This window comes from Cataglyphis hispanica, chromosome 24 (genome assembly GCF_021464435.1).
Source record: "Cataglyphis hispanica isolate Lineage 1 chromosome 24, ULB_Chis1_1.0, whole genome shotgun sequence".
NCBI lineage: Eukaryota > Metazoa > Arthropoda > Insecta > Hymenoptera > Formicidae > Cataglyphis > Cataglyphis hispanica.
Genome location: NC_065977.1, coordinates 2,995,302 through 3,067,390, shown reverse-complemented (window position 1 = coordinate 3,067,390; position 72,089 = coordinate 2,995,302). Strand labels below are relative to the sequence as shown.

The following is a 72,089-nucleotide window of genomic DNA, read 5'->3' as shown; positions in this document are numbered from 1 at the left end:
ATTGTGAAACGAACGATGATGTTTCATTCAAAATATTAAGTTTTTTTCTGTAAATGTGTTTGATTATTTAATAAATATTTTTATGAATCTTCTGTGTAATTTTGAATTTTATTGAATTTGGATGATTATTTTGAATAATTCTATAAATTTACAATTATATAAAATTAAATGGGTAAGACAATTAACAACAAAAATTCCGTTTCCGGGAGGCGAAGGTAAGGGAGAAATATACATGTGATCGCGGAAAAATGGTTGGAATAAGAAGGAAGGGACTGAAAAGGAGGAGATGGAAGAACAAAAAGAAAAGATAGAAGTTGCGAAAGAAGGGAATGGGATGGAAGGAAGATTATGAAAAGCAGAAGTAATTAAATATAACGGTAATTTGGAGGTTAGGAGAAAGAAAAAGAAAAGTGAGAGAGAGAGAAGGCATGAAGGAATGAGAGGTTCGAGAAAGCGATGAGAGGATTGATGGGTTGACAGGAGAAGTCGTCGGTAAAAGAGAGGATGAATAGGGTAACACAGGGCGCAATAACAGAAAAGATAAAAGAGCTGAGCCGGAAAACCAAGAGGTGGCGCAAGAGGTACGAAAATCAATGATCGAGCACATGGAAATCGTTGGGGAATAGGCACGGAACCGGAAAAAAAATGCGTAATTGCACGTAATGGTGGTTATAGATAAGAGTTAAGTTAGGAGAAGCGAGGAAAAAGTAAGTGGAGGACAGTGGAAGAGCTAGAGCGGTAGAGAGAGAGGAGAGAAGACAGAAGGAGAACAGCAAGCCAGAGTGTGAGAGAAGAGTGAGGTGGAGTGATAAAGGAGAGAGAAGGAAGACAAGTAAAGAAAGAAGGAGAATGAGGAGAAAAACGAGGCAAAGGATGGAAAAGAGACAGACAGAAGGAGATGGAAATGGAAGGAATGGAGGAGGATAAGATGGAAGAAGAAGAGATGGAGGAAAGATGGAGGAGGAAACAGAAGGATAAGGAAGAGAATGGAGGAATGGAATAATGGAAGAGGAAATGAAGGAAGAAGGAAGAAGGAGTGGGACATGAAGAAGAGGAAAGAGAATCGAGAGAAAGGACTAAGATGTCGGAAGAGGAAAGCGAGGAGGAAATGGGAATGGGGAAAGAGGAGGAAGGAAGAGAAAGTCAAAAGGTGGAAAGAGAGAGGGGGACAAAGAAGAGATGAGAAGAAGGAATCAAGACAGTGGAATAGGAAACGAAGAGAAAGATAGAATGGAAAGGACTGGAAGGATGAAAGAGAAAGACGAGAAGAGGAAGGAAAGGTGATGGGCAGGAAGAAAAGAAATGAAAAGGACGAATTAGAAGAGAAGAAAGAAGAGATAAGCAAGAAGGGAGGAAAAAGAGAAGAAAGAGGAGGAAGGAGAGAATGGAAGGAGGAGGAAGAGAGGAATGGAAGGGAATGGAAGGAGGGAAGGAAGGTGAAGGAAGGGATATGGAAGGAAGAGAGGATATGGATAGAAGAAGGAGAGGAAAGAAGGAAGGAGGAGTGAGACAGGAGGAAAGATGAAGAGGAAAGACAGGAGGAAAGAGAAAACGGAAGGAAAGAAAGGGAAGTGGAATGGACAGGAAGGACAGAGGAAGAGTGGAGGCGAAGGAGAGGAAGGAATGGAGAAGAGTGGAGGGGAGAATGATAGTGGAAGAGGAGAGGACAAGGAATGATGGAGGAGATGGAGGGAGGATGGAAGTGAAGGATGGAAGTACAGTGGAAGTGGATGGAAGAAGGGAAGGAAGTGCAGAAGAAAGGAAGAGGACAGAGGAGGAGGAGGAATGGAACAGAGGGAGGTGATAGGATGCGATGGAAGAATGAAAGAAGAAAGGAATGGATGGACAAATGGAGGATGGAATGGAATGAATGGAATGGAAAGAAATAGGAAGGAAAGGAAAGAAAGAATAGTAGAGAGAATAGTAAAGGGGAGAGAGAGGAAAAGGACGAGGAGACAAGGAAGGAGAGGGGGGAAACAAAGTGTAAGGGCACGAGCCAAGCCGGGACAGGGGAGAAATGACAGGTATGGCAGATGTAGATTATTGAAATCTTTTTGGGGAACAATTAATACTCATTCATTCATGCATTCAATTAACAACAAAAGTGAGAAATATTATAAAGCAAACAATATGCGTATGCCTTTTGTATTTAAATTCTTTATATTAAAATCTACATAACATGCTTTAAAATTACTTACAGAACCGGCAGTCTCGCGGACACGAGAATCCACCATAACATTTTGCATTGTTTTGCGATATATCATATCAACTTGGAAAAACAATATTTCCTCGTCAGGCAGCTGCGCCACAATATCTTTGCTTGAGAAGATTGGAAGCAGATACATCCACTGCATTTGCACCTGCAGTTAGAACAGAATTAACTGTCATAAAAGATTCATTTATCATTTGTCAATTTAATAACAATTCGAAAGCCTTAATTTTATTATAAGATTCATTTATCACTCGTGAGTTTAATAACAATTCAAAAGCCTTAATATTATTGTAAGTATACAGGGTAACAGTGTTCAGCGTAACGGTCCGCACGAATTTTGAGACATTTCTGACAGTTTCAAAAAAAGTTTATATAATGTAAAATAATCTGTTTTACACAAGCTATCATGTGCAATAAAAAAATTTTGAAATTTTTATTTTTTATTATATATTCTTGTAGCTTATCTCAAGAACTATTTAAAAGACTATAATTAAATTATAAAATATATAATAAATATTTTCAGTGTGTGCGTGCGTGTGTGTGTGTGTGTGTGTGTGTGTGTGTATGTGTCAGCAGAAATAAGGACTTTAAATTCTAGGTGTATTTTCTAGCGTTGCCTCTCTGAAACACTTTTGACTGTCTTCTAACGCCGTCATCATAGATAATTTCTTCGTTGTTCAACACGATAATGAAAATAATATGCTAAAAAATTGAAGGAAGAATGTAAATATTCAGATAATTCACAAATGCTCAAATTGCCTTTCATTGACCTCCAAACATTTCGAATTTGCCTTGGAAATGACATCCAGCAATTCTTCTTGGATTTTTTTGCATGCTTTTTTAATGCTTTCCTTCATGTCATTCCGGATTGCTAGTTTTGAAGCATAAACCAATTTGATTCGACCCCAAAAATAAAAATCTTAGACTGTGAGATTTAGGGATCTTGATGACCAGCTTACTGGCCCATTTCTCCCGATCCATCGGTTAGGAAACATTTAGTTGAGAATCACTCTAACTCTTCTGGCATAATGGGCTAGGCAACAACCATCTTTCTGCTCAATAATGCATGTTATGCAGATTTACGTTATTGTTAAAAATGGCTTCATCAGACAAAACTTTGTGATGAAAAAAGCGATTAATTCTGAGTTAATTCTCCGCCCAAGAGCAGAAGTTAATGCGATTTTCAAAATTATTCTCTTGAAAAGCTTGATGCAAAGCTAAATGATAAGGATGCATTTTTGCTTCTTTTAAACAATGCCAAACGGTGACATAACCCATTCCAACATCAACAGATAATTTTCTTGTCGAATTTGAAGGATTAAAATTAATTGCTGCTACAACAACTTCGATTCTTTCATTTCTCACTGTTTGCCTAAGTCGATTGCGATGACATTTATTTGACTACGGATCTTATTAATCTTACACGTTCTGCCAAGCATTTAAAAACATTATAAAAATGATGTTGCCTGTCTGGGTATCTTTCAGTGTACAAACGTGCTGCCTTTCTAAAATATCTTTGACTTTCCCCTAACACTATCAACATATCGAAAGCTTCTTCCGTGTCCTAACCGATAAACAGGGCCGTCTTTAGTCATGTGATGGCCCCTGGCACATTTGGTTTTGAGGGCCCCTTCACGAAAGTTACTGGTATTTCTTAAGTCAATAAAAAAGTATCTTGTATGTAAGTCATTTGTGTGTTCGAGTATTTTTGGTATACAGAGAAACTGTAATTATTCGAAAATAATAGAGAGATGATAAGTATTTAAGTACTTTTAGAGAGCCGGGGTTTGTGGTATCAAAACTTCTTATAAAAGTTGCCCAAAGTTGTATTGTATATCGTAAATATATCACACAAAAAGTACCTATCACGCCTATATTTAGCCTTTCCGGCCCGGAACAATAAAAGAAAAACTCTAAATTAAAATTTTGCAAATCACACATTTATGGTGGCTTTTGAAATCGTTGAATAAAATGATGAAGTCAAATTTAGAAAAATTGTTTCCCTTACACCATTATTGTACTAAAAACTGTAAGAAATTTGAGGATTTCATGATATAATTCTCCTTTAGTGTTACTTAGAGCTAACGACGTGGACATAGAGAGTGTTTATATAGCACATGCTTTTCCAATTGCCTATACTTCTTTGACTTGTTCGGCAAATTTCTTACCATATAACTATTCATCAGAATTAATAGCTTTAACTGTAGATTTAACTGGTTTTTTCAAAAAGTGTAATAAAAGATTTTGTGGCAACCAATTGTTGATGGAAAATATCAGTCAGTGATTTTCCAACATCAAAAAAATATTTTGTGAGAATTTCTTAGTCAATTCCATCTTCTGGATCTTCCAAAATCATGGAAATTTCAGCAGCTAATGCTGATATTGTTGAGCCCACACAGTTTTGGGTTTCCAAAAAATGTTGATCTCTTTTAATCGAAATTTCAGATATTAATGAAGTGATTTCCAAATTAATCTTAGGAGCTTCAGTGTATAAATCTTGTTCCCTTGATATATTTGGATATTTTTGTAAAATAACTTTTTTATTTTCTTCTGGAAAACTCTCTTGCATCCATTTTTCCCATCTACGTTTGAACTCTGGATGAAATTTGACTGCAATTTTTTTAGTTGCATTAGAATCCTCTCCTAAGATTTCTAAAATTTCGTCAGAGACAAATGTTTCTTTATTGACCAAGGAATCATTAGGTTATTGATTTTTATTTGATAACATATTTTCATCGATATCAGATGAATTATCTTCTTCTGAAGATTTGCTTTATTAGCCGAATTTTCTTTGTTTTCAATATCAACTGAAAAAACAAAAGGAATTATGTATCGATATCGATATATTGATATCGAAATATGTCACTTACTATGTAACTTGAATTCATATTTCTTGTTGAATTTATTCAGATATCTCATCCTTTCGTCGTAAAATTGATAAATGCTTTGATATTTATTTAGAATTGTCAAGTTTGAATGAGTTACTAAGTCGAGATTAAGTTTTGTATGGAAACTATTATGGTCTGTACTTACCAAGAATTTGATCTGATTAATTAAGAATATTATCGAGATTATTCAATTTTTCAGTTTTATTAGCAATATTTTTCTTATTATATATATTTTTCTCAATATTAATTGAAAAAAACAACAGGAAATATAATTATATTTATCTATAGCAAAAAAGGTGTCACTTATTGTGTAAATTGTGAAATGCATTTTTGTTGGATTTAATCACAATTTTCACCTTCGTATGGACATGACAAATGCTTTGACTTTCGTTTTGAAATTGTCAAACTTTAATTTAATTATTAGGTCATGAATCTCGTACGGAAGTTATCATAACTTGAATATACCAGAGAATTTAGCCAATTGACTTAGAATGTTAGTGAGATTATTCAATTAAGTTTGCATGTTTTGCAACGTTTCCTCCGTTTTTGATTTACTCTTGCGACGATCTCTTGATCTAGATCGTGAGCGCTTTCTTTTTCTATCGTGAGGCATGATAAAAATGCTTTTTGTTGTTAAAATTCACTATTTTGTCGAGAGCTATTTACTTTTTTTATTAATTTTTTAATTTTTAATTTTTTTTTAATTTTTTAGTTTAAAAAATTTTTTTTATTTTTTGCGTTTTTTCAAAATTTTAAAAGCTTATTTTTAGGTTTTTGGCCCTCTAAAGGTTATAGCCGAATATTATAAAATGCAGGATGGAGATATTTGAAAATAAATAAGGGAACTATTTATCTATGAAAACCGAAGAACATTGAAAAGGAACACTAAAAAAACGGATATATTTATTAATATTGAAAAAGTAAGTCTAAGAACAAAAAGAAACTGAACAAAATCTACAATGACATTAGTGGCTTTTTTTTATTTTTGATGTGCAAAATCATCAATTATTTTCAATCAATTTCTTTGAGAATGTCACTTTCGATATTCATTAATGACAAGCTGTTTATCCTTGTCAGCGTCTGGAAAATTTTCTTTAACAGAGGATTTATACGGATTAAAATTATTTCTAACATTACCAATGAAATCAGCAAGGAAAACAAACAATTTTGTCACAACATCCATTGTTAGGCTGTCTTTTTGAAGGCTCAAACGTGTTTTGTTTATCCTTTCCAATATGTTACTCGATATCTCTGTTAAAACAATAATTTCTAATTTTTCCATTTTTCTAGTCAGACTAAGAGCTTCTGGTTAAGAGTTTCTGGTTTCTCTGTATCTCTAGCAATTGATATCAAGGCTTCCAAAATTTGCTTGTAACCCCGATACAAAGCACCTACAGCATCAGCACGTGCGGACCAGCAGCGGTTTCAAAAAAAGCCGCTTGATAACTTTATTCAAACCCAGAAGTTCTGTCAGTATATTTCACTGATGGATACAACTCGAAAAAAAATTGTACAATTTTTGAACCAACTGAAAAAAACTTGTTATCTCTAGAACACATCCGGCAGCATGAATGCCCACAAGTTAAGAGAATGTGCTGCATATGGTACGAAAATAGCGAATTTGCATCTCTCTTTGATTCTTGCTTGTAAACTCAAGTACTTTCCAGCCATATTTGATGCATTATCATAGTTCTGTCCGTGACAATCCTTTATTAGAATGTCGTAATTTTTCAGAAATTTCAGAACTGTCCACCAAATATTCAGCTTTATATTCCTTTATAGGTAAAAATTGTAAAAATTTCTCAACTGTGTCTTTTACGTACCGAACAACGAAAGTCAGCTGATCAACATGCGAGAGGTTGAATTTAGAATCTACACTAATTGAGAAATATTTTGCTGCTTTTAATTCAACTACAATTTTCATATCAAAACTTGTTTTCCCATAACACCAATGAATTCATTGCAAATATTAGCTGACAAGTAGTTTCCTTTTTCTGGATTCCCGTATTTTTTTATATGATCCATAAGAAATGGATCAAATTCGCTTAATAACTCCGAACATCCCAAATAATTTTCGTTATTTTGAGATCCGAAGATTTCATTATTACAATGAAATGCAAGTCCTCTTGATGCCAAAAATTTAACAACTGCAACAATCCTTTTTAACACGCTCTTCCAGTAATCTACTTGTGCCTTATATTAAGAAAGCAAGTCAATATCCACTCTACCAATAGTTTTACTTCGCGCAATGTAAGTCATCATAGATTACTTGTGCGCTAAACTATTCTCGTGTTCCAATACGAGATTATTGATATGCTTCCAATCATTACATCCATTCGGAGAACTGAAGCTTATGTTAGAAGTGTTGAACAGACAACAGAAATAACAAAATATAGACTTCTTCAATGGTGAAAAGCAATTTCTTTCAACACTTTCACCATTCTTTAATTTGTAGATGAAAACTATCTTATTCAAATTCCTTGTTCATAATTCATGTATTTTTTCCGTCAATACTGCATTAAAATAATTACCAAGATCATGTAAAATGTTTTCGTTTTTCGTTGAAAATTGCATTTGGTCTGAAAAATTAGTTGTCGGTGTAGTTATGTCGCATCGCAGGTCGTTCTTTGAGCTAGAAATAGGTTCTAATATTCTCTTATTGTTTTCTTGCTGCGACAAGGATCAATTTGCTTGTTACCTTGAGCAGCTCCAGGTATAAAAAATGAAGTTAATTTTGGTAATTTGTCAATAAATTCCTTTTGGTGAGCAGCTTTTTTTCTTTTCTATGCATCGCTAGGATATGATTGTTTCGACATGATTAAAAAATTATTGAAATCACGAGTACGATATTATAAGTTTAGTGTTGCTAGCAGCTATGTTGAACATGTTTCGATATCCAATCTGATAGTCCCAAAAAATTCCGTTTCACTGGATTTTGTTATTTGTTATTATGAAACAAAATTTTTTATTTTGAAGCGTACTACAATACAGAATATTACACGGAAGACTTGTAACGTTGAAAAGGGGGGAAGAGGGTAGCATAGAAAAAAACGCTGTATAAATCTATGTATGAGCACAGTAAAATTTAAGTAAAAAGAAAAAAAAATACGAACAAAATGAAATGTGAATGAATTCAGGTTTTGAGAAAGTCCACTAAGCAGTGGAAGAAGGTTACGGACTATAACGAAAAAAGGACTCCACTAAATAGTGGGAAAGGTTACGGCTGTAACCGAAGACTCACTAGCAATAATATAAGCGATTGTTAGTAGGAGAGAGTGTGACGAGAATCCCACGGTCTGTAAAATTTACCAATATCAGTAAAGAGTAGGCACCAAAGAATTCCAATTCTTTCAGTATCGTAAGACGTTGGAAAGACACGCTGGATTTGGTTTGGTGCCCGGGTGAAGGATAAGAGGATATTGAATGTAGCCGCTCCGGGTCCGCATCACGTATGAGAAAAATTACGACGCTGCACCACGCGGCAGCCGAGCATGAAGCTTTAGCAAGATTTTTTCTTTACATATATACAGTTATAAACTATACATAACATAAAACTTATAAAGTTTATTATATTAAAGTTATTATTAAAACTTATAAAGTTTATTATATTAAAGTTATAACATAAAACTAGGCGTACATATAAATAATGTGACGTTGCCGTCCCGCGCGCGTCCGCCGGATCTCTCTCCGATCGCTAAGCGCGGAAAACGCATCCGCGTCAGTCGCCAAACATTAGAGCCGTACCGAAATATCCAGAGGTGCGTTATTTGTCGGACTTATTTCGTCTTTTTTAATTTTTGTTATCCTTTTATTATTTCGATACAATACGGGAGGAGTGGGAAAAGGGCCGCAAAAACAACGATCACGACAACTCGGAAGACGACTTTCGAGAGGACAGGAAAGAAATTATCAACAGAAGAATTCGGAAGCGAGGTGAAGAACGCGAGAGGACAGGGGGATTTTCGCGCCTTGACGCAGGACAGTGCGGAGACGCGCCCCCGAAGCACCTCGAAAGAGCTCCACCGCCGCGGAACACGGCAGGAAAAAAGGAGGTCATCAAAAATCAACAGTGTGTTCCTCGATCTCGAGACCCACCGAGGCCCCCTCGGAAAAGCCCCGTGAAAAATATTGATCACGATCTCGGCGGTGTGCGCGCTCCCGATACGATCATGAACGCGCCGCCCAATGGCTGCCTCGCGTGTTATCGCGTGATTGGCCGTAATAACACGCACCCTGATTGCGCATTCCCGGCTGGCCCGGCGTTACCGATTCTAGATAGCGGTGCTCCCGGATCAGACTAGCGCGAGCGTGAGCGAGTGATAGTCGTGCGGAGAATCGTTAAAAGAATCTGAGGGCGAGCTAACGAGTGAGGAGAGATTCCGGCCGAGGGCAACGAGAGCTAGCGGATCCCGCGGAGAGGGTCAAGGGAGGAGAACTCAGACCTCGGACTCCCAGGGAGAGAGCTTCGTTACCGGTGAGGTTATCCCCTCGTACCGTAGCCACGCATGTTCGCGGTATCGGGATCGCGTTGTTCTGCCATCTTGGCCGTAATTTAGTGTTGTGTTTGCATTTGAGCTCCGCTCGGAAGTTTAGTGATTATCGCGTTGTTGTAGCGTAATTATATTGGCGACACGGCCCCGTCGGCAAGCGTGTCGAGCCCCGAAGCGTCCGGATCATTGGTTTCGCGGATTCGATTATTATCGTGCGTTAGATTCAGCATAAGTCGTCTCTCTGGAGATCGCGGCTCGGTGATACGGCGTAATATAATAGTCGCGAAATCTCTTTCGCGTCTAGCATTTAAGTCCGGTATGTGTGAGTAGTCTGTCGTACAGTGTGAGTATGTTTCGCGATCATGTATATCTTTGGTTAGTCGTCGAGTGTGAGTGTGTTGCGCGTGAAAATAATTCTGCTTAGGTATATCGTTTGTCGAATCCTACCCATGAAGTGGATTAGCGATCGAGTGATTTCGCGGTTGGTGCGTAACATTGTATGGAACGTTGCGAGCTATATCTGCATGCTTAGGGATGCACAGGATGCATGTGATAACTGTACGCCATGATAGAATAGCGAGCAAAATATTATCGATCCACGAAGGGTCCGATAATCGACTCGGTATAATTGCGCTCGGGCACAGGCCCGATCGATTCTGATTTAACGTCGTCTTATTTTTTGTGGCGCTAAGCCGTTTCTAACACCCAGTCTCGCTTCCGCGAATTTATCGACACCGAGCATACTACTGCTACTTGTGTTTATCATTCGGACACACGTTTTCTAATTTAATTTAATTTAATAAAGCTGTTATTTTTTTGTTACGCTGACCGAATTTACTTTTTTTGACGCGTATTTGTCGCTTTGTCTTTGTCGCCTCTTGCCTCCATATAGCGTTCGTCCAACATACGCCCTGCCCCTCTACCATTAGCTAGTCCGCCCGTAACGAAATCGACTTCTTTCTTCGCGTCTTTTTTGCATCTATCTTGAGTATTTGACGAACTGATACGTGCAAGACCGTATCTGGCGCCCAATTTAAATTCTCGCGAGTTTTAAGGTTTTGTCACGCGCGGAATACATTCCATCTCGTTTCCTCCCGGCGTGTAACTATTTCTCAGTTCATTGTGTTTTTGGCGACGATCCCTTTTCCCGTATCTCCCAACCGGCGAATTGTACTTCCGTTTGCCAGCGCAACGGAACATCTACGCGATGGAGAGATCGCGACGGCGGATGCGCGCAGAGTTCGCGGAGGGAAAAGACGTCGCAATATATATATATATATATATATATATATATATATATATATGCGGTGGACGTCTGTACCCTTCACTCTTAGAAAGCGGTAGAATGCTTAGAGAAAATGAGATAGATAAATCGAAATTGACAGTTGTTAATTGACTCGTGATTGCAAATCGGATTCGAATCAAGACCGACGAGTAAAAAAAAGAAGAGACGCGTGTAGATCAAAAAGAAATAGAACCATGAAGTTTCTACTTCTTTCTGGTGAATATATTTTTTATTTGGTTATTAGATTGTAACGATGCATCCCCCATCTTTTCTGACACGTCGCTCCTCGGAAGTCTGCCGCCCGGCGAACACCAGCCGGATAAGGGCAGAGGCGCTTAGCGGCCCTATTTTTAATAACAACAAACACCAACGGTGTTTGTCGCAAACAGCCGATCGCCGAGCGGCGCCGAGCGTTCCCGGCGAACGCCGAGCGCTCCACGCCGGAGGCCCCGCGTCGTTTCCCCCACCTCGAGGAGGACGTAAACAGCGCGGGTATCGCAATCGTTCCGTAACCGAAAGGGTACAAAAAGCTCGACAGATCATAGATCTAGACCAGATCAGACCGGCAACTGAATCCACTCAAGCTGTACGTCCGAGACACATCCAGAAACCGTTCCAAAACCGTCGAAAGACAGTAAACCGGAAGTTGACGAGTTCGCAGCCTCCGTCGAGAACTCTCGACTCTCTGCTCCAGAGACGACTCCTGTCACCAAACCTCCGTAAAGGACCGAAAGTGGACGAGTTCGCCGCTCTCCTCGAGCATTCTCGAGCCTTACGGTCCTCACACCCGACCGTCCAAACTCTACGCACGACGCATCCCACGAACCAGTATCTGGGAACACGCGCCGCGTCACCGACGCGCACGCCGACTGCAGGCCGCCGATCACCCGGCACATATTGTACGCGAATACGCGTGCACTTGTAAATATCGCGCCGCGAGATATCGAAGAAAATCTCGCATAAAGCACCGCAATGATACAGGGTAATCACACCATCGCCCGCACCGCACGCGCCCCGCGCCATGAGCCGGGACCTTTAACGAGACGCACAAAACCCCATTTAGATCGGCGTCACAACAGTAAACACTATAAGCGAATACGAAATAACATTGTACAAACGTAGATCTTTATAAGGCTGACCATTGCTATTGAGAGGCAAATAAACGACGTACCTTTTAACTAACGTCTCACAATTGTGTTTCAACCCCTTCACGAACTCTGATCCCGATTGCGCTGTCCGCGCACGCGAAACCGCTCGTGAAGCGGCCCGTTACAATTGGCGCCCGAACAGGGACCGTCCGTGAAACGCAATTTTTTTTCTTTTTCCTCGAGGCCTGGTCAGCTCGGACCGCCCGTCCGACATGAAAACGTGGATCTACGCGCTCTCTAAAGAGAAACTCGCCGCAATCGCCGCCGCATACGATCTCGACGCGACCGGCACGCTCGACGAGATCCGCAGCCGTATGCGCGCGCATGTCGAAGCGCACCCGAAAGAATTCGGGGAAGCCCGCGGTCCGCACGCGACACCGCGGATCGAAGTACATCCGCCGGCCACCCCCATCGATCGTGCGCCGGATAACCCGATCCTCAACCAGCTGAGGAAGTGGGGACGGCCATTTGACGGCCGCGACCCCGTGGAGTTCTTCGAACGAACCGACGACTTCAGCGAGGAATACGGCAAACAACTATTAAGGGGATTATCGGAACTACTACGCGGGGACCCTTTGGCATGGGCCCGCAATAACCCTCGCGACTGGGAAACCTGGACGGACTTCTGCCGCGCCTTTCGCCGCCGATACCTACCGCCACGCTACCAGGAAGATTTAGAGCGACAGATCGCCGATTGACAACAGCGCGAGACCGAGAAATTCGCGCCATACGTCGACGCAATGATGACGATAATGCGTCGCGCCGGGAGAGTCTCGCGCGAATCTACGCAAATATGCGTCCCGAATACAAGGGATACGCCGCGACGTGCATGACCTCAGCGATCTGCTCGAGGAAGCCGCCGAATTCGAGGGGATCGAGCAGTAAATTCGCGAATTTCGAAAAGCGCCGAAAAACGCCGCGAACCCGCCCTCCGTGGCCGCAACATACAACCGGGAGGAGTGCTGCTGGCGATGCAAGCATCGGGGGAATACCCGGTTCGACTGCAAACGCCCACCTCGACGGTTTTGCTTGCAGTGCGGAAAGGACGGGATCCTCACTAAGGACTGCCCCCATCGCCGAGAAACGCCAACTGTGCTGGGAACACTGCGGCAGACTCCCGGGCACCCAGCACCGCGTAAGATGCACGCCCCGGCCGCACCTGACTACGGAACGATCCACGGAATCTCCGTTAACGCACTCCTGGACTCCGGCTCCGAGTTCTCGTTCATTAACGCCGAGACGGTCGAAAGGATGCGATGACAGAGCCTTGAACCAACCAAAGCGGATGGCCAAGTACAACTGGCCGACGACACGCAGGCCGAGACACGGGACTACGTCCAAGCGTCCCTCCGCCTGCAGGGGCGCACGTATACGCATATGTTCGCCATCCTACCGTCCCTCCGGGAGGAGATGCTCATCGGGGTAGATTTATGGAGCCAACTAGAGCTAAACATCGCCTCGCCACGACGAGAGCATCGCCAACAACGTTAGCCGGCCTGCGGGATGACCGGCGGTCTGACCGTCCGCATAACCGAAGAGGGTGAACGGCTACGCGCTTTCCTGGATAGCGAACTACCCTAGTTCCAGGCCGTCATCGGACCGACACCATTGGCCGAACATCAGAACCGCCTAAAACATCGAATGCCGATTAAGCAAAGATATCGGCCCCGCAATCCAGCCATGCAAGCGATTATCGACGCCGAAGTGGAGGAAATGAAGAGAGCCGGAATCATCGAGCCATCTAGAAGCGCGTGGAGCTCGCCCATCGTGGTCGTTCGGAAGAAGGATGGAAAACACCGCTTCTGCATTGACTTTCGGAAGGTCAATGAAGTCACGGAGAAAGACGCATACCCACTACCGCAAGTCACGGCCACGGTGGACAAATTAAGGGGGACCCGATACCTCACCACCTTAGACTTCAAGAACGGGTACTGGCAAGGACCACTCGCACCCGAGAGCCGACCGATCACCGCGGTTACCGTACCGGGGAAAAGGCTAATGTAATTCCGGATCATGTCCTTTGGATTATACTCCGCTCCCGCCACGTTCCAACGCCTGCTCGATTCCGTCATCGGCCCCGCACTCGAGCCGAACGTTTTCGTATACCTCGACGACATCATCGTTATCAGCCGAACGTTCGAGCAGCATCTCGAGCTGCTCGCCAAAGTTTTCCGTCGCCTCCGCACCACCCAGCTCCGTCTGAACCTCGAAAAGTGCCGATTTTGCGTGGACCAGCTAAAATATCTGAGGCACGTCGTCGACCGCACCGGGATCCATACTGACTCAGAGAAAGTCAGCGCAGTAGCCAGCTGGGCGGAACCGCGCTCGAAGACTACGCCTTCACGATCATTACCGACCATCAGTCGCTCCGCTGGCTCCAAAAACTGGAGACCCCGACTGGCCGCCTCGCCCGCTGGCTATTCGAGCTACAGCAATATAATTACGACATCAAATACCGCCGCGGCACTCTTAACCGCGTGGCCGATGCCCTTTCCCGTCACCCGGAAGTTAGCGCAAGATCGTCCGATGCCGCTGGTACACCCGGACAATGGAAGGAACTCGCGAACCCGCCGCCCATCCGGACTACCGTATCAGGGAAGGCGAGTTATACCACCACGTGCTGCACACACTTAACTTCAAAGATAATCCCACCGAAGAACAGTGGAAAGTGTGCATTCCACACGAAAGAAGGGCGGACGCCCTGCGCCAGTTCCACGACGCGCCCACCGGACATGGGGGTCGCCAAGACGATCGCACGGATCGCCAAATGGTGCTATTGGCCCGGGATGTTCCGGGACATCGCCAGATACGTCCGATAGTGCCCAGGCTGCCTAGCGCATAAACCGCTGCAGCAGAAACCCGCCGGAACCATGCACGCGACAAACATAAGCCGTCCATGGGAGCACGTCACGGTCGACCTCGTCGACTCGCTTCCCCGATTCCGCCGCGGCTACACGTGGCTCCTGGTTATGCAGGACCGCTATTCGAAGTGGGCTGAGCTCGCGCCGCTCCGACAAGCCTTCCCCAAGGCAGTCACCAGCGAAATTACGAACCGGGTGATATTACGACACGGCCGTCCCGATATCATCATCACGGACAACGGGACGCAGTTCAAGTCGGCACCTCTAGCCGCCCGCCTCCGAGCGTTTAACGTAGAGCACCGTCCGCACCCGTCCGCGCCCCACATAGTAACCCGGTGGAACGCACGAACTGGACGATCAAGACGATGATCGCCCAATACGTCGACCGCAACTACCGGAAATGAGATGAAACGCTACCTGCATTACAATTTGCGTATAATACCACCGTGCACGACGCCACCGGGTACACGCCGGCGTTCATAAACCACGGCCGCGAACTGTCACTGTTAATGAATGTGCAAGTTTTCTTTATTTTACTCCTAACCTACTGTTTGTCAGTTGGGGCCCCCCGAAATCCAGAGCCCTTGGCCTGGGCTTAGCAGCCCCTTGCGTAGATATGAATCGGGAGAAATGGTCTAGTAAAGCCACCAAGATTCCCAGATTTCACAGTCTTAGATTTTTACTTTTATGGCCGAATCAAAGAATTGATTTATGCTTCAAAACAACGCGGGTGATATTGTTGGGTTGCAATAGTATCATTTCTGGATTATGCCCGTCTCCGAGAGATCGTCTCCAAGCGTATTGCCGGGGAGTTTGTTGATAAACAACTGCAGACATCTTGTTGTGTTTTGAACCGTTATCTTAATCTTGTGACGGATGTCAACTGCGCGGACGTGTTTGCGATTAATAAGCAATCTTTGTTCTCAGTTTGTATAATTCTGTTGATATTAAAGTTCTTGTTTTTTTATAATTAAGTATTCTTTATTACCTTTGTGGTACGCGAGTACCGGTTGTGTTGTGCGTGATTCGATTTATCTCGAAGTCATCGCACGGACATAACAAAACGAAGAAAAGAATTAAAGAAACATGCAGGAAAATCCAAAAAGAATTGCTGGATGCCTTGTCTTCATTTCCACGGCGAATTTGAAAATGTTTGGAGGTCAATGGGAAGCAATTTGAACATTTGTGAATTATATGAATTATTTGCATTCTTCTTTTAATTTCTTTAACACATTATTTTCATTATCGTGTTCAACAATGAAGAAACTATTAGTGATAACGGCGTTAGAAGATAGTCAGAAGTGTAATTATATATTACGCTATATATTAATTATATATTATATATAATTATATATTACGGCGTTAGAAGATAGTCAGAAGTGTTTCAGAAGGGCAGCGCTAAAAATACACCTAGAGTTTGAAATCTTTATTTCTGCTGACACACGCACGCACACACGCACGCACGACCGAACAAAAAGGTATAAATCCTACCGTGCAACCTCCACGCGATATACTTTGGATAATGATAATGCCGGCATAACATTTAAGTTTCTGTAATTTAAAAAACATTTAATGAAAAATAACTATAATTATAATGTTTTGGATAGCTCTTGGGCTAAGCTACAAGAATATATAATGAAAAATAAAGAGTTTCATTTAAAAAATTCAAAGTGATTTTAATGTGACCTTGACGGTGCTATTATAGATCATAATATTATCATATAATGCGCCACGTAGAGCTCTACTTTTACATGAAATATTTTTCAAAATGTGTTGTAAAATTTTTGTTTTTTGCACTTATTGATTCGAAAATAATTACAATTAATTAATGATATTTTATTGATTAAAATAATACTAAACACAATATAAGTCGCACAATTTTTAATCAATTATGCAATTAAAATTACTATTTTATTAAAAATTATCCGATTAATATCATATTTAGTGTCATTTTAATCGCAAAAATGTAATTAATTCATTACAATTATTTTCAGATATATAAAATGCGATATATAAAATTTTTATTTTCTATAGTTAAGTGATATATATACATCAAAGATTGCAGATAAAGAGAATCTGGCGAGCAAGACTTTGGAACTCTTTGATTTGTTATCTCGCTTGCTCCTTCATTCTTTCTTGTTCTCTTTTTTGTCAACTTTTTAACATCCGGATATTTCCTTATTTACAAAATATAAATCAGACATATGTATGATATAAATCTTTTATAGAATAAAAACTGAAATTTGCATTTTATCAGAATGAATATAAATATAATGGATTAATGAGATTCTTGAGATTAAAATGGTACCAAACATGACATAAATCGGATTTTTTAAATCAATTATCTAATTATGATTACTTATTTCATTAAAAATTATACGGTGTACATCGTATTTAGTATCATTTTTATCGCAAGAATGTCATTAATCTATTATATTTATATTCATATTGATAAAATGCAAGTTTAAGTTTTTTTTAATAAAATGTTCATATTTTGTATATAAAAAAATCCCCGATGCTGTATCATTTGGATACGTGCCCGCATCGTCGTACCATCCGGATATGTACCTGCGCTAATATGCGCAGAAGTACTTTTTTGCAATTTTTTTGTATTTAATATAAAATAATTGCTAAATTTATTTTATACATAAAAACATTATTTTTATTTTACGAAAAAATTATATAAAAATATCTATTTATATGTATATTAATATGGATTATTTTGTATATTTAATAATAATTTTAATATCTTTGTATATTACACATTTTATGTTATATTCAAGGTCCTTCAAAATTTCAAAATTTAAATTTTGCAATGGAATAATTCTAGAAATATTAAATAATAAAAATTTTTATCAATTCTTTTAGCAGTATTTTCTAAAATGTAATAGCTTTTACTTTATAACATACGATTTATATGATCGCCTGTGATTCGTGCATCTAATAATTGATAATCGAGCATTTAAAGTTTCACTTACTCTATATACAATAATTAACTGATAATTATCAAACTTTAATCTCAATCTTGTTACTAATAAAATTGTTACTAATAAAATATAAATATATATAAAAATGAAAATATATATTTACTTTTATTTTTATATAAAGTTCCCAATTTTTTATCAACTTTTTTAATATCAACATGCCGAAATTATTTTGTTACCTGTAATATGCTGATAAAGTGTATCTATATATATATTTGTGAATTTATATATAAAGATTTTTTATTTATTATCAGATAATAACTGCCAAGTTCAATTCGGTAGTAAATTGGTTAATTAATTATTATATTTTTATTTTACATGTTGACATTAAAAAGTTGATAATAAAAAGTTGGGAACTTTATGTAAAATTACAAGTATATATATATATATATATATATATATATATATATATATATATATATATATTTTTCATTTTTCTAACTTATTAGTATTTTATTAAATAATTAATTTTATATAATTTTTTCGTAAAATAGAAATAATGTTTTTGTTTTTGTGAAAATAATTTAATAATATAAAAATAATGTTTTTATATTGTTAATTTTATATTGTTTAGGTCATAGAATATTAATTTATAAAGAGAAACATTTATAAAGATGTGCTTATAAAAATTAGTTTTCATTTTCATCATTACGCGATATCTATAGCAATCAGTATGTAAGTATGCATGTATTATGCAGTAAGTCGGCTGTACGCACACACATGCAAACAGACGCACGCGATCGTATCAGTGCGCGGCAGGCTCAGACTCAGTTTGTTGCGTGTATTTTGTCCATACGTGTAACAAGAGATTATCGCGTATTCAACGTTATGACACGTTATTACATGTTGAAGTCTTTTTTTGTACAATTTTTAATATATATTGTGTGGAGACGCAAATATAATGAGAAAAGCTTGCCTCTCTTATTATATTAGTATTTTAAAATAGTAGTTACTGGTATAGTAATTAGTTAGCCAGAGGTAATTCGTGAGTTGGTTGTTTTTTCACACCAAATGCGTTTTGCATGTGCGCTTGGGTTAAAAAATAAATGCCAGAAGCGATCAATCCTGGTTGTTATTTCACAAAAGATGAAATTTGCATGTGTGTTAAATAAATGCCAGAGTTGATTAATTCGTAAATTGGTTATTCTACACAAGATGCAATTTGCATGTGTTAAAAAATAAATGTCAGAGACAATCAATTCATGAACTGGAGAGGACATTTTGGAAAAATATCTAAATATGTGTACTTATGTCCTAATATATAAACATTCACATTTATGTAGTGAAAAAGTTTATAATACTGAGCTCTCGATTATATTGATATACTACTGATATACTAACGATGAAAAAGATTTATTACCGTTTTCATAAAGCTTATCATGATATGTAAAAAAATATCAAGAAAAAAATCTCAATGCGAAGATTATCTTTATTGCAGAGACAAAAAGAATATATGGTTGCGTCTCACAAAAATAGGTGGTGGAGGAGCCTACTATTTATTTACAAAATTCAAGATATTGGAAATTCAACATTCAAAATATTGTAAATTCATTATTTTGTCGCGATTGAGATAAATATATAATGTATTGTAAATGTTTGTAAATTTATACTACAAATACATAAACATTTACATATATAAAAATTACATATATATATATATATATATATATATATATATATATATAAACATTTACATATATAAAAATTATATATATTGTAACGATGCATCCCCCATCGTTCCCGACACGTCGCCCGTCAGAAATCTGTCGCCCGGCGAACACCAGCCGGGCAAGGGCAGAGGCGCTTAGCGTCCTATTTTTAAAGCAATGACAAACACCAATGGTGTTTAATAAACAACCGATCGCTGAACGGCGCCGAACGTTTCAGGCGAACGCCGAACGCCGAACGCTCAACGCCGGAGGCCCCGCGTCGTTTCCCCCACCCCGAGGGGGATGTAAACGGCGCGGGTGTCGCGACCGCTCCAAAAGGATATAAAAAGCTCGACCGACCACCAGACCGTACCAGATCGGCAACTGAATTCGCTCGAGCAGTATGCTCGACCAGAATCCGCTCCAAACGAAAGACAGTTGAAAGACAGTGAACCGGAGGTTGACGTGTTCGCAGCCTCCGTCGAGAATTCTAGACTATCTGTTCTAGAGACGAATCCCGTCATAACATCTCCGTAAAGGCTAGAGATTGGACGAGTTCGCCGCTTTCCTTGAGTATTCTCGAGCCCTTACGATCCGTACACCTGACCGTCTAAACTCCGCGCAACGACGCATCCCATGACCATTATCTGGGAACACGCGCCGCGACACCGACGCATTATACCAACTACAGGCCGCTACCCTGCAGTTCACGCTGAACACCCGGCCACATACTGTACGCGCCTTGCCGCGCATATCTATCACGATATCACACGGCGAGATATCGATAGTACTCTGACATACGTTGTCAACACGCGCCCGCCTTACCGCGTGCACCTCGCGCCTACAGGCACGCACCGACAACACGCGCCCGTGCCGGGCCCTTTAACTAGACGCGCAAAACATTGTCTAGACCGGCGTCACAACATCGCGAATATTATTGTATCGACTCATAGAAAATTGTAGCAGCTGACCATTGCCAGCAAGAGGCAAATAAACGACGTACTTTGCAACTCACGTCCTATTGTGTTTCAACCCCTTCACGAATCCTGATCCCGATTGCGCTGTCAGCGCACGCGAAACCGCTCGTGAAGCGGCCCGTTACAATATATATATATATATATATATATATATATATATATATATATATATATAATGTATTTACACACGAGCGCGCACGCACACACACACGCACACACACACCAACACACACACACACACACACACACATACGCACACATATCCACACACCCACACACACGCACATACACACGCACACGCACACACACATATAATATTTTATACATATATAAAATATATATATGTATGTATACGTATAATATATATATATATATATATATATATATATATATATATATATATACATAAATATGTAATATTTTGTTTCTGCGTCGCGTTAGAGGCAGTCGATCTGAAGCGAGATCATAGAGAAAAATCGTCTCCAAGAGTCATAAAATGTTGACAAACAACGGTAGCCATGTCAGATTTTGAGAAGCTATCTTGGAGTGCAGCCGTGTTTGAGACAGCTCCGTCTTTATTTGTTACGACATCCTGTATTCTGTGTTATAGTTGTGTTATAATGCAATATTCTTATTCTTTTTATAACAAGTGTTGTTATTTACGGCGCGGAGCGTGATTGTGTTGTGCGCGATATAAATTCGATTAAACTCGAAGTCGTCGCGCGGACACAACAATATATATAAAAATATGAACACAAATGACTAAATGACATTTCTCTTAAAAATATAGAAGACTACACGTTATTACGTAAGCAATATTCATTGTGTTCAATGCAATAAAGACACGCATGTATATTTTATTCTCACACGTTTAGATATGTTTGGATATATATGCCAGACGATAAAGCAGTAAAAATATATTGTAATGTTTTCATTTGAATATAGATAGATATATGATTAAATGATTCCCTTTGGGGTTACAAACTTTTACAATTTAATTACTTACATCAATCTTAATTCTTCTAGCTTACAACTATCTTAACTCTATCTTAACTTAACCTCTACATATTTCTAACCTACCTACACACACACACCGCTAACTGCCCTACCCTAATTTGGGACCTCCACTCCCGGCTCATATCACGTTTCTAATTCTTTTATCCACCTTCATTCACACATTCCATATCAATCTTCTCTCGATCTGTGATCTCTATTCTCTCTGTCTCTCTGTTCTGTCCTGTTTTCGAATCGACCTTTCTCGATCTCTTGATCCGATCTTTATCTTTCGACGCTCTGATTTTGATGCCTGAATCTTTCCTCGATCTGATGCTCATCGATGATTTCGCTCGACTTTCTATTTATGCCTTAGCTCGACTTGACGAGTCCATTCGCCGTCCGACGATTTCTTCCCGAGTCATCTCCGATACTCTGATTCCGATCCTTGATTTCCTGAGCGACTCGGATCTTCGATCTTCCGATCGCCTGGATCCATCTCTATGACTTTCACAGCATAGTTCCGTCTATCACTCCTTCCGACCTTTTCGCCTCTACCTCTATCACGCCCATACCCCTCTTTATAAAACCCACACTTTTCTTCTTCTCATTTCGATAATTCCTTCTTCTTCTTACACCTCTCCTTCAATTCCTCTCAACATCTCCTCGCAATCCCACTCCTCCTACCTTCCTCCAACCTTTTCTCGAACCTCCACGCCATTATTCTGACCTTACCTGGTCTTAACTTCTCCCTCTGTAATTCCTCCCTTACCATATCGCCCGGCGTTCCCCATTCCACTCCTAATACCCATTTTAGGTATCTTTCTTGTAGCTTCTTCAACTCCTTCATCTCTCTCCAGCCCCAGATTTCCATCCCATATCGCACCACCAAAAAGTATCCACACCAGTTTATCGAAGAGCCATAATCTTCTTCCCCAATCATTCTTAAATTTCCTTTTTCCAATTCCCCAAACCTGACCCATTACAGCAGCACCCTTCCTTAACCTATCTCTTATCTGTGCTTCCTGTCCTCCATTCTTCTGCATTACATAACACAAGTAAGTAAATTCTTTTACCTCCTCTATCACCTTTCCTTTCCATCTCCAACTTACATTCCTTTCTCTTCCTCCTCCTTTCTTGAATCTTAAGATTTTCGACTTTCCCACATTTAACTCCAACCTCTTCTTTTCCAGATAGCCCTCTAACCTTTCTATCATACTCCTCATTCCATCCTCCTCCTCCGCAATCAAAACCACATCATCCGCGTATGCCAAGGTGTAAATCTTCATCCCCCCTAATTCAACCCCTCCCCATCCTTCTCATTACCTCGTTCATATCCGCCGTCATCAAATTAAATAAGTGAGGGCTCAATGGGCATCCCTGCCTTACCCCCCTTCCTGTCCAAAACTCTGCTTCCAAATTCTCCCCCCTTACTCACCCTGTTTCTAGTCTCCTCAAAATATCTTCGCTCCTTCTAACCAGCCCTTCCCTCACCCTCCTCTCTCTCATCGCTTCCACCAATTTCCTTCTATCTACCGAATCAAACGCTGCCTTCAAATCTATAAAGAACGCCACTAATTTTCCTTTCTTCTTCCCCAACTGCTTATTCACCAAATAATTCAGTACAAATATGTTGTCCATTGTCCCTAACCCCTTCCTGAATCCCGTCTGATTCTGCGGCACCAATCCCTTTTTCTCCACCTCATCGCTTAATCTACTTGCCAGCACCGAAGCGTACACCTTATATAGCGTCGGTGTCAGCGATACACCCCTATACTCTTCTACCCTTTCATAATCATCCTTCTTTAATATCGGCACAATCATCCCCTCACTCCAAACTCTATTACATATTCTCCACACCCATTTCTCCAAGTTCTCCCCTCCGTACTTCCACACCTCCGCGGGAATTTCATCCATCCCTACCGCTTTATTATCCTTTTGTCTTCCATCGCTGACCTTATCTCATTCCTACTTATGCTCTCCTCCTCATCCATCCTAATTCCTGCCCTCTGTCCTATCACTACTCTACCATCTCCCCCCCAATAGATTCTTAAAATATCCATCCCAATTTTCGATTTTATGATGCCGACTTCTTCATGTATTTCCGACGATTCTCGAACGAGCTGCATTTTTCAATTTTTCTCGATTTTCGGATTGCCGACGGAAAAGTGATGCCGGATGACCGACGCATCTTTGAGGGACGATGGATTATTTTTCGACGTCGACACTTATCGCATCTCCCACGACTCTCTCTTTATTGACGCCGGACCTGCCGACGCCGAGGAGATCGATGGATGCTGGAGCGCCGACGGATTATTCAAACTATATTGATTGATGACCGGATTCATTATCTCCCACTTATCCGTGAAAGCGACGACGATCTTTGTCCCCAACATGACTCCATTACTGACTCACGACTTCTCCCCTCGATTTTGAGATTGAGCCGAGAAAGATCGATGGCCGGAGATGGACGCGACGCGCCGGAGAAAGTGGAGGAGCGAGTTGATTGAAGTCCTCTAATCATTACGCATTGTTTTTCCTTTCTGCTTCTATTTAATGAATTCTTCCAGCTGCCTCTCCATATCCCCTCTAACATATACTCCTATCACACTTCATTTTCTACCCTCCACTTTTAACGCTATTTCCATTAAACCATCTGTCTTTGTTTGCCTTTCACTTTCTAATTCACTCTTTTCTTTTTCCTGACCAAAACCCTCCACGTCCCTCTGGCCCCTCCTCTCACACCAGACTCCCATTTAATCTTGTATTTTGAATTATTTTATTTTATCTAAATTAAAGCGGCTTATTACCATTTATAAATCCTCCTCCCACTTTCAGTAATTTTTTGGAGTGATTCTCATTTACACAAGCAAAAAACAGCACCACCCCTCCCATCCCCGGAAAGCTTCTATCTACATCCTTCAGTACTTTCCTTCCTATCCCACTCTCCACTTATTTTCGGCCTGACTTATTTTCGAGATTGATCTAACGCGATGCTTTTTATGATTTCGTGATCTATTTTTACCGAGAATGATCTTTTCCAGCGCGATGAAGTGCCGATCGAACGGATCTTTACGTGACGGAGGACGAGTTTTGATGATAAAAGGATTTTTGATGATTGATAGATACATTTTTTGATGATGCGTGGATTTTGATGGATTTGATAGGTGCGCGTGATCGCAAAGGCCATATCTAACCTCTTTATCTGATCTCGATCTTTATTTTCTGATGATCTGCCTCGATGCAAAGACGGATTGATGATCGCAAAGATGGAATCCTGATGCGATCTGATGATTTCGTGCCGAGGATGATTTTTGACCGCGCGGAGTGATTTTGATTTTACGATGACTTTGTTTTTTCGATGACGACTTCTTTATGCGATTTTCGAGGCATCAGCCAGAACTCTTCTCCCTGATCCATCCGGACGATAGACGCGATGATTCTGATGCTGATGGGATTTTTCCTGCCGATTCGAGCCGACGATGCAAGAGTGAGGAAGCTGGATAGGACGATGACGAGCGGAGAAAGCGAGGATCGATGAGCCGACGATAGCCGAGACGGAGACGGAGCGGAAATTTCGAGAGCGGAAAGCGGAGTGACACGACGATAAGCGAGAAAAGCGGAGATGATGATGCAAAGCGATGATAGAGTGAGATTCGAAAGCACACAAGTCAACCACTTCGAAGCACACTACCTGACACCAAAAACGGAAGTCTTTCATTTGAATATATGGAACACAATGCAAAAATTGCGTCTTCTATTATGCATGTTTGAATTAATTTAATACTGTTGGTAATAGCGTAACTACAAATGCCGGTATTATCGATAAATTTAGTTACGTTTAGATGAGGGCGCTAACCCATCAGAGTTTGCCCGTCGCTTACAGATCCCCTTAAGGTAAGATAATCAAAATAGAAATATTTTACATTTTATGTCAAAGAATATTAAAGGTTATTCAAAGTCAAAGATTATTAAATTAAAAACATTATACTTCTAAAAGTATATAAAATATTTAAAAAAAATACTTTTTTATAGTATTTTGAAAGATACTATAGATTTTGAGATAGGCTACAAGAATATGCAATGAAAAATAATAGGTTCCATTTAAGAAATTAAAGGTAACCGTGATCATCTTTCTGTATATCCAAGATCAAACCATTGGTACCATCTTCTATCTTTCTTTAAGTCAATCAACTTTTATTTGAAACATTTTATTATATAATCAAAATTGAAAATGTTATCTTAAAATGACTTGCCCTGTATATCTTATTGTGTTGATAACAATACTTACATACATAGCGCGAACGCGCATGGGTAGCATATATACGTAAACGTTTATAATATTAATTCTTGAAAATGATATTTTGTAACGTAATTTTATTATACATGATTAAATTTGAAAAAAAATGATTCATTAATTCACTAAAAAAAATTATAAAATTTTGAAAAAAAAATTTGATAGCGGAAGTTGAAAAGAAATAAGTTTTTTTTCTTTAATTATTTTTTTATAGTTTGTAACGATCTACCCTTCCCGACGCCACGGATCGGCTCTCGCCGGTTCCAGGATTCGGGAGAAGGAAGAGACACGGGCTCGCAAATTACACACTCGATTTGGCCAACAAATAATAAAGATTTATTCGTGCAAACATATGGTACAATGGAATTGGCCGTTACGCTTAGGACGCGCGAATACAATTTGGGCACGCAGCCCGGGTTTCTAATGCTAGGATATGGCGGACTTAACTGACGGAGTAAACAACCAAGATCGGCCTATACTAACAGAAACGGTAAAATTAATATAAGAGGAATCGTCACATGAAATAAGAGAATGGAATCGGCTACAAAAATCGGGGCGGCCGCGTCGAATCCGTACTCTTAACGGCGAACCCGTGCCAGGACGTGACGTCCGGATCCGAGGAGTTGCACTGCTAGGCGGTCTATCCTGAAAAGGACTAGGGACCCACCGGCGCGCTAGGCGACTTATCCTGAAAAGGACTGAGCGCCGGAGATGCTGTTCTTGGCGTCACGAGCAGGCACCGGCTCTCTACTTAATATAGACGGCTTAGGGACTACGCGTGGTATATACAAGAGACGCGGGCGCGGAGTCAATCGGACGGAGCTTAAGGCTCCCGGTCGCGGACCACCGGTGGTCGTTGCACGGTGCGCGAAGACGTCGGTATCGCGAGGAGGCGACGAAGAGAGCACTCTTCGTCGCGGACAACGCCGGTCGTCGAGAGCACTCGACAGGCTACGAGAGCACTCGTCCCCCGGACCGGAGGTAGTTGGTGTGAGGGAGAGCACTCCCTCGCACCGACAGGACTGGACGCCGAGAGCACTCGGCCGAAGACGAGAGCACTCGTCTCCTGGACCAGGTCGAAGGAACGGGATAAGGATCGGTCAACTGGAGTCTCAGAGAGCGCTCTGAGGCTTCGAGTGTCCCGAGGATCGGGACCAGGACTGGTGCCGAGAGCCGTGTCGAGCCGGCTTATATACCCGGCCGGCTTCCCTTACTTAGGCTCGCGCCGCCCTAGTGGGGGATCGCATGGCCCAGCGGCGGCTCATACGATGGGCTCGCCGCCTCGCAACGGCGCGGCTATATAAAAATTTGTGGGGCGCTAAGCGCCGGCCTCTTTTGCGGACGGGTTGACGGTCCGCGATGCTCTCGTAACGACACAGGTCGTTACAAGTTTCAATGATATTTGATCCCAAAAGATAACCGTTTTTTTTTTCAAAAAAGTATGTCATTCTTTAAAAGCGAAAATCTGCACATATAAAAAAATACATGTCCTTTAGATTTTTATGTTTAACATATTTCAAGGAGAACCAAATCGGTTCCGGACAGTTGTAACATATCTCTTGTTAGTCGTTGTAGATGCTCGTTGTGAGAACTTACGCTTTGCAAATTTGGTACCGGCTCGGTGTGGGTACGAGAGTTTGCGTCTTGTGGGAAGTTTCTGTATAGACGCGTTATCTCGTAGATCGACACATTTGTCAATTATATTTTACGTCATACAAAACTTCTACACTATTAAATCCGAACAGAATATATTTAAGATCAGATGCTGTACCATTGATATCAGCTAAAAATAATATAAATATTGATACAAATTTTGATATTGATCAATATATTTAAAAAAATTAATACAGAAACATATATTGCCAAGAATCAACGGATAAAGTGCCGAAAAAAATCTATTTTCAATTTCAATAAAATTTTGTGAAAAGCTTTTTTTCATGTTAAAATGGAAGCCTCTATAGTCATTATCACACTATGCATTGCAGAATTGTTGATCATCCAATCAGAGCGAAGTAGTTACTTGGGAATTTTGCTCTAATGAGTGCTCTATGAGTAGCGATTCGCAATCCGTAATCTGAATCCACGTCCGCAATACATAGTGTGACAACGTCTTTAAAGGAATTTTGGCGACTCTTAGAAAAAAGTCATTTTTCAAAAATGAAAGTATATTAATTGTATGTGTTGCTACATATGACACTTCAATTAGTATGTAATCTAATTTGATGTAATAACAATACGTGTAATAACAATGTATGTATGGATAGGGGAGAAGCTCCGCCTCTTCCCTGTACCCCAAGAAAACTAATCCAATTTAATTATATCATAGTGTAAGGTATTCCAAAATTAGCTGTGACGGTTCACCTTTCCCGTACGCCACAGATCAGGCTCGCCGGTTTCCAGGATTCGGAAGAAGGGGGAAACTCCAATTTACTCTTCCGATAAGTTTAACAAAACAGTTTATTCAAAGCTTATAAAGAAATAATACAGTTAAAGCGGCGATGTACACTACTAATAATACAAATCAAAGCATTAAGCGCGGACAGCGTGAGTAATGCAATACAAGCTAGTGCGCGGAGCATGCATTAAGGCTTTGCCGGTTTGAGTCTAACAAAATAGCTAGGCTAACACGGTATGTACAAAACCGTTAGTGGTCGATGGATTATTAGATACAATCACACGGTACAGTAATCGGTCGGTCCGGTGGGGCGCACCCCTCGGTTTACGAATCGGTCGGTCGGTCAGTTTACCGGAGTACCTGGTGTACGAATCGGTCGGTCCGGTGGAGCGAAATCACCCGGTATACCGGTTCGGTCCGTAACGCGTTTTCTTCTAACGTCCCAGCAACCGGAAAGCCCGGCCTAACCACGAGTAACCCGTTGCCTGGTGTCTGCGAAGCTTGGTTTCGGATCTTAGTTCGGACAGGACTCAAGATCAGGAACTGGTAACGAACCGCCTTATATACCCGGCGCGGCTCTCCTACTCACGCGATTCGGCGCGTGGTAGGGCGGTCCCCTTGATGGGGTCCGCTCTATAGGTGCGAGCGTTTGGGGGCGCCATAGGCGCCATGCCTCATTTAGCGGGCGGATGGTCTGCTCGCGAGGCTGATAACGGTATCGTTACATAGCTATTGTCCATTTTTTATTTCAGTGATTCGATTTTTGAAGATTAACAAATATTTACCTTCGTCCATTCGTCAATTGTCGACTGCATACGAAGAAGTAGGTTATAAAATAATTTGACTTCATCTTCGATAACTTTTATGAAAGCCGATCCTCGCATTGCCTGTATTTTCACTATGTGTTCCTCTAACAACGCTAATATATCATCCAACTGTGTTAAAATCGAAACATGTGTGTCTTTGTATAGAACAGTAATAAAAAACATGTTTTCCCAATCGCTTATCATTTTCATAAGTGATTGCTCGTGTCCTAATTCCCTTGTCGCGCCGCTACTGATTGTCTCATATCTGCAAAACATTATTATTTTTCTTAATTATCTTGAATTTTCAATTTCTTACGATTTAAATTAATTCCAATAAGTCAATATTTAAATTTTACTTTGATCTTATATAATTATTGTAGTATAATATATAATATAATTAGTTTTAAAGTTATCATTTCTTGCAATTCAAGTATCTGATAACGGTCGCAAGTTGAAAATAACGATGAAATACTGTTAGGAACTGAACAATATAATAATATATTATGTGTATGTGTGTGTGTGCGTGCGTGCATGCGTGCGTGCGTGCGTACGTGTGTGCGTGCGTGCGTGCGTGCGTGTGCGTGTGTGTCTGTGTATGTGTGTGTGCAACTATTCCAAGTAACTTAAAAGCAATTCAATATTTGTTGCACATTATATTGACTTGCTTCTCGGCATTCAACTATTATCAGACATCTGAATAGGAAAGTTGGCTAATAAGTCGTATGAACTGTAATTTCAAATTTTGAATGACATAATTTTAATCAATTTTGAGCAATTTTATAAGTTTTACCAAGATATATAATTTGCTTATATAATTAAACACTGTTATAAAATATTATCTTAAAATTATCTCAATATTATTGTAGACTCGTAAAAGATATTAAGATTTTACATTACTTTTCTATGTCTTCCATCAAGTTCATTTTGATTATTTTTCTTAATGTTGCACCAGCATCCGGTGTTAAATCGAATCCTGCAATGGTCGACATATTGTCCCAATGTAATTGTCGCATTGCTGGATTGCGAAAGATGGCTAATAACGGAATGTATTGCTGTGTGAAAAGAAGTTCGAATAAGATTGCTGTTATAAGCAAAATAATTAATTATAAGTAAAGATAATTCTGTTGTTAAAAAGAGCATAACTCTTAATATCTTTAGCTAACAATATATAAAAATTAAATTTGTATTTAAACCTTACATGCGCAATATTAATTGTTACAATTAAACATTGAAATTAAGATCGATCAGTAATCGATAAGTGATAAGTGACATAAAAACGACTTATCAAAATCCGAATAAATTCTAGCAAGTCAGACAATGTATGTATCTGTCACGTGTATATCCGTCGATGGTTCAAACTGTATTAACGTGATGACATAATGATGACAAGTCAACAAAAGTCGTAAAAGTTGTAAAAACAATATAATGAGAAAAAGATGAATGCAATAAATTTCTTTTTTTCTTATTCTTGTTTCTCCATTATTGTTGTAAATACATGGTTGTATTTAAATACAGTAAACGTAAATAAAATAACCTAACCTATCCTCTCATATCATTTTGCAAATTTAAACTATCCTTTACCATTTTTTTGCTTAATGAATAATATTTTGAAGACGAGCGAAATCTAAAATTTTGACTCAACACTAATTAAATAATTGGTCTCAAGCCTCTGATTCGTTATGACCAAAAGCTAATGTATTTTGTACATAGTTTAGAAATTCGTTTGCTTTCTGTCTATATTCTATCAAACTAAACTAGATGAGAGACTGGCTCAGATCCACATCAATGCGCAGTCCAAACGAATGGTGAGCAAATGAACGGTGTCCAAACAACCGGTGGGCAAATGAACGGTGTCCAAACGAACAGTGGATAAATGAACGGTGTCCAAATGAACGGTGTCCAAATAAACGGTGTCTAAGTGAGCGGTGTTCAAGTAAACGATGCGTATTTTCTTACATGTCCAAAAGCTACTGTATCCAAAATTACTGTGTCCAATTGAACCGTGTGCAAAATCTTGTGTCTATTTGTAACGTGTCCATTTGCACTGTGTCCAATTGTACTATGTCCAAGTGAAGGCCACTCAACAATAATAGTCAGTAAAGAGGAGGTGCATGCTGGATGGAAAGAATATTTCCAACAACTCCTAAATGGAGGAACATACCAAGATAACGATGCACACACATCAGATCCCACGCTTTACAACAACAACCCTCACAGCGAAAACTCCCCTCCTCTTTTTCGGGAAGTGGAATGCACAATGGGAAAGTTAAGGAACCGGAAGGTACCTGGAAAGGATAATATTCCCGCTGGTAAAATACGGTGGCAAGTACAATAACAGCTATATCATCACAAAATCATACAACAGATATAGACCAAAGAAATCCTCCCAGAGGATTGGAAGGCAGGAGTTATATGCCCAATTTTTAAGAAAGGACAAATTCGAATGCGACAACTATAGAAGTATCACACTACTAAATGAAGCTTATAAAAATTTTCTCCACAATCATCAAGAACTTGATAGAACCATATACAGAACAACTCTTGGAAGAATACCAGCAGGTCTTCGAAGGAGTAGATCAACTCTGGACCAGCTTTTCAAGTGAGACAAATGCTGAGAAGATGCTGGGAATTCGGAATAGACGTCTTCCAACTGTTCATAGATTTTAAACAGGCATACGACAACATTGACAGGAAAAGCTTGTACTCAGATGCTGGAGCTGGTAATATCACTTAAACTGGTAAGACTGACCAAAATAATTTTGGATCTATCTATTTGCGAAGTTAACATACAGGGAAACTTGGAAAAGAGGCCCTTTCGTCTGTGGAAGAGGCCTAAACAAAGCGAGGATTGGCTCCTATACTCTTTAATCTGGCTCTTGAATGGGTCGTGTAGCAGGGCGTGGATCCAAACGGAATCACATATAAATCTCAACTAGCTGGTTTCGCAGACGACATAAACTGCATGGCTCTCTGCATCTCTCTGAGATCTCTGCAAGGAGTTCAAGAAATCTACGTATAACTGAACAAGGCGGTGGAAAAGATTGGTCTACAAATAAACGAAGATAAGACCAAGGTCCTAGTTACGACTAGAAGAACAAAAAAGACCTGGACTAAATATTCCCTTCGCAAATCGGTCTTTCGAGGAAGTTCAAGATTTTAAATATCTAGAGTCCATGCTCACTGCTGACGACGAGAGTCGAGATGTGCAGGCAAGACTCAATGGCCAACAGGACATACTACGCGCTTATATCAGTATTAAGATCTAGTGAGGTACATAGGAATCAAGGTCATGCTCTATAAAACACTAATACGTAGCATAATCACGTATGGGTGCGAAACATGGGCATTTACACAGAGATTAGGTCTAACATCGACATGTTAGACGCATTGGAGAGAAAGATCTTGCGGAGGATTTATGGATCGGTACAGGAGGAAGGATTGTGGAGAATTCGATATAATGAGAAATTATATCGGCTGTATCGGTCGCCTATACTCTCAACTCATGTCAGCCTCATGCTCCGTTGGGCCGGTCATGTACAACGTATGCCAGATATAAAAATACCAAAGAAAGCCCTCAATGCAAAAATATATGGTACTAGATTGAGGGGTAGATCACGTGGGAGATGAGAAAATGGAGTAGCAGAGGTTGCGAGATCGCTGCTGAGGATGACGAACTGGAGACGCTCTGCAGAGGACCGAGATGTCTGGAGGACTGCGATTCGGGAGACCATGATTGATTGATTCTGTTTACATTGGCAAGTTTGTCTGGTGCGTCTCAATCCTTGTACATAATTTTATATACACGATCTGTCTAAAGCAGTATTAAGCATTAATTGATTAAAACTTTAATTGATTAAAAAATCCATTAATCAATATTCGACATTAATCAATCATCATAAATGTAATGGCATAAATATAATTTAATCAATTAATGATATTTAAGATATTAATCGTTAATCACAATTAATTGTTATATCTCAAATAGCTATAACCGAATTATTATTTCTATCTCTAATATTAAATATTTGAAAGAAATATTTTTAATACGCCTTCCGACTTAGCGAGATATCGCGAAAGGCGTATAATGTGACCAGCGCGAAACGCTGACGAAGCAAGCCACGCGCCAAGGCTAAGCGACTGCGAGAAGGAATGAACTACCGGAAATGCAAGGAATTTTGATCGAACGATTTTAGCTTGCATTTTGGTCTAACGATTCGAAACGAGCGACACAACCATATATGGTCACGTCGCTATGGAATCCCCTCCAAAAATCAATCAAAGGTACCACCGAATACGCGGAGGACAGTCATTACTAATAATTTATATCGGGCAATCGTTAATAACAATCTAAATCGAAGTCACTAGTCTTATCACGAAGTAAAGTATTATACAGTGAGACGGAACAGCTGATCTCGCGATGGTAATTGAGATATCAGGCGCGCGCCAACGTAACTCTATAGCTGTGAAGGAGGACGAAAGGCCAGAAGAAGCGACTCAAGGTTAAGAAATAAAAATAAAGTTTTTATTTAGAAACACTTCACAATTAATCCACAATTAGGCCCGGTCCTCGGCTTCCAAGCCTTAATTACTAATCCCTTGAATCCAGTGCTTCCCCGCGAGGTACAACATAATCAATAAAATTTTTTGTTTAATATTTAATCATTGATAAAATAGATTTATCAAATCGTGATAATGTAATCGATTAAGTATTAATTAAATAATTTAATCAGTTTTGAAATTAGTGCATCTAACTGTGAATACATTGTAATGTATTATAAACATATGATTTGTAGATTCTGTTTATTACAAAAACTTCTATTTATACCGCACTTATTAGATATAGATTGTGACGTTACCGTCCCGCGCATGTCCGCCGGATCCCTCTCCGATCGCTGAGCGCGGAAAACGCATCCGCGCCAGTCTCAAAACATTAGAGCCGTACCGAAATCTCCAGAGGGGCGTTATTTGTCGGATTTATTTCATCTTTTAATTATGTTATTATTTCCTTATTTCGATACAACACGGGAGCCTTACCGGAGAAGCGAACACGGCCGCAGCAAAAACAAAGATAACAACAACTCGGAAGAGGATCTTCGGGAGGACGAAAGAAAAACAGCAAAGGAATTATCAACCACCGAATTCAGCAGCGTGGCGAGAAGCGCGTGAGGACAAGGAGGATTCTCGCGCCTCGACGCAGGACCGTGCGGAGGCGTGCCCCGAAGGACCCCGAAGGAGCTTCACCGCCGCGAGACACGGCGGGAAAAAAAGGAGGTCGGCGAGGGACACCGTTGCGTTCCTCGTTTCCGAGATCCCGGCGGAACTCGCCAAGGCCTTCTCCAAAGGGCCCCGTGGAAAATATATTGATCGCGATCTCGGGGGTGTGCGAGCCCCCGGTACGATCATGAGCGTGCTGCCGAGCCCCCGGATTCCCGAGAGAAGAGCATCGTTGCCGGTGAGGTTATCCCGCTATAAAGTAGCCACGCGCGATCGCAGTCGGAATCCTTTGTTCTGCCGTCGTGGCCGCGACTTCGTGTTATTTGTGCGTTCGAGCTCGGCTCGGAATTATTGGTGTTTATCGCGTTGGCATTAGCGTAATTGCGATTGTGTCACGGCCACGTCGGCAAGCGAATCGAGTCGCGAAGCGTCTGGATCATTGGTTTCACGGATCCGATTTATATCGTGCGTTAGAGTCAACGTAAGTCGTCTCTCTGGAGATCGCGGCTCGATAATACGGCGTAATCTGATAGTCGCAAAATCTGTCGCCCGTCTAGCGTTTAAGTCCGGTATGTGTGAGTAGTCTGTCGTGCCGTGTGAGCGTGTTTCGCGATCCTGTATGTCGTTGGTTAGTCGTCGAGTGTGAGTGTGTTTTGCGCGAAAATAATTCGGTTTATGTGTGTCAAATGCCTCGTTCGAAGTGGATTAGCGATCGAGTGAATTCGCGATTAATGCGTAATAGTGTATGGAGCGTTTCGAGCGACGTCTGCGCGGTGCATGTTAAAGGTGCACCGGATGCATGTGGTACTTGCATAGCATGTCCGAACAGCGAGCGGAATATTATCGATCCACGAGGGGTCCGATAATCGACCTGGTATAATTGCGCTCGGGCCCCGGCCCGACCGATTATGATTTAACGGCGTCTTAGTTTCGATGGCGCTAAGTCGTTTCGAACACCCAGTCTCGCTTCGGCAAAATTATCAACATCGGGCATAACTCCGTTTATCTTTGTTCATCATTCGGACGCACCGTTTCCAAATTAATAAAGTTGTTATTTCTTTGTTACGCTTGACGAACTTAATTTCTTTTTCGCGTGTCTGTCGATCTATCTGTATCGCCTCTTGCTTCCATATCGCGTAAGTTCAACATCCGCCCTGCCCCTCTACCGTTAGGTGAGCTAGTCCGCCCGTGACGAAATCGACTTCTTCCTTCGCGTCCTTTTCGCGCTTATCTCACGTATTTGACGAAAATTGATACGTGCAAGACCGTATCTGGCGCCCAATTGCAATTCTCGCGAGTATTAAAGCTTCGTCACGGCACGCGCGGAACACCTTCCATCCCGTTCCTTCCCGGCGTGTAACCATTTCTCGATTTCCTTGTGTTTTTGACGACGATCGACCTTTTCCCGTATCTCCCGACCGGCGAATCGTACTCCCGTTCGCCGGCGCCACAAAACATCCGCGCGACGGAGAGATCGCGACAGCGGACGCGCTCCGAGCTCGCGAAGGGAAAAGTCGTCGCAAGATATAGATTCTATTTACTATAGAATTAAGCGTTAAGGTAGCGTCGCGACGTCAAGTTCATAAAAAAAAATAACAAGTACATGAGAAAAATTCTTTCTTATTTGTCAACGGTTTGCCTATGTAGAGGGGCCGCGACGCAAGCAGCTTATCTATAATAGGGTCAATGCGGTCAATATCACAAATATTATCTTATGAAGTTAGATTTATTTTAATTATTTGATTTTTAATAATTTTAAGAGATATTCATTTTTATATTTTTATAAATATCAAATTTATATCTGATATATAGTAATTCTTTATCCATTATTTTTAGTTTTTTTTATTACAGTTTTAGCAGTGTTGAATCGAAGTCCTATAGATTTGGTAAAACTCCTGTGGGGAGACAGCTCCAATGACTTTGACACATGTTGTCAAGGTCACTGTTCTAAGTAACAATCAAAAGGCTCTAGCCGTCGCTCATTCTTTATTAAAAAATTATTATTAACAAAAAAATATTCTCAATTATATGCAAATTATATGCACAAAAACAAAGAAAAACAAAAGTAACTTCACTTTGTATTGCAAAGTACATGCGTGGGTACAGTGAGTTCCGCCCCCTCCCCTACGAAACTCACTGTGTCCACACATAAACTTTTCCATTCACACAACGAAGTGAAAAAATTATAAACCGCTTTTTGTGTACACTCTTTTATAATTTATAATAAATAAGAGAGAGAGAGAGAGAGAGAGAGAGAGGTTTGTACTTTATACAATATTTTATAAAGATTTATATAAGAACGTTAAATAAGATGTAATAGTAATTAATTAGTTTACTAAAATTTCAATTTATTAGTATATGTTCATTTATAAATTTAAAAAAATCATTTACTTTACAAAAATTAATACAATATAATTTTTCACATTGGAATAATGTTCAAAAAATATGTACCAATTGTGATGCTGTCTCAGTACTTGAAAAGAGTGATATAATAATAATAGGAAGTATTATCATCTTACAGTTATTGTTATTTAAAATTACTGATACAAAAATTATTAAAGTGACAGATTTAAAAATTAAAGCTGTACTTACGGAAAAGATAAGTATTGGTGCAAATTTATATAAAGTCTGGAATTTTATGGAATTTTTCATCAAGGTAAAAGTATAACTGATAGACATTATGCAAGCATAGTACGTGCTAAAGGTACCGAGTGGCAATTAATAAAATGATTCAAAAGTACAAAAGTGCAGTTAGTTTCAAAATGCTAAAAACACATATATATTCTTTGCAGAAAGAATATAAATTTTTACAAAAAGCAACGAGATCACAATAAAAAAACCTGACAAAGGTAAAAAAAAGTACGCCAAGTACATAAAAAATATTCCTTGTACACAACAGAAAGTTCTTTGCAGAAAAAATATAAATTTTTACAAAAAGCAATGATATCACAATAAAAAAACCTCACAAAGATAAAAAAAAGTACGCCAAGTACATAAAAAATATTCCTTGTACACAACAGAAAGTTCTTTGCAGAAAAAATATAAATTTTTACAAAAAGCAATGATATCACAATAAAAAAACCTCACAAAGATAAAAAAAATACGCCAAGTGCATAAAACAGAAAGTTCTTGTACACAACAGAAAGTTGAAAAGATACTTATCTCTGAAAAATAACTGCGTATAGACAACACAAATCTAACTAGTTCCATGTTTACGACGGGCACGCCAAGTTTTTATATTTTGCTTTGCAAGTTTGTTTTATACGCGCCCCCCGATATAATATGCAAATAATTTTCATATCATATGCAATATAGACAACACAAATCTAGCTAGTTCCATGTTTACGACGGGCACGCCAAGTTTTTATATTTTGCTTTGTAAGTTTGTTTTATACGCGCGCCCCGACTTAGAGTTTACGAAAAATTTTCTTTCAAATTATACATTCTGTAAGATACACTTTGTGAATAAAAAGAATTCTAATTGCATTCAACATTAACAATATGATTTGATATTATAGTATATTCACCTTTAATAAACTCTAAAGTAAAGTAATTTGTGATATACATATTCAAAATTAAACTTATTTCGGAAATCATTCTGTTAATAAAAATTAAATATGTTTTAATTTTAAGGAGAAAATTTGTTTAAAACACAGAAGTGTTATAGAAATAAACATTGATTTTATGATATCTACTATTTCAAATGACAAATCTTTACAAACTGAATTACTTGTAAATACTTGGCCAGTTAATTATTGATTTTATTTAGTTTTTTTATTTTTATAAAAAAATTTTTTTATTAATTATTTTTCAGAGATAAGTATCTTCTCAACTTTCTGTTGTGTACAAGAAATATTTTTTATGTACTTGGCGTACTTTTTTTTACCTTTGTGAGGTTTTTTTATTGTGATACAATAATCCGGAGAAGCGCGTCTTTATAAGGAACGCATACATTACAAGGAACTGTCGGTATAATAGAGAAACGTGAAGTACGAGCTGTTCACGTTATCTTATAGCTAGCGCCGTCACAGCAATCGGGTAGCCCGGCATAACCACGAGTAATTCGTGGGTCTGATATAACTGTAATTGCTGGAGGTGCCGTCCTAGCAACTGTGAAGCTCGGCCTAACCACGGGTAGCCCGTGGCCTAGCTCAGCGTAGATGCACGGTGTGCATCTGCCAGAAATCGAAAAATCCGGCCTAACAACGAGTAACTCCTTAGTTTTAGCGGAATCGGTTTCGGATCTGATGAGTTGTGCGAGACAAGACTCAAGATCAGGAACTGGTGCCGAAGCGCTCATCGGGCCTTATATACCCGGCGAAGCCTTCTTGTCTTCCACTTCAGTGCATGATAGGGCGGTTCTCACGATGAGAATCACGTTATAGATGTGGGCGTTTAGGGTCCTCGTAGGTGCCGAGTCTCTTAATACAGGCGGTTAATTGGTTTGCAAGGCTGGTAACGGCATCATTACATTATTAAGTAATTAAGTAAAAAATATCGACTAATTCGCGCGCAGCGAGTATAAGCGCGCAGCGAGAAAAAACGATCCAAAAATAGGAGCACGATAAAGTTTTGGAAAGAGCGCTCTACAAATGATAGCAGATTACTTACAAGCGATACATTAATGATGGATTCTTATGTCCTGGCAACCACATAGCAATGCCACTCATATCAGGCGTCTATTTTCACCGTATGGTAATACTCACTCAAATTGACCGATATTTTTAATTTATTTCTCATTAATTATCACAAAGATCGTAAAACGGTAAAGAACTTTCCTACTTGATTTGATCCTCTCTACTTGCACATTAGAGGCAATTATTATTAGACGCTCTATATATTTGTTACACTCTAACTCTTTTAATTTAAAAACTAAAAGAGAGTGGCTATTTTTGATAGGATGCTCTATATAATATAAGTATATATAAGTAATATTACAGATTAAAGTTAATAATAAAAGTTATTAAAATTAGATATTTTCTTTTTAAAAGTTTTTCAAAAAGCTTATTTTGTTAAAATTTTCAAGCTTTATTTTAAATATAATAAAAACTTTTTTATATTAATTTAATATTAGAAGTTAAATTAAAAGTACCTTAAACCATTTTACATCTTCTGCCAGTTGATGACATAATTTTAAAGGTGACGGTTGTTGGAATGGGTCGGGATCATCTATTAATCCTGCAAAGCTAATAAAAATGATAGACATATAATATATTCAATAAAAGATTTTTTATTATTATTATAAGAAAAAGATAGTTAAAGCTTACATTCAATCAAAGAAGAGATATATAGGGTAAAGAATTTAAATTAGCAAACCAGAATAAATAATTTTGAAAAAAGAATTTAGACAAAAGTTATACGTTCTTGAGAGGAAAAAAAAACAGCATTATTTATTTTTAATTTGATGGGCGTTTTCAAAGTTATTCAAGATCAACTTTGTTTTTTAAATAGGAACCTATATTTTTTTATATTTTTCAGATTCCTATTCTTACTATAACGATTCATTTTTCCTGACGCTCCGGATCGTCGGTGTCTGAGTTCGAGAGAGACTCAAACTCGTTAATCTCATAAGCAAACTTTTTTAAAAATCATAATATACATATGGATAATCGAATATCATATCATTCTCAAACGGATTATTTGTTATGCAGTTAATTCGACGCCAGATATATAAATGAATCTTAAGTTTACGCGAGATATTTACACGGCGGAATACACAAAGCAAATCTTAAAATTAAGCGATATAACACGTCTAATTATTCGGTCAGATAATAGGAAATAGGTCAACAGTCGAGAACACTCGGCCGTCGCAATGAGAACGCTCGTATGTAGTCATGCAGGACCTCGTTCGGATCTTAAATCTAGAACTTAAGATTGGGAACTGATGGTCAATTTCCACTAAGCTGAGTTTATATATCCTTCAGACAGTCCCCCACTCATACGATTCGATGCGTGATGAGGCGACTGCTATAAAGGGTTCGTAGTATGAGTGTCGATACTTAGGAATGCCATAGATGTAAAGTATCGTTTTCCAGGCGAATGATAGTACGGAAGATTAATCATAACGAAATGCAATATGCTTATTATATTACGCAAAAAAAATAAACTTTTGTCTCAAACATTTCTAAATTTAGACTTATAATTTAAAAGTATTTGAACATTAAAGATTTGAGACATTTGACATCAGCATTAACATCGGCAGATCTAAATATTTCAAGGTAAATATTTATACTAGGTCAACACTTCTAAAAGTCAATGATTTTGACATATGTTGTCAACTGTACGATAAGAAAAAAATATTAAATGCGAAAATCTGAATTTAACCAATTAAAGAAAATCATGAATTTTATATTAATTGTATATTTAAGTATTTATATAAATGCGTGGGCAGGAAAGAGGCTCCACTCCTCCCCGTGCATCCCTGTTCTCAAAAAAATTTACCTAACCCACATCAATTCCTATTTATTGAATAAAAATTAAGGTTGGCTTAGGTTAATTAATTTGTTGGAAATGAGGATGCAGAGCGGACTTCCTCTCTCGCCAACGCATTTGCATAAATATTTCAATAAACAACTAATTTAAAATTAGTGTTTTTTTTTTTTCAAAAAAATTCAGATTATCACATTTAATACTTATTGTTTAACACAATTACAATTATTAATAATTTTTAAATAAACAACAAGCGACAATTAAAATCTCTTGAATGTTATTCAGGATTAAAGTCATTGATAGTCCTATTATATAGTTTTACCAAAATTTGATTCCATTTTGAATTACTTTCAACAAATTGTCAAAATATAAAAAATATATATATAATAGAACGTGTAATTTTTTTTAATAAACTTTACACACACACATACACACTCACACCCACACCCATACCCACACCCACACCCACACACCCGTTGAACGCATCTTAATATTACATTGCGATTAGGATGTCGTTCACGCTCAGGAAATTGCTCCGCGTACAAATCAGCCGCAGCACGTGCATTTTTCCTGGCTATTCCGTACATAATAATCATATCCGTATATTCGGATGCCGTATAACTCATTTTTAAAAAAAATTTCTTACGAAACGTACACATAGGAGACTACGCAACTACTAAAGTGAAGAAATAATTAAGAAAATTGAACGTTGAATTTTGCTTTTCATTTATTCCGACGTTTGTGCGGCTTTTCTTTACATACTAATACTAATACAAATTACGAATACTAATACAATTTACGAATACTTAAATAATACAAATTCTTAAAATTTTCTTTTTAATTTCTTTCTCAGATTTATTTTTTAATACACTATAATAAAAATTAATTGTACATTGCTGTTATTTCTCAATTTTCTGATCAATTATGCAGAAATAAAGTATATTGCAGTGGACTATACGGAAATAATTATTACGTACGGAATAGCCAAGAAAAAGCTTGTGCCGCTGCTCGTTTGTACACGGAGCAATTCTCCGAGCGTGAACGACATCCTAATCGCAATGTAATATTAAGATGCGTTCAACGGGCGAGAGAATCAGGAGTTTTAATTCCAAATCGCCAGACTGCTGGTGCACCCGTGCAAAATAATGTGGACAATGAAGAAAGAATTCTTGCAACGATAGAGGAGAATCCGCAAAATAGTGTGCGCCATTTAGCTGAGACACTTGGTTTCTCGCGACACTTGGTGCATCGTACTTTGCGCCAAAATGAATTGCATCCATATCATTTCCAACGTGTCCAGCAACTTTTGCCGAGAGACCAGGAACCACGCATTAATTTTTGCGCAGGTATTTTTATTCACTTATTTAATATATTTTTGTGTTATTTTTAATAAATATTAATAATTGGCGAAACATGCACAGGATTTCTTGCACAATGTCGGCGGGATGATTCTTTTCCCGACCGCATATTATGGACCGACGAAGCAACGTTTACGCCCAACGGTATTTTTAATAGCCACAATTATTTACTATGGGCCGAAGAAAATCCGCGTGCTATTCGGCAACACACTTTCCAATATCGTTGGACGATAAATGTATGGGCAGGAATAACTGCGAACAGAATTGTAAGTAATAAATTTACTAATTGTAAATAATTTAAATAATTTTCTTTTGCAGTTTCGATAATCTCTTATTTCGGCAATTTTCAGATCGGTTCTTATTTCCTACCGCCCCGCTTAACTGGTGAAGTTTATACAAATTTTTTGGAACACCAGTTACCAGAATTGTTGGAAGATATTCCCCTCCGCGAAAGACAACAATTGATTTTTCAACATGACGGGACGCCTGCACATTTTTCGCGACAAGCTCGCAACATTTTAAACGCGCATTATCCGGACAAGTGGATGGGTCGAGGTGGCCCAATCATCTGGCCGGCGCGATCACCGGACCTTAATGTTTTGGATTATTTTGTATGGGGGCACATAAAAAATTTAATAGAACAGAGGCGTGATGGTACAGAAGCGGAAATGCGAGAAGCAATTCTCGCAGCTTTCAATACCATCACGCCGGAAATGGCGTATCGCGCGACGCGCAATATTATTCGAAGGGCCGAACTCTGTCTGCAAGAACGAGGAAGACACTTTGAACAATTTTTGCATTAAATTATGAGAGTGGATTAGACCTATTGGGGATACCACTTTAAAAAAAATGCGCCATGCTATCTACCGCAAGGTGGTGCGGAAACGATAGCACATTTTCTGTTTTGTGGGTGTGTGAGAGAGAGAGAGAGAGAGAGAGAGAGAGAGAGAGAGAGAGAGAGAGAATAATAATTGATGCACAAGATTCAGCAACTTACTCTTAGATTTAGAGAACGATAGAAAAAACTGGTAATAAATATTGAGTGCTAGGAATAAAAATTAATTATTTTATAACAATAAAATCGAATGGATCCTGATATACAAATTTAAATATAAAGGGCTCTTAAACTCTTGTACTCTTATTAAGAGCCCCTTATAATCTTAATTAAAATTTGTATATCACGATTCTTTCGGTTTTATTATTTTAAGATTATTTCTGCTTCTACGCTGAGAGAATTTTCTCTTAGAATTTACTCTGAAAAATCATGATAACCTTGAAACAATATGATATGAAAAAAATTTTATGATTTTATTTTTCTGTTTGGTATTTATCTCTATAAAAATAATAATCTCTATTAAAATAAAATATAAAATATGTTTGATTATTTATACTAAACTGCATAGTAATATATTAATCAAACATATTTTATATTTTAATTGTAATAGATATTATTTTTATTGAGATAAATACCAATCAGAAAAATTTTTTTATCTCATGTTTTATATCATATTGTCTCATGATTATCATATTTTTCACGATAAATTCTAAGAGAAAATTCTCTCTATGTCATATTCATTATTTTATTTTTATTTAATATTTATTATTTATTTTTAAAATTTCTCTACGCCGCTCGTACATACTGAAAAGATCACATACATAAAACGGAGCGCACATTATGTGTATAATTATTTCGGTTGCCATAGCGAAGCACGCTCGCAAACCGCTCCTCCCATTGCTTCGCCGCGGACCGGGTATCAATCGACAGTGGGAGGCATCTTCGCGCCGCGAGCTTTTCGCGGCACTTCGTTGGTTGATCTTTTAAAATTAATATTTTCTTAAATATTGAGAAAATCACAAAATGGTACAGGACTTTTCTATTCAGAATAACACCCTCTACCTTCCCTTAAAAGGAAGTCCGCGAATTATCGGACACCCTGTATAAACAAAATCATACGTCAATATGAGGTGTATACAGCGCTATTGTTTTGTGTTTAGAATTTCTCTAATTTGCAAAGTATGTCTTACAAGATGTATAATTTGAAAGAAAATTTTTCGTAAATTATAAGTCGCATAAAACACTTACCGAAGCAAAGTATAAAAATTGACGTGCCTAGGTTGCATTAAAATATACTACTAAAAAAAATAAGGAACACTTTTTATACCTTAAAAATTGAGCTACTTTCAAATCGTTGAAACCCGACGAAAAATCATCGTACACAAAATTAAAAAAGCATTTCAAAACTTGAAGTTTCAACTTTAACGCGCTATTGATGATTTTAAAAAATTTTTTTACCTTTCTTGTTCTGTACTTTAAAAAAGATACATTGTTTTGTATTTTAAAACTACGTATTTTTACCATTTTGCAACTCGATAAAAAAATTTCTTTTAAAAAATTTATCTCATGTTCCATAAACTACAACATTTCTATTTTGCCTATAAAATGCTTTTTTAAACATTTTTCTTTTTTTTTTAATAAGTTATACGATTTTGAAACTAAACTGTATTTGTTATGTATGTAAATAATGTCAATATTCCGCCAAAAATCATCGTAGACAAAAAATTAAGAAAGCATTTTATAAAGCTTAAAATTTTAACTTTAAAGCTATTGGTGATTTTTAAAAATTTTTTATCATTTTTTCATTTAAAAAAATACAGATTTCAAACTTGTGTAACTCGGTTAAAAGAAATTGTAGAAAAATTTTAAAAAAAGCATTTTGTAGGCAAAATATTGTAGTTTATGGAACTTAAGTTGAATTTTTGGAGAATTTTTTTATCGAACTGCAGAGTGTCAACAATATGTAATTTTAAAGAACAAAACAATATGTTCTTTTTTAAAGTACAAAACAAACAATATGAAAAAATATTAAAAATTACTGATAGTGCGTTAAAGTTAAAACTGCAAGCTTTAAAATGGTTTTTTTAATTTTGTGTACAATAATTTTTCGTCGAGTTTCAATTTTGTTTGAAAATAGTCCAATATTTAGGTATGAAAAATGTTCCCTATTTTTTTAATAGTGTATATGGATCCAGACTTGACATACAATATTCCACGTTATATGAAAATTATTGTTATGTTATATACTAAAAGTATTATTATATTAAATATTTGTATTTTACACAAAATTTTATAAAGTTTTATATAAGAACGTCAAAAAAGATATAATAATAATTAAATAATCTACTAAAATTTTAATTTATTAATATATGTTCATTTATAAATTTTAAAAAATCATATACTTTACAGGAATTAATACTATACAATTTTTCACATTGGAATAATGTTCAAAAAATATGTACCAATTGTGATGCTGTCTCAGTACCTGAAAAAACTGATATAATAATAACAGGAAGTATTATCATCTTACAGTTATTATTTACTCTCTCTCTCTCTCTCTCTCTCTCTCTCTCTCTCTCTCTCTCTCTCTCTCTCTCTCTCTCTCCTCTCTCCCTTTCTCTCTCTCTCTCTCTCCCTCTCTCCCTCTCTCTCTCTCTCTCTCTCTCCCTCTCTCCTCTCCTCTCCCTCCCTCTCCCTCTCCCTCTCCCTCTCCTCTCCCTCTCTCTCTTTCCCTCTCTCTCTCTCTCTCTCTCTCTCTCCCTCTCTCTCTCTCTCTTTTCCTCTCTCTCTCTCCCTTCTTCTTTCCCGAATTTTTCGTGTTTTCCTCCTCGCAATCACTGTCATCAATTTCTACAGCGATCATCATTAACGATTCTCCTCCTCCTACTCCCGAACCCGCAGAATCGGACGAATTTGAAAAAGCTATGACTATTCTTTCATTCATACATTTCAATAATCCTTTTACACTTTTTATACATGTTTGTTTTATTTTATTAATATTATAATTAGATTATTGTAATAATCGGTGGCAGTTTAATTATTAACGATAGACTCCACTTCCTCGTTCATTCTGACCGACGGCCTTCGTATAAATGTATCACCCGCGAATAAATGGATATTCACACAGACACTAACATAATTAAAGATTAGTTTTTTTTTTCTTTTCATATTATTAGTATTAATTATAAGAACATGTATCAAATTTGCTATTTATTTAAATAAAAATGTATATTTAAATATAAAATATATAAAAATGTATATTTTTGTTTAATTAATCTAAATATTTCTTAATTCTTCTCTCGTTCCCAGTAAAAAATCGCATTTGGTCTCATTAAATTGGCCCGATTAAATTCCTTGATTAAAAAGAGACCACCGAGTCTGAATAAACAGCGTAGCAGTAACTCGTATGATCGTTTACCTGATTTTCAGATCTTTGAATTCGCTTGACCTGATTGTTGCGTCGCAAGACGTTTGATTTCGGGATAATTAGAATAATTGTTGCGCCTTTTCTTATGACTCATGCTTCCGAGAGTCTGAACGTAACACATTTTATAAAATATACTTTGCAAATCAAAGGACTCTAAATATCACTAAACACTGATTATGAATTGATATTGTAGCATATAGGATGGCCGGAGTCGGTCATATCATCCATCGTGTGCAGGTAGAGCAGATAAAACTGAGGAAAAAGTCTTGTACCATTTTTTAGTATAGTACTTAATAAAAAAGTTATTATTGAGTAAAGTCTGGTCAATCATCGCCGATTTTTAACTGGACATATGTCAGTGAGTCATGCGTCTGGTAATGATGCACCACTATAACAAGTGAGCGCTTTCGCCCACTATCAGGCGCGTGGCTCACCAATGTGCGCCCGGCTAAAGATCGGTAATAATAGGCCAAACTTCACTTAATAATAATTCTTTTATTAAGCATTATAGAAAAAAATGTTACAGGAATTTTCTTCTCAGTATTATCTACTCCGGTGCAATCGACTCCGGACACCCTATATATATATAAGGTGAGGCACCTACAACAGGCTAGCCGAATAACTTCCAGTTTTGGAAATAGGAGAAAAGGTTTGAAATAAAAGTTGTATAGTATCGAGGGGAAAATTTTGTAGAAGTGAACATTTTTTTAGATGCTTAGGAGATTTGAAGGTCATCTTCATTTTTTTTAATGGAACTAGCTTAATTTTTTAATACAAATCCATTTCTCTCAATATTTAGTACAAAAAGTTATAAGGGTAAGATGGTCAAAAAGTGAATAGTTTAACGTGTTAGTAGTTATTACGAAATATTTCTATAATAAATATATTATTTATAATATATTTCTTAAATAAATATATTATTACGAAATATTTTATTTTGATGAAAATAGCGTGTCAAATGTGAATTGATTTTTGGATTCCGGATCCATTGAACATTTATCAATGAAAGAAACGAAATTATCTAACAGAAGTGTAGAAATTGAAGACGCCGATAAATATACGTGTTGCTAAATCGGGTCAAGTGTTAACTGCAGACAAAGTTGGTAATTTAACAGTGCGCGCGCGAGTGAATGGAAAAATCAGTGACATTTTAATGACTGGAGTTTTATCGGTACCGGGATTCGAGTATAATCTTCTTTCAATTCGTAAACTTGAGATGAACGGTTTTTCAATAACATTTAAGGACGGAAAAGGAATCATTAAAAAAGAGAACAATATCGTCGCGATTTCATAAAGAAAAATGTATATCTATATGAGTTATGTGTTGAAAGTGTAACGGAAACCGCAAATTTTTGTAGGATCAGTGAAATAGCACGGCTGTGGCATCATCGTCTGAGCATTTCAAGGTTAAAGAAACTAAACAACATGACAGATGAAATAGACGTAGATGTAATAGAAGGAATTGGAGACTGTATCGGAACTTTGCAAAACTTGTGTAGAGGACAAGCAAACTCGTCTTTCTCATAAAATTGAGCGCATCAGAGCAAAACGTTCTTTTGAGCTGGTTTATAACGATCTATGTGGTTCAAGAGGTCTTTTGATAGAAAAAGGTATCTACTGACCTTTATGACTTCACTCATTTTACTACGGCGTATATGTTGAAAGCCAAATCAGAAACACTCAGGTATGTTAAAATGTTTCAATGGCTGAAGCTCATTTTAATTTCAAAATAAGTAGATTCAGATGTGAGAATGGAAGAGCATACATTTCAAGGGAAACTCGTCAACATTTTGAGGACTATTCAATTCGAGTTTACAATTCGCTATACGCCACAATAGAATGGAGTTGCAGAGAGGATGAACAGAACTGTAATCAAAAGAGCGCGCTGTATGATTTTGAATTCAAAGATGAGTAAAATTTTTTGGTCTGAAGCAGTGCTGTATACTTAATAAATCGATGCCCAACAAATACTGTGAAAGATAAGCTGCCAGCTGAACTTTGATATGAAGAAAAACCTACGAAAATTGATATAGAGAAAAATTTACGAAAATTAAGAGTTTTTGGATGCGTTGCAGATCTCCACATTTCAAAGGAATCAATGGAAAATTTGAATTACGATCTAAACGCTGCAGACTGATAAACTATTGTGCGAACAGATATCGATTGTAGTGTCCGAAGAATAATAAAGTAATATTAGGTCGAGATGTTATTTTTAACAAATCAAAATTTACTTTTGAGTCCAAAGATTTTTATGGCTTAGAGTCTTCAGAAAATGCAGTAAAGACACAAGAACTTTCTAATTCAGGCAGAGAACAAGAAGCATTAGGTGATGAAAAGTCCGAATACTTTGATAATGTGGAAGAGCGAGCGGAAGATACAGAAGTCAATCGAAGAAACGCAACATCGACAAAAAAAGCTGAAATCTTGAGAAAAAGCATACGTGAGAAAAATAAGCCCAAATATTTGAATGATTATACCGTTCTGACTCTATGTGCAGAATCATTCGTTGAAGATGTTTCACAACAATTTAATAATATACATGGACGGGATGATAAAGAGCAGTGGATGCATGCGATCAACGAGGAAATTATCACTTGTTGAAAACAAAACATAGAACTTAGTATCATTGCCTCCTGGAAAAAGAGTCATTGATAACAAATGGGTTTTCAAAATTAAGAGGGACGCAGAAGGAAATATTGATAAATATAAAGTATGTCTAGTAGTGAAAAGATGTTCACAAAAGAGAAGTTTGGACTATGAAGAGACATATGCGCTTGTTGAGCGTTTTACTACTGTTCGAACTCTTTTATCGATAGTCAAGCTGAAAACTAGATAACTAGACATAAAAATACATTTTTTTCACGGAACTATTAGTGAAGAAATATACATGAAACCGCCTCAAGAATTCATCGAAAATGATGGTCTGGTATGCAAGTTGAATCGTCCTCCATGGACTCAAACAAGCCCTACGAGCTTGGAATGCCAGGTTCAACGAGTTCATTCTATGCCTTGGATTCAAGAGATCAGAACGAGATCACTGTCTTTATATAGGAACATGTAAGAATTATCTTCTACTTTACGTCAATAATATCATTATTGCAAACTAGAATGAAATTCTGATATAAGAAATCATAGATGCGCTTAAAGATGAATTCGCTATGACAAACATCGGTGAACTTAAAAGTTTCCTCGGAATGAAAATTGAGCAAACATCAGAAGGTCTATTTTTAAGCCAGAGGATACATGGAAATGTTACTTCGTTTTGGAATGACGGAATGCAAACCTTCTAGATTATCCATAGAAGCAAACCCTGAAAAACACGAAGATGACAACAGAGAAGTCATAATCAAGATGAAACCATACAAAGAATTTGTTGGAGGTTTAAAGTTTCTTATGCTCAATACTCGTCCTGATATAAATGTTGCTATAAATTATTATAGTCATTTTCAGAGCAATGCGAAACTAATTCATTGGAAAAAGCTTAAACTAGTTCTTCGATATATTAAAGGAACTATCGATATGGTCTACTGTTCAAACAAGGACCAAATCCAGAAATACCATTTAGAATTTACGTAGATGCAAACTGGACTATATAACGATCGTAAGTCGACAATAGGTTACTACAAATTTTCGATTGTACAATAACTTGGTCAATAAGAAAGTCAAAAGGAATCATTCTTTCATCCGAAGCCGAGTATATTACTATGGCAACAGTATTAACGGAAGGGATGGATACAAAAGATATGGTTTAAAAAACTTTTAGAGGACTTTAATGTGAACAGCGCTAATCGCATAGTGTATGAGAACAATCAATCTGTAATTCATTTATTAAATCAATGAGAACACCGTAGTTCAGTTAAAACATGTTGATGTCAAATATAATTTCATCAGAAATATGTATCAAAGAAATCGATGTACAATACATAAACACCAAAAAACAAATATGTTAACAAAAGTCTAGTCGGAGAGCAATTTATAAAACTTCACTCCAACATTGGTGTCTATAAAGTTTAATTATTTTTAAATTTATTTATTATCACTTATACATTGAGAGTGTTAGAATATGTAATGTATAGCATTCACCAATAAGATAAAGTTATTATACAGTTTTCTTTTTCGTTTCCATAGTTATAGTGTATTTATATAGTTATAGTTTATCTTTTCCTTATGTAATTAGACGCATCTTTTTTTCTTTCAGTCAGTCTTTTATTTAATTGTGTTCATACCGTTCATGTGCATTTACTAATAAAATTATTTTTTAATAATTGGTCTACTCCACTCCTTATATTCAAATCTAATATCATCAAATAAGTACGCAGTACAAACGCGAGATGTGTCAACGCGTTATGTCAAAAGGCGACGTCAATCAATTTTTGGCTCTAATGGAAAAGTAAGTTTGTAAGTTGATTCGAAATGAATAGTCTTGGCTGAAACATATGACGGATTGAAATAACCAATCAGCAATTGATAGTCAATGTCTTAATTCTTACTAGAGGAACTGTAATCATGAAGTGCCATTAACGCAATTTTATGGCAAACGCTCCAATCGTACAAATTTTTGTACATGCGCATAGGGGATTTGGAGCGGCGATGATGACGAAAACGTATCTTAAAATTTTTAACATTTTGACTTTGCATTACCTCCGTTCATGATACAGATACAAAAAAAAAGTAAAGACGTTTTTATTATATAATTCAAACCCAAGCTATCGATTAAGCCTACTAAAAATACAATCGGTTCATTGTTATTGAGGTCCTATAATCTAATAATACTCGCATCTTGCCAATTCGCGTGAAGATACCCGGAGTGCCTCACTGCTTCGCATTGAACTTGGCAAACTTGAGACACTATCGTGTCTATCCTTGATATAAAAGTTTATCGGCGATTTATCGGAGATTATATCGACCTCATAAAAAGCTATGTTTTCGAGCATTTTATTCTCCAACGACCTGAAACAACGTATCAATCTACTTATAATTTTTATTAAGTGTAAACTTTTCCACTATTGTGCTTTAACGAACGACTGAATCGTTTCAAAATCGAGTAAATAAAATCAATCCATCATGTATCTTTCGTCTACTGCGCTGAGTCAGATGTAGTCTGCACATGAGTCGCATACCGTAGCATTTTCTCACTTATCATTATTTGTAGCATCCATTCGTTTCGAGTGTAATTATATTTTTTTGAAATTCTTGCTGTTGTTCTCTCAAAAGTTTAATATTTCTACATACCATTTGTTTGCTGCATGATTATCATCTTCCGATTGCATTCCGCGTCATATCTTTCCCGACCTTGCATCAAAGCCGAAACCGGTTTGACACAGAATATTATTGCGCACGTAATTTCTTAGTAATTTGTTCTATAATATGAATTGTTTAGTGTTCTCAACAATAATCTAAATATATTAATCGAAATTTTTATACCAATAATAATGACAAAATGACTCATATCATCGACGCATAGTTTAATTTATAAGGTCAGTTTTGCGATGTTCCTCAGTAATTGACAATATTTCATTGTTATGAACATTGTTGTCGGTTTAACATAAAGCTTCTAGCGATCTACCAATTCATTGGGATCATTTCAATGTACGTAATCGATCTTATTGTTGTTTAGTGTCATAGCGCGCGGTGATTTATACCTCAGTTCAGTTTTTTTGCCGAAAATCAACGACACAATTATAAATTTATATTTGTATCCCTTGAACTCGGTTTATACATATGGTTTATACATATTGTTCGTGGGTCTGCTTCGAACGCGCATGACACAACCGGCACTCATGCTCCGCGTTGTAATAAAGATTTTAAATATAATAAAACACTTTATTAAAAATAACAAAAGGAACTTCAATACAACTTAGAACACAGAACACAGAACAGATAATCACATTTATAATAAATAGCGAATACGTTTGTGTCAGGGGATCATCTCCCAGAGATGGGTACAGCAAATTCAAAAATAACTGCCACAGACGATTCGCAAGGACGAAATACACAGAGGCGGACGTAACAATATTACCGCAGTATCTATGCGCATTTGTCCAATCAATAACATACTTTTGTATTTACATATCATCCTCAGTATCATATATATGGCATCGTCGGAAATTCTTTTGAAAATCATTTAGAGATCTGGTCTTTGCACGTATTTTATTCCATCGATAATTATATTGTCATTTTTATTTACATCAAAAATTGTATCATCATTTCTTCATTACGAAATTTAGCATCATATACATAATTTATTTTTGACATTTTTATTTGGTTAAAAATAGCTCTCATATAGTACGACACTAAAGTTTTAAGACTGATGCAATAAAATTCAAGTAGCACACTCTATATTTCAACATTGGAACTTGTAATTTTATCCTTCCTCGATATCTGTATCAAGTTTCATTTAATTTTTACACTACACCCGTAATGCCGGAGAAATAAATTCTTGCTTCGTGCATGCGATTTTATCCGACGTCATGTATTAAAGTAACGACGTGCAATCAAATTTTATTTCAAAACATATAAAACAGCAACTAAAACGTATGCAATGATTGAAAAAGCGGGAAACTTGCTTTGAGTCGTTTGAACGTGTTTTTATAGTATTCTTAATTAGTGAAGGTAGGAAAAGCATAGAAGACGATGAAAGGAAGGGATATCCTGGAACAAAAAAAAAGCTTACATCGAAAAAGTGCGCAAATTGAAGATTCAAAGACCGAAATCGTTAGCTGAAGAGCTACACATTGATAAAAAACCGATACGTCAAATCTTTATTGAAGATTAAAAAAAAAGAAAGTTAGGTGCACGATTCGTACCGTACACTTTAACCGGTTAAATAAAAAGAAGAATGCATTGTTGCGTGCAAAGATCTTTTTGAACTGCAATGGTGCTTTATGCCATCCCTCTGATTCACAAGATTTAGTTCCAGTGTACTATTTTCTTTTCCTCAAGATAAAACTAAAGATGAACGGACATCATTTTCATAGCATTGTGATTCAAAAAAGTGTGATTGAGGAGCTAAGAACTATTCCAAAAAATGACTTACAGTATGCTGGAGAAATTGACGGAGCGGACGCATCGGTGCATACAATTAAGAAAAATATATATATAAAATAATGAAGAATACAAATTTTGTTTCGAATATTTATTGTCATTTTAGAACATCAATCTTAAATAATAAATAAGGGGATGGCCAAATGAGAACCGAATGCGTTGGATGAGAGGTGCCAAAATTATGTTCTTCACGTTGTGTGTGAATAATGTATGTTTATTATATGTTTTGATTCAAACATTGGACATTCTTCAATAATTTAATAGAGAAGAATATCATGTGTGAGCAGCACTTGTCAATTATAATGATATTAATAATCATAATTGTCAATTATGATGATATTAATAATTATAATTGACAAGAGCGGCTCGCTCATGATATTCTTCTCTATCAAATTACTGAGGATGATCCAATTTTTGACTAAAACGTATAATAAATTTATATTATTCACACAACGTGAAGAGAACATAATTATGACGCCTCTCATCCAGTGCATTCGGCTCTCATTTCCCTATCTCCTTATTTATTAGCTAATATTAGTTTATATTTAGAGTATTTCATAATAAGTTAATCAATCTTAAAACTTTAGTGTCGCACTGTATATTTTTGCTCAAACGGACTAAAGTGATTGCTGAATGTATTTTGACTTTTGGGGGAGAGGAGAGGTTGTAATAGATGTTAAACCGAGGTCACAAACATTTCAAACATGGTTTCAAAAATTTCACCCATAGATGGAAAGTCTTTCACGCAATATTATACAGTCTTTCACGCAATATTATACTTGGTTGCACATCTTTTATCGGAGAAGAAATAATCACATTCAGATTGTTTCATTCGCTTATGTTTTGATTGATTTGGAGTAGAAGTTATTAACGAATCGTTTAATGATATATTTGATATATTTGACCGTGTTTGCTTTGTTCCATATTTTGACTCTTTTTTCTCATGCTTCTCTTCAGACATATTCTATAGCTCAATTTTCGCTTCATTAAATTCCACAATGATTGTATTTTCGACAAGTTGTTTTAAAAGTTCAGTAATTGGTTTAAAGTGCCTTTCCAATGTTAGGTCTTCTTCTATTTGACCAGTTTTCAAAGAGTAATATTTTTCGCGAATTGATTTGCTCGAAATTTCTCTCGCAATCTTCTCAGGATCGTCACTATCAATAATTGTCAGGATGTGAGTATTTACTTGATCGTTATATACAATATGTTTCATAATCAGTTCAAATTTGTATCATATTATTTAAATCAAATCAATAAATTTGCATTGTCGCGTATAAGATGCTTGGGTATCTTGGCATATGTTTGACAAAGATAGAAACAGTCGATACTCAAGTGTCGACCCCATTGCAAAGTACTCTCTTATCGTATCTTTCTTGTCGCAAGGTATTGGGAAACAATTTCATTGCGTTTATGTTTGATAAACTTCGATATGAATTTGACTCGATCAAAAATTATGTCTTTTTAACAACCAAGATGTAATATCTTGGAGAATGTTGGAATGCGTGGAATATATCATATAATGTTGTCAAAACTTCAATGCGTGTCGTTAAACATACTATTTTGATTTTGCGAAGATCATAAACGAGATTGTAATTATTAACCCTCGTTACGAATTAATTCTGATACGTTCATTCAACGATAATAATTACATATGTGTTTGGACATACTACGAAGAAAGCTAAGATTTAACAGAGAGCTCTCTTAGAGCTCTAATAGATTCTATCTACATCTACATCAAGAGTAGATTTATTTATTTAAACGTGATAAAAATGTAACATGTGGACGGGAGAAAGATTTTGCCTCTTCTCTTGCCATCCACTCTTAAAAAAATCTAATCTGATCTAAATCAATCCTATTTTTTGAATGAAGGATTATTTGAGATAAATAAATTTTAATATAACTGCAATGCTTTATCTCTAAAAAATGGGTTGGTAAAGTTAGGTTTTTTAGCGGTGGGAATACAGGGAAAAGAATGGAGTCTAATTGAAACTGTAAAAAAATCAATTGACAAAAAAAGCCCAAATGAGTGACAAAGAAAAACAATTATGCCATTGTATTAGCGTAATAATAGTAGATACAACTGCTGAAATATTGTCAGGATAAGGTCAACAATCACGTATTATCGCTTGTCTTTTTATTGCACTAATGCTGCACACAACTGTGATAGTAATGTAAATCACTCCATATCAATGAAGAGTTTGCTCATCATTTCTGCCAAGCCTTAGATATAAATAAATATTATTAAAAATTATTGAGAAGAGATTTTTGATGTATGTGATCTTCACAACATTTTATTATAATTTTATATTAAATATAAAGCTCTTATTAATCATAGTTGATATAACAAATTTTTTTTGAGAACTGAAAGTTCTAATAACATATTTAATTTTGATTACAATAACACTTCTCCAGCAGATCACATATCATATTATAATAACAAATACATTATATAAAATAAGCCTTTCTTGCAACTTTAACTGCAAAATTTTCAAAATAATGATGCGAATAATTTCGATGCTGAAATCATATTCAGCGTTTAAATAATTACAAAAAATGACTATTCTTATATTAGTGTTAAAAAAATTTATTTTTTTGTTAAATTGTATTATTAGAGTTATTATAATAGTTCTTTTATCTAAAAATTCTGTAATTAATTTAAAGTCAATCTTTCTTAATATGAAAACATCGAATGTATGTGCGGAGAGTGCTATAACATTTTAAATTCTCGTAAATAATCGTTAAATTTTTTGAAGTTAGAAAGCAATTGAGAACAAAATATTTTTTAGAAATTATTTTTATTGTGATAATAATATAAGACATTATTTTCAAATAAATTAAATAATTCCTAATTTAATAAATTTACAATTTAAGATTTTTACTGATGAAAATATTTAAAATGTTATAAATTATAAATTTACAAAAAACAATAATTATATTCAATATTTTATCAATTTGAAAAAAAAATTAATTTTAAATTATTTCAAAAATTTATATGTAAAAGGAGATTTTTGAAATTTTTGATTATACCAACCTGTATGGATAATTAATTGCAATTTGCATTTTGATTCTTGTCCTGAATTGCTTATTGGTTTTGGTAAAATCGATTAAGTATTGATTGAGCTTGTCCTCAATCTGTTGCACATCAAGATACTCAAAAGGACCATCCAGCCAAACTCCACGATCTCTTTGCCATTGATAACCACGATAAATCAAAGCGTAAAATGGCAAAATATTTTCTTTCAATTCGTTAATACGTGGATATACGGATAGCGGAAAGTAAAACAATGTTTCCTCAGCGTTTATCCATTCGGCTTTCTGCTCCATACGTTTCAATTGACGCACTATCTTTCGCATATCCTCAATGTATTCTTTTATACGTTCAGCATCATCCATATCGTTCATTATAATTAATCTAGAAATTATTATAATTTGAATTAATAATTATTTAACTTAATTTCATGGATCAATAAGAATCAAACACATATGATAGTGAGTAAGTTATAAAAAAATTAATTTTTCCTAAAATTTAAATAATTGAAAAATTAATTTTAAAATTAAAACTAAATAATTGTGCACAGTGAACACACATTTTTCTTAATACGATACCAAATAATTAAATAAATCTTTCTTCAGAACTCATTTATAATAAATTTTTCATGAAAAAACATTATTTAGTATGTTGGTTAAGGTTGAGTGAAAGAAATGTACGTGAAGCAAAAATAAACTTTATTATTTTAATAAAAGCAGTATACAACAAAAGCGATGTACTACATTAGCGATATACCACAAAAGAACGACATGAGTTGACATATGACACGACATGACATGCGAACAGCTCAGCAGTCGCGATACGACAAGAGCGAACAAATTCGAGCTCGATTATGTCTCAGCGACCGTTAACATCTGACCAAAAAAATTGAAACTTAATTAAGTGTACTAGTGTCGTTTCTCATAGGCTTTAATTCAATCAAAGTAGAATAAACCATTCTATTTGACTCTTCTGCCGTTTATGCTTCGCATCAATAATATTCAGTTTAATACACAGATAATTGAAATGATTCTTAATCAAACTCTTTGTAAATAGATCAGACAGTTATTCGTTCATAACTAAGTATTTAATATTAATTAATTTGTTTTCTACCTTCTTTCTTATAAAATGAAACTTTACATCGAGTTTAGTTTTTTTTATAGAACTTGGGATTGCGTATTAGCCAAGTTGTATTCTGATTATCTATGAATAGAATAATTACTTTGTTGAATAATTGTTTTGAACAATAACCTAAATCAGTTAACAGCTGTCTGAGCCATAAACGGGGAACACACACTTTTGTATAAGCGCGTAGCCATAAGCATAAAGAAATTGATTGGTCCACAAACATATGCCTAACGAAATGAACCAATCAATTTCCTTACACTTATGATTATGCGCTTATGCAAAAGTGTGTGTTCCTCGCTATACTCTTTGTTGGCTGTCGCAGTAGCCACATACTCCGATTCAGTAGTGCTCAATGTCACCATTCTTTGACGCTGGGACGACCAGATTATTAAGGAGTTGTTTGTATTGTACAAAATGTGTACTTGGTTGTGGACTTGCGTGTGTTCACATTGCCAGCAAAATCCGCATAGGAATAATTAACCTAAACCTTAAACTTATCTCTAATTTTCTTTCATAGCTTTCGTAAATATATCGTAATTTCTTGTATCGACTAGATATTTAAAAATTTTTTTCACAGCCGATCAATGTTTATGGTTAGGTTTATTACAGTATCTGCTTACGAGATTGATCGAGCAATATCGGGTCTTAATACTAAGCAAGAAACAAACAATGGCTTCTCGATACAGTACATTCGCAATAATATTGTCTTGAGATTCAGTCTGACTTAAGTAATACTTAACTAATAAGATCCGTAGGTATACTATTACTTTTTGCAGTTCATCAGTCATCCTAAATTTGTCTAAAACAATTTTGATATAGAAATTTTGATGTAGAAATATCGTTTTTTCAGCTCGATTTCTTTCTATCTGTAAGCCGACAAATGTGCTTGTGTCACCTAACGTGACTGCGAATGATTGCTTTAAATAATTCAAAACTAAATGAATGGAATTCAACGATTTGCTCGCAATTAGTCTGTTGTCTACGAATAATACTAAATAAATGTTACAATTATTTATAATGCCGGTGTACATCAATTGTCTGCAGGAGTCCAATCCTTTGCTTCAAAATCAGTTATTGCCTCCTGGAATGAGGTAGATATATCGTATTGTATTAGATTTGTTTCATATTTTCTTGGTCTTCTAATGCACTCTCTGAGTCGGCGAATAAGGACGGAATCTCCATGTCACTCGATTCGTTTGCGTCCCCGTCTGATGCGGTAAGCAACTCCGCGTTTTCTTCATCTTGTTGTTTTGGAACTTCACCTTCGTTGACTCTCTTAGAAACGTCTTTGTTGACAGGAAGTCGTATTCCAGAACTGATGTTTGTCAGAGGCAGCTTGCACGGGACTTCGTCAAAAATCACGTTGCGTGAGACGATCATCTTGTCAGTCTTGGGGTTATACATCTTATAATTTGTGGATGGATTTTGATATCCGATCATATACTTTCTTGATTTCTTATTCATCTTCTTCCGAAATTATTTGTCTATGTGGACGTAGCCGTTTGTGTAACCAAAAGTTTTAAAATGTGTCAGATTCGGTTTTCTTCCACACCAGTTTGTAAGGAGTAGCATCCATATTCTTTACAACTACGGAACGATCAAACAAGTAAACCGCTATATTGACATCTTCGACACACAGTCTTTTTGACAATTTTTTTACGTATATCATTGTTCATGCACTTTCCACAATTACTCAATTTTCGCATTCGGCCTTTCCATTTTGCTTGGGCGTATACGGGGCTGTATTTTCTAATATGCCATGCATCTTTAAATAATTGGTTGTCAGATTGTTCGAGTATTTGCCATTATTGCTTGAAGTACTTTTATGTTATGTCTGAATTTGTTGGCCATCATTTTCTCGTAGTTTCTCAGTCTTTCAAACACAATAATTGCTTGCCTCATCGACGAATAGCAAACAATAGAGTGTCAGAGAGCCACCAATTGATTTTTCCGAGATCCGCACACACAGTATCAATATGTTCACCCGGTTTCCAACTTTGTTTTTCACTTTTTTTGAACTCAAGATTGTGCGCCTTATCGAGTTGGCACAATTCGCAAAAGAAATCATCTCTGCACGAAAACTTTGTACCTTTAATTGCTTTTTTGTCCACCACGCTTTTTAATGTTTGCTTGTTTATATGTCCGAATCTTTCATGCCACTCACGCAAGCTGGTGGCTGACACATTCACTTCTGCACATTTTTGTTCTATCACTTTGAAAGGCATGATATACATATTTCCTTTCAAATTATTTATTTCAACTGTGTCTTTACGCATATGCGTCACTTTCTTATTACCAAAAGTAACTTTGTACTCATTCGCGGTACACACTTCGACTGAAAATAGATTCTTTCTCAGACTAGGCACATAGAGCACATTGTTTATTCCACTGATTTCCGTGATTTAGTCCACTGTCCATTTATCAACTTCTTTATGTGTACAACGCCTTTCCCGCGTATTTCTCATTGTTATCTCCAAGTGACACGGTGTCACCATCGATTGATTCGAAGTCGGCCACTCTCGTCGGAAGGTAGAGTTGCACAAAGCGCCGTTGTCGATAATCCAGATATCTTTGGAGTTTGCGAAGGTAACTTCACAAACAGTCTCTTGAATAACACAGACCTTTTATCACTCTGTCTGTCTCTAGTAGATGTCAGCGCTGCAAACGCGTTGTTTTCACTTTGGTTTCTCTTCGACTTGTCCTTGTCCCTTTTTTTCTTCCGACAATTTCTCGCCATGTGACCTTTCTTCTTGTAGTAAAACTCAAACTCAATTTATAATTTCTCACCGTTTTAATCTTTGAGGATTTTTCCAGTTTTTCAATCCTCCGTTCTTATTGGAACTGACTACTTCTAATGCTCCTGTAGACACGATTACGATAACTACGGCCTCCTATTTGGAAGATCGTTTCTGAAGGCATTTTTGAGGAGAAACACGGAAAAACATTAAAAAAATCTTTTGACTAATAGTTTGCCATTTTAAAGTTTCACAGTTTTAATGCTTTTTCTGTTATAAAATAAAAATAATAAAGTTTGTTTACGTTGCATTTGTGTAAAGCAGATGTGAAAAAAGAGTCTGTTTACATTTCTAAAGATGAAATCCCTTGGGTTTTTTCACTTCAGACAAATCGAGGTTCAACCGTTCAACTCAAATTTTTGTATTGATAAGTGTTGTTTATATAATTTTTTAGTAAATATAAAGTAGAAAGTTATAAACCCATGTAGAATTTTATTTTACATTAAAAAGTATATGCGTGAGACAGAATGTTCCGCCCCTCGTATGAGGACGCTCCACTTCCGAAAGATATAACTTAACTCAAACTTATTTCTAATTTAAAACTAAAATTTGATTTGGGTTAAGGAACTGAATGAGAAAAACGGAACACAAGCATCTACTAATAGTAAGAGCAATAAGAATTTTGTTTATGATCAAAAAATGTAAACAATGCAAGACGTTGGTAGTACATACGATTTTAAGCTATACATAGAAGATACTCACGACAGTGATCTTCACGACATATATTAAGATCAAGATCATTGGATGCGTTTTTGTAAAGTTTAATCATCATGTCCAATACTTTAAAGTGATATATCTCGGAAACTATCAGTTGGAAAATTTTTTTACTGGAAAATATTTTTCCTGTATTCCTCCTGAAAAATGCTTTCAAAAACGACCTTTCAAATATGGGGCCGTAGTTATCGTAATCATCCCCTCCTATAGTTTCATCTTTTACAATCGTCTTGCTTTCTTTTTTAATCTTTTTAATCTTTCGAGCAGATTTTTGACCGTTTGATTTGTAGGTGAAACCTCGCATACAGCACCGAAAGATTGCAGAAATGTTGCATAGACCTTACGTTGAAACATTGTAATATTGCATGGAAGTTGCGAAATGTTTCTGCAATGTTACTGCAAGCTTCCGACAACGTTGAAATGTCCGCCCTTAGAAATATTACAATGTAACATTACAGAAATATTACAGTGCAATGTATTTGTAATATTTAAACGCGTTGTTATAAATATGCAGAATGCTTGAAACGCTTAATAGATAAACTTTGAGAATATCCCAAACAGATAAGAAAAAACTTGTTGCAATCGTGTAAATTCACAATCTGTTTGCATTCGAAATATCCGGATGCAGAAAGATTGTGGATTTACGCATACAAGTTTTTTTTCCTCTCTTTTGGATGTCCTTATATATTCTTTAAATTTATTTATTAAAATTTGAAATATCTTGCATATTAGAAAATTATTAACAAATTTTAGTTTTATATAGGAATGAAGATTATTAAAACGCTTTTCAGTTTAAATATCCTGTGTTGGGGTATCATATAAATTAAAAAAAATTATAAAAAGTTATTATATCTTTAATCTTATTAGCCGCTCTATGCAAACTTAAGGATGTTTCGTATCTATTTTTGAAATATTAGAATTTAATCAAAATTGTACAAAATGTTCTTACATATGTTCAGAAAATTATAAAAAAATCTTGATTTGATTCACTGAAGCGATTAAAAGTTATAAGGATTATTTAATTTGCAGCGAATTAACCCGTGAACTTATGGAAAACGTGACCACGTCGATTCAAATGGCCAAAACAAATAGAAATAATATTCAGAATTTGTTAAAATTTGCAAAAATGTAGTTTATATATAGAGGAAATATTTGATTAAATAATATTTAATAAGTACTGACTGGTTAACAAGATATTAAATATAATTCGATGAAATTGATCATCCGATATGACGCAAAATTCACTGTGAAAATATGGCAACATCGCACTCAACTGAGAAGATTGAGAGAGACGGAAATAGTGCGAAGTAACTGGAACGAACTTATAGCAAATTTTGAGTTATTTAAGATAATGCAATTGCTGTCCATTTGAAATTGATAGCTTTTTATGCAGTTTTAAGCTACGCATGCTATAATCCAGTAGGTTTCATGTATAGAGTGCGCAATCTGATCAACTTATGAAAAATTACAATGTTGTCATATTTCACGCTCCTCAGAGACACGACAAATTATTAAATTTATCAATTAAATAGTTAAAAATTTTGTATATTTTGTGATTATTAACTGTTTTTATTTTTATTCTGATATTCTGAACCACTCAGTGCGAGTAAATTCTTTTATTTTTATAAATAAAATTTCGTATTGTGAAGTTGAATTTGACACTGCTAAAAGTTAATTATTTTGTTTCACAAAATTCGGAAATCCTCAATAATAAGACAACAGACATTCAAAAATACATGTCTACACTGTAGCTATGATTAAATTGTAATATTTTATACTATATATTATATACTATTGTAATATTTTATACCACGCAATTTTTTATACTCAAACTACATAAGAAATACACATATTTATTAAAATCAAATTTCAGCTACTTTTTGCTACGATTGTACCATACATCCTTAATATCGTGACTAGAAATTAAATGCGGAATAGATAGCATAACATATGCCGCATGTACACGAGCGAACCAGCAATTATCAAATACTGTGTTTCTAATTTTTGGAATGTTGCTGTAACATTCAATATTACAATTATACGTTCCACAATAATGTCTCAAAAATATTACATTGCAACTTACTTGCAAGATTATAACATTACTGCAATGTAACTGCAATGTTCTGTGCTGTATGGGACACTATCCCAGCCGTTACGAGTGTATTGTACTTCATAGATATAGATTCGAGTATTTTTTTCATGATGTCTGTTTCGTCAATTTGCTGTCCGACATCTCGTAGCTGACTCACCAGGTTTTTGATATGCGTAACATGCTGCACAACAGAATCATTAGGTGCCATTCTGTATTAGTAATACCTCTGCATTAGCAATAATTTGCTCGATGCAGACTTCTGTTCGTACATTCTCGTTAGATTCTGTCACATTTCGTATGCGGTTCAGCATGTTATCAGGCCCTGCAATTGCGTCCTTTCCATGGATGATGAGATCAAACTCATGGTCTTGGCGTTGCTCTTGACTCACGTCTTCACCGCTTCTAGTGTTCGCTCGCCTGTTGGTCTCAATCGCGATCCATCGATGAGATCCTCCAACTCGTGTGCCATAAGGAGTTGCGTCATTTTGAACTTCCAAAAATTTCGTAATACCTCTTCCAAGGACTTCTTCCGCCATTATATTGCGTAAGCTTGAGGTTGTACACGTGATAGAATAATACTTTCTCTTCTGCGTAATTCACTATACTTTGCGACGCGAATCACTCTGGATCTATTTCTTTTCTTCTCAACGTTCTTCTCTTTTAAATTCTTCTAACTTTCTCTTTATATCTCCCAAACTTTTTTCTAGTTTTTCTTATTTACATTTGGATTTCTCCATCATTTTTCTCATTTACTTTTTTAATCTTAATTCTACTTCCCTTCTTCTTATTTGCTTGAAGTATGTCCTTCATCTCTTTCCTAATATCCTCCTAACCGATTCTCGGATTGATTCCTTGAGATTCTCGAACTTTGTTTCTTCTCCGTAAACCACTCCTAATTTCATCCATGTTTATTCTTTACACTTTGTTGACGATTCTTTTGATTCAAAACTTTGATGACATTTAGTCTACCCCCTAATACTTTTTTATTTTATTAGATGCCGCTACCTATCCGCATCTGCCTTTTTCTTACGCGCGCGCACTTATTACCAATCTTTTATCCTTCTCACTATATATTCTTCATTCACACATTATTTCTCGCTTCCTTCATTTCCTCTCCAATACATTCTCTACATTTCGTCATTTCTCCTTTTTCATTAGTTTCTACTTTTCCTAAAAAACTTTTTAAATACTAAATGCGCTTTCAATATTTCACACCCGCATTAATGATGTTTAGTATTTAGCCGATCCAAAGAACTATTAATTAGTCTAAAAGTTCGAGTCCGTTTATTAAATCTTTATAATTTCGATAGTACTTAATATTCACTTTGATAGATCATCTGAGCGTCTAAGTGTTTTCGATATGAGACAGCGAGATGAAATTATAATTAATTAAGAACACGAGATTTGGTCTCATTTGGTATCTGTTTTCGCGTATATACTCCCTGTGAAATCTTGTCGTACAGTAATCAAAAAAAGCAAAAACTTTCGCTTTATTCACAGTAAGCATTTCACGAATTATAACATCTCAGGTGTCGATCGTACGATATCTAGAATTTAATCAATATTCGAGTAATATACCGAGTTGTTTAGTACAAATTTGGCTCTGTTCAGAAACATTAAGAAATGTTAAAGCCTTAAAGCCATTGAAAAAACAAAACGTCTTGATTGTTGGAATATTCGAGAAATTGAAACCAAATAGATTTAAGAATTTGTACACTTTCTCGAACAAATACGCTGCACTAAAACCGTCATGTCACCTCACTCAGAAACAAAAGTTTCCTAATTCTCCTTAAATAATACATCGCTATATTCCATCGCGCGTTCTATGTCATTACATTTGACTCATAATCAATCGGCCGTATCGACGCCTCGTGTTATTGTTACGTCTTGTTCTTAATGTTTGTTAACAAAATATTTCTTTTTCTCGCTCATATATCGGTATGTGTCAGTCGTTCTTTTTTGAAACGAATAGTTTTACTCCTTATTTTTTCGGTTCCCAAAAAATGTCACGGAATGTCCGTAGGCAGTTTAAACGCATGTGCTTTCATATAATCTATAGCTTTATCAACTTTCTATCGCACATTCGTAATGTCATTTTTTATTGTTATAAATCACAACTACTTCAATCCACACAACACCTTCCGACAACTTTGTATTTTCTTCTTAAATAATGTGCCGTTATGTTTCAATCTGCGCTTTTTTTTAACATGATATATTTAGTATCGAGACATATGCTTTATCAAACTCTTCAAATGTTCCGTGTAATCCAATTTGAACACATAAATTTCTTTCTCATGCTTTATTTTCTATCTCCCGAGTGGTATTTGTCTCGTTCATATCACCACTATCGTATATTTTTCTTTATAATTGCTTTACATCAGCATTAAGATTAAACGCGCCTCCGTATTTTATACATACTACAGCGCTTCGCTATCGGAAAATGACAATTCCGTCATCCTGCGTCTCCAAATGTATATATACAGGGTGTCCGATAATTCGCGGATTACCCTTTAAGGGAAGATAGAGGGTGTTATTCTGAATAGAAAAGTCCTGTACCATTTTGTGATTTTCTCAATATTTAAGAAAATATTAATTTTAAAAGATCAGCCAACGAAGTGCCGCGAAAAGCTCGCGGCGCGAAGATGCCTCCCACTGTCAATTGATACTCGATCCGCGGCGAAGCAATGGGAGGAGCAGTTTGAGAGCATGCTTCGCTATGGCAACCGAAAAAAATACACACATAATGCGCGTTTCGTTTTATGTATGTGATCTTTTCATTATGTGTGTATTTTTTTCGGTTGCCATAGCGAAGCATGCTCGCAAACTGCTCCTCCCATTGCTTCGCCGCGGACTGAGTATCAATTGACAGTGGGAGGCATCTTCGCACCGCGAGATTTTCGCGGCACTTCGTTGGTTGATCTTTTAAAATTAATATTTTCTTAAATATTGAGAAAATCACAAAATGGTACAGGACTTTTCTATTCAGAATAACACCCTCTACCTTCCCTTAAAGGATAATCCGTGAATTATCGGACACCCTGTATATATATATATATATATATATATATATATATATATATATACAGGGTGTCCCATAATTCGCGGATCATCCGTTGTGTGCATATAAAGGATGTCAAAGTGAGTAGGAAAGTCTTTTACCATTTTATGATTTTCCTAATAATTATTAAGATATTCATTAAAAAAGATCGGCTAATCCGTGCCTTATACAAGCTCGCGACGAGAAGAGACGTCCTACTGTAATGCGATATTAGGCGCGGTGAAACAGTGAGAGGAGGTTCTACATGCTCGTACGTAGCCTTCATAGAACGTCCCTCCCACCGCTTCGCCGCGCATCTAGTATCACATTACAGTAGGAGGTTTCTTTTCATCGCGCACTTGTATAAGACGCGGATTAGCCGATCTTTTTTAATGAATATCTCAACATTTATTAGAAAAATCGTAAAATGGTAAAGGACTTTCCTACTCACTTTGACATTCTTTATATGCACATGACGGGTGATCCGCGAATTATGGGACACCCTGTATTGTATATGAATAATCAATACTTCTTGTCTCATCTCTCTGTTCATCTCTCATCCCCTCTGTTTATTGATATATCACATTGTGTATACCTTTCTCTCACTATTCCTTTATGCCAGCTGGCAACAATTTCCTTCCCGCCTCTTTCCAACTTTCTCTCACAATGACATTACATTTCCCTCTACCTTCACTCATCCCTAATTTTGTGCGTCCTCCTCATTCCACTCCCCCCTTAAAGTTATTAGAATCGGTCTCTCTATACTACTGATGAATCACTTTCTTTTCATTTTTAAATACAATTTCTTTCCCCTGTAAATATATCATTACGACGAAATCTTCGAGATAAGTAAGATAAGAATCGAGATAAATAGATATAAATCTGCATGTCCGTTATTGTTGAGAATCGATGTGCAAATGTTCGCTTCTTCTTCTTCAATAACAATTGCCTTTAATTTATTTATTAGACGCAATAGAGATCCCCTTACAAGGGAATCTCGCGAACGGAAATTCTGATTTTGATCTAACTTTATAGACATGTAGAGGAGATCAATAGAAGAATTTAAAAATTTTTAGTTGCTGCCGAAAAACGATTCTAAGGGATGAAAACACCCTTCATATATAGAACTTTTTGCTTTTTTCGATATATCTCGAAAACAATTCGAGATATCAAAAAATGTTTTATTTAAAAGTTTTATGATAAAAGAAGCTCTATTTAATTATATCAATAAAATTTTTTTTATTAATTTTTTTAATTTTTAAAAAATAATATTTTTCAAATTTTTATTTAAGTAGTTAAATAAAATTGTTTTTACCATAAAACTTTTATATAAAACATTTTTTAATATCTTAAATAATTTTCAAGATATATCAAGAAAAGCAAAAAACCGCTCTACATATGAGATATTTTTATCCCTTAGAACTGTTTTTGAAATTCCGTTTAATAATAAATCATCTCTTGTATTTTACAACTCGATAATACAGACATAAAATATGAAAAATGAGTGTCCGATAAAATTATTGTACCGCTGTGCCCGCTCCGCCAACCTCTCCAGTGCTGGAAGTCATTTTGTTGAATAGTGTTTAATTCCGCGGTCACGCTTTTTTGAATCGTCGTAATACTATCGAAATGACGCCATTTCTTTTTAGTTTTAGCTTGAGAAAAAGAAAATAGTCCGCTGGAATTAGATCTGGTGAATAAGGAGGGTGGTGAAGCACCGTTACATCTTTTTTTTGGCGAGGAAAGCTCAAACTAGCGCAGCGTTGTGTGCTGTAGACAATTCTGTAGAATCGTTATGGATCGTTCGGCATTAATTGTCTGTCCCTCCAGCACAAATTCTTTGTGAATTATTCTTTTGCAATTAAAAAAAACCAGCAACGTCTTCACTCTGGATTTTTGAAATCGAATTTTCTTGGCTCGCGGTGAATATGAATCAATCCATTCTGCGCTCTGTCTCTTGATCATCGGATCGTAAGCGAAGCATCATAACTCATCACCCGTAACGATTTTACTCACAAAATTCCGATCATTTCATTTTAAAAAGGTCTTCGCACACAGCAATGTGTTCTTCTTTTTGTTCAGTCGTTACAGTGTGCGGTACAAATCGCGCACACAACTTTCTTTTCTTTAAATCTTCAAAAAGGATTCATCGTTTCTCTCAATGTGCAGCTCTTCAATTAACAATCTGACCGATTTTCGTCGTTGAATCTTCAATTTATTGTGCATTTTTTCGATGTTAACTTCTGTGCGGTTTGTTCGAGGACGCCCCTTCCTCTCATCATCTTCTACACTTTCCCTACCCTCATCAAATCGAGAGTACCAGAAATTCAAACGACTCAAAGCAAGGTTTCCATACGCTTTTCTAATCTTTGCATACGTTACGGTTGCTGTTGTACCTGCTTTACAACAAAATTTGATCGCATACCACTGCTCTAAATATGTTTCCATTGGGTAAAATCACACAAACAAAAAAAATTTATTTCTATGGTATCATGGTACGGATACCAATGAAGTTTGACACAGATGTCGAGGAAGGATAGTACTATAAGGTTTCAACGTTGAAATAAAGAATCAATTGAACTGTGTTTATAGCATCAGTCTTAAAACTTTAATATCGCACTGTGTATGGTGAGTACATGTATTAATTCTATGATTATTGATAATCTTCATAAGAGTATGTACATCATGTTTTGACAGCGTTCCTTGTACAATATAAGAATATTTATTACAAACATTAATAATAAATATATTTTTCTAAATAAAAATATTTTACTTACAAAAAATTATTATATTTCATAGTGTTCGAGATTGCAACGATCTCGAACTTCGCATTTTTTGTTGCCGCGCGACCGCGTCATCGCCGCGCGCGCGATGCGAGGTAGCGTTTCCGGCGACCGAGCGCGGCAACAACAAACATCGTCGCCCTTCTCGAAGGATCCAAGGTAAAATCGCGACAAACAAGTCACCTAAAAACTGTCAGCGGAAATGACTAAATTTCGGGGACCTTCTGGATCCTTCGAGAAGGCGATAACAGTATAAAAGTAAGCCGCCAACCGAGCGCAGCGCATTCCGCTCAGAGTACTTTTGACGCGCGTACGCTATTCAAGCGAAATAAAGAGTCGGTCTCGTTTAATGAAATAGACATATTTCAGTGCCGTTGTGTGACTACCGGAGTTATTCCGAGACAGACGATTTATCGCTGTTTATCCGCCGCGTGCGAATTATAATCGTATCTCGCGTATGATTAATATTGCAAAGTGTTAAGATTCTATGCATCTTAGAATCGAGCGCGTCTCGATACTCGCGGGTGTCGTTGTCCGTCGGCCGTCTCATTTCGCGCTTGTCTCTTTTGAAGCACGCTCGCTCGCACGCTCGCTATAACTTTCGCTCTCACATAGTATTTACAGTCATGATATAATACTTCTTCAAAGAAATAATGCATACAAAAATATTTCTTGCACCAAGCGCAACGTATTGGAGTAGGTGTATCATAGAATAGCATACAATTTCGTCGTACCTTTTCCGGAGAAATAAAAATCCACTAGGTTTTCAAAATGTGATGATCTTCGATGTAACCACTTTTAAATCAGGCATATTTGAAAAGATTATGGAATCGTAAAGAAGATAGTTGTATATGTGTTAAGGATTGCAATTTAATAATATTATTTCTCATATGTAAATTGATATCATAATTTAACGATATAACACGATCAGTGAATGCCAATTTTTTTTTCATATTCTAAACCCATAAACGTCAAGAGATTGAATTATTCCTGTAGTTATTTTTGGTATTGTTAAAATATATTTTTTATATATTTTTTTTTATATATTTTTATCTTTAAATGGTATAAACTCTTGTGGGATCGCGTGATAATAGCCGGTTCCAAGAGTTTAATAATAACACACTGAAGGCTTTAGTTGAGGATAAAAATATATTTGTAAATCAAGATTGAAAGTGTTGTGCAGATAATTTTCCTGCTTTCGCTGCTGCGATAAAAATATTTGCAGGCTTAAATAAAATTTCTTCAACGCGTGGTCCAAAACTTTCACTTGCCTCTTTCAATACCAAATGAAAAGGTGGCTGCAGTTGTCCGTTTGCAGAAATTGTAGGCATAATAGTATCAGCAATTATGTATAATTGCTGATTGTGATTGAACTACAGTTTCAACTGTTTTAATACTTTGCGTTGTCAACATTCTGCCTGAAAGTATTTCTAAATTGAACTAACTTTTGTCTGCATTTATATATTTTATATTTCAGAGAAATCTATAAATGATTTTAATAGAATTTATAAATTCTTGGCATGCAATTTATAATTGTTCTTGATTCATTTTTGATAAACGATTTATAAATTTTGTTATTTTTCTTGACACTATGCCATGCTGTCTAAAATGGAGCAACGCTTTATTAATAATACAACAGTGGTTTAGAAAAGTAAAATCCTTGCAGCAATTGTATTGATAGGAACTCTTCCTACAAAAAGGTGATAGAAAGAAATTATTACAAATTTTTTAACATGTTTTGAAAAAATTTAAAGATACTAACGACCAAAACAGAATTATTTATGATTTAGATTTGCGATGATGAGCATTAGAAGCAAAAGATAAAATAAATTTTTCTCATTTTAAAACAGGAGCAACATGGATATTAAATTTTAATATCCATGTTGCTCCTGTTTTAAAATGAGAAAAATTTATTTTATCTTTTGCTTCTAATGCTCATCATCGCAAATCTAAATCATAAATAATTCTGTTTTGGTCGTTAGTGTCTTTAAATTTTTTCAAAACATGTTCAAAAATTTGTAATAATTTCTCTACCACCTTTATGTAGGAAGAGTTCCCATCAATACAATTGCTGCAAGGATTTTACTTTTCTAAACCAATGTTGTATTATTAATAAAGCGTAACGACCCTTTTTTTCACTTTTCTAGAATTCAACAGCTTTTTTTTATAATCATTATTTATAATTTTGTCTTCTTTCAATGTACAATCATTTTCTTCCTCATCTTTATCATTTTCTTCAAATTCTTTTATTTCATAAGTTATGACAAATCGTGCTTCGGATAAATTTAAGTCCCAATAATTCTCAAGTTTTAGTTGAATGCAGTATCGGTCTATATTGCAAATAATATGTCATTTATTAAATTTTATATAATATTCTTTATAGTATTATGTAATTCAATTTTTTTATCATTTACTTGCTTTTGTGAATATTTAAAATTTAGAATAAAATAATTAACATATTAAGAACATTTGCAGGATTCACATGTAACATTTTGTTTAATTTAAATTTAAGAATACAAACACTTTTTTGGAAAATTAAAATTCTAACAATTTTACACTTGAACGAATCTTTATACTTGTTGGTTACACTTTATACTGAAATTGCGCGCAATATTTCCGATTAGAATAGATTAGAATAGATTAGAATAGAATCTAATAATCTTATTTATATTACTTTATTTACATATTCCTTATGTAACATTTAAATAAGGAAAATTGTTTCAAAATATTCTCACGTTGCGGTGTAACTTGCTTACTTTTTATTAGAGTTATGCATAATAAATAATAGTGAGTTATGCATAATATATAATATTACTCCGCTTCTGCGTGTCGTCTATGGCAGTTTGCTGTATTATTTCTAGGAGATGATTCGCTAACACGTCGCTAAAGGAGTTCTGTTGATAAATAATAGTGGATATCTTGTGTTTCGAGTCGTCATCTTAGTCTTGTAACAGATGTCAATCAGCGCGGAAGTGTTTGCGATTTAAAAGCGATATTCTTTGTTCTCTATTACGTTCTCAATTTATACAGTTCTGTTGGAGTTAAAGTTCTCGTTCTCTTACAAATAAGTGTTATTATTTACGACGCGATGTGTAAGTGCTGGTTGTGTCATGCGCGATTCGATTTATCTTGATTTCGATCCGCGGACGCAACATATGTATGTGATATAAATATATAACATGAGATATAAAACGCGATATATTTATATCATTTATTT

At 36.5% G+C, this 72,089-nt stretch overlaps 1 protein-coding gene and 1 pseudogene across 1 annotated transcript; both read right to left on the bottom strand.

Moving 5' to 3' along the window:
* Window positions 1-4,345: 4,345 nt before the first annotated feature.
* LOC126858294 (uncharacterized) lies at window positions 4,346-9,640 on the bottom strand (annotated as a pseudogene).
* A 17,867-nt stretch (window positions 9,641-27,507) lies between these two features.
* On the bottom strand, window positions 27,508-56,619 carry LOC126858293 (dynein axonemal heavy chain 12-like). Its single transcript, XM_050608498.1, has 5 exons — window positions 56,327-56,619; window positions 39,292-39,385; window positions 29,883-30,037; window positions 28,965-29,250; window positions 27,508-27,567 (listed from the first exon to the last, which is right to left on the bottom strand). Exons 1-5 carry the CDS (start codon window positions 56,617-56,619, stop codon window positions 27,508-27,510), a joined length of 888 nt encoding a protein of 295 aa, XP_050464455.1.
* Window positions 56,620-72,089: the final 15,470 nt, after the last annotated feature.

Excerpts from the sequence above, each read along its gene's own strand:
- LOC126858293 (XM_050608498.1), bottom strand. The coding sequence starts at position 56,619 with ATGGAGCAGAAAGCCGAATGGATAAACGCTGAGGAAACATTGTTTTAC. Across the intron at positions 39,386-56,326 it reads GCAATTAATTATCCATACAG|CTTTGCAGGATTAATAGATG; the intron begins GTTGGTATAATC and ends CATTTTTATTAG. Across the intron at positions 29,251-29,882 it reads TTGATGGAAGACATAGAAAA|ATATGAGACAATCAGTAGCG; the intron begins GTAATGTAAAAT and ends AATGTTTTGCAG.